This window comes from Vidua macroura, chromosome 1 (genome assembly GCF_024509145.1).
Source record: "Vidua macroura isolate BioBank_ID:100142 chromosome 1, ASM2450914v1, whole genome shotgun sequence".
In the NCBI taxonomy this organism is placed as follows: domain Eukaryota; kingdom Metazoa; phylum Chordata; class Aves; order Passeriformes; family Viduidae; genus Vidua; species Vidua macroura.
The window spans coordinates 122946551-123018639 of NC_071571.1; the positions used below are offsets into that span (position 1 = coordinate 122946551).

General features: G+C 38.2%; 1 protein-coding gene and 1 long non-coding RNA gene across 2 annotated transcripts; both read left to right on the forward strand.

Annotated features, from left to right (window-relative positions):
• Nucleotides 1-20711: 20711 nt before the first annotated feature.
• On the forward strand, nt 20712-47475 carry PI15 (peptidase inhibitor 15). The gene is made up of 6 exons (XM_053996598.1): nt 20712-20844; nt 21386-21727; nt 36952-37070; nt 37298-37430; nt 37596-37711; nt 41529-47475. The coding sequence occupies exons 2-6, from the start codon at nt 21455-21457 to the stop codon at nt 41662-41664; spliced, it is 777 nt and encodes a 258-aa protein (XP_053852573.1). The 5' UTR covers nt 20712-20844; nt 21386-21454; the 3' UTR covers nt 41665-47475.
• Nucleotides 22309-23010, forward strand: LOC128817782 (uncharacterized). The gene is made up of 2 exons (XR_008440285.1): nt 22309-22392; nt 22763-23010. It is a non-coding gene; the product is annotated as an uncharacterized LOC128817782 (long non-coding RNA).
• Nucleotides 47476-72089: the final 24614 nt, after the last annotated feature.

Consider the following 72089-nt stretch of genomic DNA (forward strand, 5'->3'; position numbering starts at 1 on the left):
CCTTGGGAAACCTGTTTACCACCCTCATTTAAAAAACATCTTTCTTATATCTAATCCACATTAATCCTCCTTCAATTATCCCTAGTCTTGTTGGAAAAGGTTCTGCTAAAATGTTTGTCCCTATTTTTCTTATAGCCCCCTTCAAGTACCTGAGAGGGTGCTGTAAAATCCTCCAAGAGCCTTGTCTTCTCCAGACTGAATATCCCCAGCTCTCTGAGCCTTTCTTCATAAGAGAGGCGCTTCATCCCTCTAATAATCTCCATAGACCTGCTCTGGATCTGCTCGAGAAGGTCTATGTCCTTCCTATGCTGTATCAGCAGTGTAGCGCATTTGAGACCTTACCCAGCAGCAAAAACATTTGCAGCTGCTGCTCCAATGTACACCCAGGGACTGGAGATGTGTGGTTCCCTTGAGGCAAGTGTACCACAGCTAGAGAACCTCTGGTCTGGAACCTCAGCTACATTAAATGCTCTGGACACAGGAATCCAATTGCACTTTTAAGGAAGTGATAATTTGATTGGAATAGCAAATAAATATATACAGAAAACATGATTATTTAATGTATTGTAATGGAATTAATTTTCTTCCAAAGCATTTCTTGAAAATAAAATTAGGCTCCCTTGCAACCAGCATATTTCTATAATCTATTTTTATCGCTGTAGACACTGGGGAAATAGTAAAACTGTTTAACATTCCCTGCTCTATTGATTTAGACTGAGCCTTTTGGAATAAATTTATAGACTCATGCAATGGGTGATACTTGCTGCTGAACAATAGGTCAGGTTGTTTTCTCTGTAACTGAGACATGAACAGTCTCTTATGTGGACAACATTACATATTTGGCATGTAAGTATGAACTTACCCACAGCTCAATCTCCCTTCCTGCAAGGTAAAAAGGGATTTACTGGATTAATTCTTGGGACTGCTGTATGGCTTAATAAAGCAAGTATTTCAAAATTGTGATATAAGAAGACTCATGCATATGCTAATTTTTTTTTTTTTTACAGAGTGGCAGTAATTAGTTACAGAATTTTACCAGTAACATTTCAGCACTGATTACTCCTACAATTTATCAGTTTTTAAACTGTGAATGTATCAGCAATAAACAGAACATGGAAGCCAATGTTTGGTAACATATATTCTATGTACTATTTTGGCACACACAACCAGCCTACTTCATCATATAAAAGTAGTTGCAAAGCACAAAAGTAGCTCATTAGAGTGTTTATTTGGCCAAAACCACATTTTTCCTGGGTTAATTTTTAGAAATAGCATATTAGATTCTCTTTCATTTGCTTTGCTTTCAAAAAGCACATGAACAAAATGGCAGAGTGAGCTGATTCAGTCAGGCTTTGTTTCATCAAACTAAGTCATACATGTGAACTCAAAGAAAGAAGGTGTCTTCTCCCTTTCCCAGTATTGTTGTATGCTTTCACAAGCAAAACTTTGGGAGATGTAATAAAATAAACAGATTGTTTTTAAACAGATGTTCTTGTGCTGGTCTGCATGGGAACAGCTGATATATGAGGGAATAGTCTAAGACCCATTACAAAAATAATATTTAAATTGGAACAAGTGCTCTTGTGATTTACACCTAATGTTGTTCTCAGTCTGACAGACAGCCAAATGTTACAGAGAAAACATCCAATGCCTGTTCTCATTTTGAAGCAGCACAGAAGATATGTAGAGAGAAACATATGAAGGGTGCATGAAACCTTCTGGAGTTAGTTTTAAGATGCAGTTCAACGAGTTGTATGTAATGGGCTTGATTACAGCTACACTCAAAATTTTTAAAAACCATGTATATTTTTAGCAACTAGCTTGGCTTTAAGACTAGGTATTTCATGGGTGTCTAGGAGACATAAATATTAAATTTCTCCTGAGCTACCATTCAAATAACCTGATCTAACAGAGCCCCTGGGAGCTCAGAGCACAGAGCACATTGCTGTATCAAATTTTATGTCAGCTTCAAAATGAGAAATATATGTCTCTCATACTAACTGCTAAATCTGCACTCCAGTGAGAGATCACCCATCTATTGAAAGCACTCTTTGAGTGCTCCAAGAGGAGAATGAGAATCTTCCAGATGGAAGATCATTGTAGGGGATATACCACAGAGTGGTGAATCTCTGATAGGGAACACCATGAGCATGAGAAAAGCTTGTCTCACAGAGGATAGAAGAGCAGGTGAGTGCAGGATGTATATGGAATTTTAGAGAGAAATTAGGAGAGCTGTTCCTGTGGACCTCCTGCTAAACTGGAGGAATAAAATGTGCCAGGGCCATGCTAAATGGAGAGACACACCAGTTCCCCACTGTCTCCAGTTCATAAAGATGTGAGGCTGCCAGTCAGCATGCAGAAAACCTTATTCCTGGCAGAAAGTGTGATGCTTAGATTTAGGATAAGTTATTTAGATTGGTCCACAGTTTAGGGGAGTAATAGAGAAGAGCTAAATTCCTCCAAAGTGTGTTTCAGTAAGGAGCGAGTTATAAAATCCCATCTCATGGTTCATCATTAGAGTACTAGTAAATAAAGATGTAAGCATATAAGTATCTGTAATCTTTTATTTCACTTGAAAAACCCATGCCATGTGGCATACATTCTCTTCATACATGCACTCATAGTTTGATGTGATGGGTAGTACTATAAGAGCCTAAAAAAATATATTAAAAAATCTAGAAATGGCCTGCATTGAAAAATAATTTCTCAGATTTATTTTATGAACTCAGACATTTCTTAGAGCACTGCAAGGAGCTTTTGTAGAGGTTGACTTAGAAATCAGGTGTGTGGCAGGTCCTAGCTGCTGCCAAATACCTCAGTGGGTCATGTTGTGCAGTGATGGCTACCCTGGACTTTAATGAAGATTTTTAATAATGTCTCTGGAGTGGCTAGTGCAGAGCATGACGAAAATGCCTGTGCTCGTGCCAGTATGGAGCCAAACCAAACATACATAAGCCTGGGATAGCCTAGGGTTGATCTTATGACCAAATTTCCAAATAAAACTCAAAATCTAACAACTTCCTTTTCACTCACTTAATAAAAAAACTCAACAGAACTTCTTAGAAAAGTGAGGGGAAACTTGTAACTGGAGAGAAATTGTTGCATGATCCCTTAGCTAGATGTCTGGAATTCAGTCAGTCCCTGAGACGATCCTGGACTAGAGGTCTGATTCCTTTATCTTCTTTATCCACAAGTCTAGTTCATATAACTACAAATCAAAACTCAAACTCTAACTTTGAAGACACAGAAGTATATTCCAAATATTTTCAGTTGCCTTTCTTGTTTGGCAAGAGATGACAATCTTGGATGGAATTATTCCAGACTGCTCTAGTCTGAAGTTTGCAACAAAATTGATCTTTTCTGCTTCATATTTCTTTTTAAAACAGGGATTTTCCAGGAACATTAGTGACTTAAAAGGCAAAACATTTGAGCCCATTTTACTTCCGGCTTTTCCCTCCTAAACATATAATTCTGTAAGACTGCCACCAGATGGCACACGCAAGTGCTCTCCAGACACAGTTCTCCAAAGTTCAAAGCCCACTCAAGAAAAAGAGAAGGTAGAATTTGTCATTTATCTCCGTGTCATTGGTTTTCTCATAACCTAGGGTACAATACAGGAAGTTTTTCATACTTCTAGCAATCTGGATTTAAATAATTATTCCATCCATGAACCTCTCTGGCCTAACTTTGTTGATTGTCATCTCATGTCAATTAATTTTATGTTGTTAGCTGCCAAAGAGATATTAAATAACAACAATACTTTAATGTGAAAATACTTAAGCCTACATTCTCCAACAAAAGTGTAAGGTCCTTTAGCTACAATTATGAAATACAAAAGAAATAGTGTTTGAAGCTAGATTTTTTTTTTTTATATGCAAATACCTCATCTTTTAGTGCTGGCTAAAATAGTGAGAATGCAGCAAGAACCATTCCTGAAAAACGCTCTTTTAGATTAATATATAATAAAAAAATGTAGAAGAAATGTGCCAATGGAAGAGGTCTTGACAGAAATCTCTGCTAATATTCTGACCGTCTTCAGTTGGTGCTGTGACCAGACAGAGTGTAAGTATAGGACACAATTCACCTGTGGTCCAACTCCTGAATCAGCTCCACTGGGGACTTGGACCTCCAAGTCACTTTCCTGGTGATCTTGTGGGAACAGAAAAGCAAAGGATAAGGCTGGGGAGGACTGGTGGGCTTGTCAGTCTCATCTTCCCCAGGGATCAGCAGAAGAACAGAAGAATATGACTGCTGGGTCATTTGTATTATCACTGGGTGAAAAGCCCATTAGGTGAAGTTTGAAAAATCTAGGTTTCTCTACTGAATATCCTGGGAGACTCAGGACACCAAGAAGAAGGTGAATTTTGCATAGGTTCCCTCTCATTTGTCATATGTTCCCTTTCCCTAGTAGGCTACAAGGCTACTGTACCTCCATTGACTAGGAAGGGGAAGGGAAGACAAAGAGCCTCACCAGACCAACACCTTACGTAAATCTTCTTCTAAGCCCCTTTATAAAATAAACACTGAAATTGGGTCATATAACTACCCCATGTGGACATACTCATATGTTGATACATGGTATCCTTTCTCATTCATCCCTCCCTAGTAAAATTACATCTAGACCTTTATGTTTTCAAGGTCAGAGATGTGTCTTGTTCTCCAGGCAGCATTTAGTGGGGTGAGTAAAAGACATTGATGATAAGGTTAGTTAGTTATTTAGTTAATTCTCAGGGGTTTTCACTCCCATGTTTTTTCTTCTGTGGGAAAATGTTGCATCCAGTGCAGATGAAAAATAGCAATAAAGCTTCAATTGTAATAATATCTTTCCTTGAATTTAAAAATGGTGCCTTAGTCATAGGTCTGATTCCTGTGTTTGCATTCTGAATCATTTCTACTTGGTTTATTGACAACAATAACATTTTGCTGCATTTTCTTTTCTCAGAAAGATATGAAAGATAGAACTGCATATTCAGTTCTATCATTTCCTTTCCAAATTTGAGATTGTGAGGAACCTATTTTGTGTCATTACAGTAAGCAGCAGTTTTGGCATTATTTAAAGAAAATATAATAATTTCCACTGCTTTCCTAAAATAGCAACAAAATTTACCTGAGATGCAGACTGTAACAGCAACTGTGTTATCCAGTAGTTTTTTCAATATGGAGCTAGCATTATGTTAGGATGTGGAAATTTTGGGATGAATTAATGATAGTAAATGAAAAACTAAAACGATGGACCAGTTAAATACACTCAGATATGGGTAAGAGATGTTCTACTTCAGTTCCCCAGGGCTCAGTAGCTAATTTTAAATAAAGAACTTTAGACTTCTTTTGACACTCAGTTTCTCCATGGGGATGGAGTTTGAACATATCAAATCTCCTTCCAGTTTTCACTTGGTAATGTTAGTGTAGTTAGTGTAGTGTCATTTTCAAATTATTTACTCTTCTTAATGCTGGTTTAGTTTACTTCTGAATACAGCCCTTGGTATTAGTTTGGGATAATTGGGGTTTTTTTCAGATTTTAACACACACATGTGCTAAGTTCATTACAGAGTGTGTTTATCTTGTCAGTAATTTTCAGTTTTTGAAGCTGCAAAGTTGTAATTAAGTACAAAAACAAGAGCAAAAAGATCTCTTTCTTACTAATGCTACCACAGATGTGTGAGCAATAGCACAGTCCTTCAAAATGGTAAACTGATGAGTTTGCTGAAAGACTCAGGTTTCCTCCAGTTCAAAGAGAGATGAAAACATGAAAGAACAGAAGAAATAATTTTGAGTATGAAACTTGATGTGACACATGTAATAAATTACATTTATTTATTTTTTCAGCTTGCTAATACCATTTTATTATTTTAAATTACCTATTTAGAAACATTTTAGAATGAAAGGACAGGGATATTTCCAGTTAATCTTAGTAAGAGGTTGGTGTTTCTCCTTAAGACAATTTATGCAACACATTGCATTCATTTGTCCAACTGCTAATATAAATGATGATCTGTTGAAGTGATCTCTCTTGGCAAGATATAAACTGGCAAGGATTTCTGGACAGTTGAGTACATTTACTTTATGAACAAGTACACTGTTCTGTGTACCAGCACTCATTGCATTGCATTTAACAGTCCTGTGAACATAATATGACTTTCTGAGAGTTTTAACTAACAAATCTTTTGCTGAGAGGATATAAGACTTACAGCGACTGGGGTTTCTGTTCTGTAAGGGTTGATAAGTATCTTTATCTTTATTCTATCTGAGAGAGAAATCCAGCTAATTCAACCACGAAGAAGGGAATGAATGTCCTTAATCTCCTTTGCCCTGTACCATACCTAAACTTAGTGTAATCACCTGGAATGAAATTATGGTCACATTTAAAGAACAGACATGGTTTGACTCCTGTGTATGCCGGTGTCATCATTAACATATGGTATTCTCTGTTGTTTGGGAAAAATTCTGCTAGCACTAGTTATTAACTCACTGGTTAAGTTAATAACTACTTTCAGATTAATGTCTTGTGAATATGGGTGGGTGACAATAGTAGGTTGGTTTTTTTGTTTTTTTGTTTTTTTTTTTTTAAGACAATCTTATAGAATAGCTAATCTACTCTGGCTGATAATTAGCCCCACAAGGTGGAGACGGATGCTGGATCAGATCCTGACTGATGAAGACTGAGGCCTGTATTAGGAAGACACTATCTGTCTGTGGGTTAGTGTACCTTGTTTTTACACTGTCTTTTTAATGTGTTGATTGAAGACTATTCTGAGAAAACTGGACCTTTTTCATGTCTTGGAAAGTAAAATGTTACAACATATAAGAAAAACACATCCAAAAACTTGCTACCTTTTTCTGCACCTGTATTGCAACATTTTTATTTTTACAGCTCTAAAGAAACATGCTGAAAATCTAGGAATGCTTTTCTGAATCTGTAGATAATTTCAAATGATGTTTTGGAATAGAAAAGCTTGTAAGAAAAATACTTGTAAAACCTCACTTTGTATATCATTATATTTATGACACCACCATTCACTGATGGCACAGTACAGTGGTTATAAACACAACAGATGGAGTTTAATCATTCCCATCAGCAGTGATTTCACTCATCCTCAGATGTCCTTAAATGTACCATCTTCAAGCTGACACAGCATAATCTACCAGTATTGTGCCTATTTGAGAAATGAAGCCCTTGACTCTAAATTGGGCTGCTCAGCAACTTGCAACTCTAAATTTAAAATAACTAAAAGAACCTGCATGGCCACTATATAACTCTCAGTATAATGCTTTTCTCTGCTAGAGGAAGTGCACGGGCATGAAAAAAGGTTCAAAGTAAGATTAAACAGAACATGAAACCGTTTATCAGTTGCATTTGGGCTTGCAAGTCAGTAAGTATTACTGGCCCAGCACCATTTTGGAGGATCAGATTTTCCTATAAAATTTGAAACTGAGTATTCCGCTAACTGTAGTCAGTAAAGATCACACTGGACTGTACCAGGGAATGGAGTTATTTTCCTGAATGTTTTAGCTGTATCCTAACTTGGATGGTTGTACTCGGCCTTCTCACATTTCCACTGATAATTGTCAGGAAATACTATAGTTTTTAATCTATTGGTTTAGGATTTTTCTGTTTTGGCTTGGTTGGGTTTAGGGTTTTCTGTGGTGCTGCTTGATTTTTTTTCCCCACTGTGATCTGCTAGAAGTAGTTTGTACTGCTGGTACAGCTGGATTTGGCACACATTGATGAAAAATCAGTTCAAGATAATGGTGTTGGACTGTCAGGTTTATATTTGAGTTAGTAGATGTGAAAATTGGATGCTCATCTTCTTATTTGTATCTGGAGTTTGCACCTGCAAACAACTGTTGGCCAATAGTTGACTTTCTGGTAGATTTGGTTGCTGTCATTTACTCCTGGTATCTGACTTAGGAATTTTAGTTTCCCTAACTTTTAGTTTGGCTCAGGTGATGTGAACATCTGTGGTGTTCAGTTAACTGAAACTGAAAACAAACAAAATTGCAGGTGAAATAATTTGCCTGAAGAGTTAAAATATTTAGAACATATCCTTTGAGATGATTCTTAAAAGACTGAAGAAGATCTCAGTGCGGAGAGATACTATTTGGCTCATAAAACACTAGATAATCTTCCTAGTTTAGGGTCATTATGCAGTATAAAATAGTTATTAGCAAATTAATGAAAAGAATACACACAGCAACAATGCAAGAATAGGGCCCAGATGAAACCCCAGTCTAATCAGTGGACTTTAATTGATTTCATACGAGCTGTTTCTACCTCCACTTACTAATTTATGTGAGCGCTTACAATAATTCTGTGAAATCACTCTGATTAGCACTATATCAAAATGTCTGCTAAAACAATGACTTTGTTTTACTAAATTAAAAGGATTTTAACATCAGAATTCATTCTACTTTATGAACTTGGACTTTGATGAAGAAAGGAATGTAGTTTTCTTACCAAAGGATCAGAATTGTTGTATACAGCTGGAAAAAAACATTTGTAAGGGCATCAAAGAAAAATATTGTGCTCTGTCTTTGTTAATACAGAATGTGGAATTCCAATTTGCATTTGCATCACTTGGCAAACCTGCTGTAAAAAGAAACTCAACACCACCATTCCTCTTTTTTAAAATATTTTGTCTAGTTGTATTACCAGATATCTTTGTCAGAGATCTTTGCTTGAGGTCAAAGAGGCCACTGTATTGCCTGTATTCATAAAAGGGTAAATAATCTAACAGGACATAGAAGATTGACATGAGTTGAAGGTGTCTCCTTTAGTCTTTGCCAGTTCTTTCCAAATTGAATGCAGATGTATTTAGGGGAAAACTACTGATGACAGGAATGATCTCAAGATGAAGATGTACAAGAGTAGCTCTTCCAGTGACAACAGTTTTAATCCATGTGATATATATAATTGAAATTAATTTCTCTTAAATTTTTTTAGCCTTAAGGAATAAATGCCACAAAATGAGTTGAAACAAATTCACAATAAAATATTTTTGCCCAAGTCCAAGGTTTTAACTAAGGATCAAGCTTGATAAAACCATTGCCACTATTCTGTTCAGCACTAAGAAATGCCTTTTACTCATTCTCTTTGCCTCCTAAGATATGGTTTCCCCAGAATTCTTCCAGTCAGTAGTTCACTGACAAATAAAACGTGCCATTTATCCTTCTTCCCTGATGAATGTTTGTATCGAGTCATTGCAAAGTTTGTAAAAGACAGTGACTCCCTCACACTTTGCCTAAAATGGAGATAGTTCATTGAAGTTTTTTAAGTACAACACAGGACTGAGCTACATTTTTTTATCAATTAAAAAAAAAAAAACTCATAGAAACAGATATGAAAATTCTTTAATATGAAAGAAGTCTTAGTTCAAGTGCAGCACTATGTGTTGTTTGCTCTCCATACGGTGTACTTTCCACCTTTGTGTTGAAAGTAAGGCCTTTATATATTGTTTAAGAAAACATTTTGTGAATCACATTTGATCCAGGGGCTGCATTTTTCAGTTTATATAGAAAATACAAAACAAATGAAAAAAGTTGATCTACCCAGGATCCAAAGTGAATGACGTATCTGCACCTAAACTGCCAACACTCAAGAACAAACTTTTGTGAGGCAAAACTTCCAGAGTTAATCAATACAAAAAGATTTGTCTGATGCTAGTGGCTTTTTCTTTGTCTCCAAGTCATTAGGGTTAGACTTGTCTGAAATTCTTATAACAGCACTTCCTAGGAGAAGACAATATTTAACCATAAGCAGCAAAAGGAAAATAGGTGTCTCATTTCTTCCGATGTAAATCTGACACCATGATGAATACTGATATATTTTTCACATCACAGTGGCTGTTGAGCCATAGGAACAGATTAAAAGAAGAGGGAAAACTAGCACAAGCTGCAGACAGCTATCCTTCACACATCTACACAGGGGGGTTCCTCATCTGAAGGGCCTATGATTGCTTATCTTATGTAAGAATGACTAAAGCATGGACAACACCACCTCAGAACTGACAAACAAAAAATCAAAAACTTTTTTTGATTTCTAATCTCTTGTTGGAATGAGGGAGAGTGAAGAAAAAAATACCTAGTTTACATTAATCTGCTCTTTATCACAGGGCACAGAGTATTCTGTAAAAGGTAAGTGTTCACATTTCTCACTACTTTGTTTCAAGCACACCAGGTTAAATTAGAGTCACAGGAGTCAAACAAACATGTAGAGTTGCTTTTTCCTCTATAAAAAGTCCCTTAGATCTCAACTTCACAGAACATAATTATATATGGATAAGTACTCTTTATTTTCTCACAGACAACTAGTAAATGGGAGTCGTGTTTTAAATGTAGAGTAGTTCAAATCAATGCTTTTTAATGTCATTTGACTCCTTTGCCTATGGACAAAACTAAACTATGACACATTGTGAGCAAATAATTTTACCATCTGAAGCATAGCCCTGAAAGCACAGCATAGCAGTCTCTTCAAAGGTTTTGGGAACCAAAACATGAAATCATGTCAGAAATCAGAGTAACTTGACCTAAGTACAAAGAGAGTTAACAAGTTCTTCCTAAAATGGGAAGAAGCCTTCTGTAGATAGAGGGATCTTTCCCCTGGGTTCTAGTGTCATAGGGTTGAGATGAAGTTCAAAGTCAGACAAAGTCAATATCTTTGACCTTCTCTTAGTAAAACAAACACTTATGGTGAGTGTCAGTAACAGTTCAATAGCAATGGATGTTTTTCTTAAAGGACAGGGTAGAGTCAGAGACTTTGCTCTCCCTTTCTGAGGGTAAGCTTGTTCCACTGCTGGAAGACTGCACTTTAAGTCAGCTCAGAAACTGAATGATGCCAATGTATTAGTGTGGCAAGAGTAGCTCCATGGACACGGAAAATGAAGAAGGAAGGATTTGGATCTTCTCGGTCTTGTAGTTACTGAATACAAAAGCTAAATTCTTGTCTTATGTCTGTATATCATGAAAGAGGAAAATCTTTTGAGAAGTTATCCTTCCATACTGATTCACCATTTTTGTTTATCATTGGCTTAAACAAGTATTTCTTCATGGTGAATTTTTCTGAGTTGGTACAAAGGTTTGACACTGACATTTTTGTATAGTTTCTTCTATGCCATCTGTCATTTTTGCTTTTCACTTGCTAGCTTTCATTAGTTTTTCTTGCCTTTAATCACACTTTTTGTCCCTATCTCCTTGGTTTTTATTATAAAACTTTCATGTAGATCTTCTGAAACAATTATAAGTCTTGCCCTTCTAAGATTTTGATTTACCTTTACATTCAGTAAGTAGGACTCATCTTTCTCCCTAAATTTTAACTGTGTTCTGGTATTTTGGGATATTTTTAAGCTTTTTTTTTTTTTCCTGCAGTTCACCTGTAGAGATGACCTGTGCCTGTGTATCTCACTTATAATGTATAAACACTTCATCAAATGGTTGTTCCAATCTCAGGAGGCAACTATCTTTGCAATAATTCTCAACAAATGCAGACCAAATGACATTGGTTGCTGCTGCATTCAGTTCTGTCTGGTAGAGCAAATGCTGTCTTGATATTTAGAGTAGTTCTTATTTCTTTACACTTGCAGTCTAGACTTCTCTAAAACAAAATGCCTGTTCAGCAGCAGGACACAGTTTAGGGCTGTACTTGCTTTCATACTACATGGAGCCTTTGTTTCTTGAAAACAAGAGCTGTTTCCTGCTTCATTTTTCTTTTGTTTTACAGTCTTTTTGAAACTGTCACCTTTTCGACTTAATGTTGCATATTCCTGTGAGATTATGTCTTACAAGTTCGCTACTGTAGTGGTATTGTCTTGCTTTTCTTACAAGAAATTGATCTGGCTTTGCGCTGCTATCATAGAATCACTGAGGTTGGAAGTCTCAAAGCATGGTCAGCTCTAAGCTCAGACCAGGCTGCTTGGGGATTTGGCCAGTTGGGTCTTACAAGTTTCCAAGAACACAGATCATTCAAACTCCCTGGGCAACCTGTTTTGTTGCTGTTCTGTACACATAAAGGAAAAGTTTATTATGGCTGAACTTCTTGTTTCAATTTATATCCATTTTCTTTTGTTCTTCTGCTGAGCACTGCTGAAGATACTGGCTCCATCTGCTCAGTTACCTCCACATAGCTTCTGCCAGACTGGTCTCAGGTCTTCCTCAAATCCATCTCTGTTTCAGGCTGAATAAGGCCTGTTCTTATCCTCTTCTCAGGAGAAATGCTCCAGCCCCCTGATCATCTTCATGGCCTCTGCTGAAGTCACTCCATCTTACTGGTGTCTTTCTTTTATTGGGTAGGGTGTGTCTGAGGAAACTGGATGCACTACAGTGTTCTAGATGTGGACTAAAAACTGTCAAGTAAAAGTGAATAATTGCTTCTGCTAATACGTCCCAGGAAGATGTCAGCCTTTGATGTGAGGACATGCTGCTAGCTTATATTAATTTGGTCTACCAAGGCCTCAGGTCCTTTTCTACAGAGCTGCTCCTTGCCAGTATCCTATTAGGCCCAGCTTGTATCAAAGGTTTCTTCCCAGTTGAAGGATTTGGCATCTCTCCTGAAATCTCACTGGTGCATTTCTCCACCTGTCTACAATTTTTTCCAACCTTCTCCAGCTTCTTCACTTCTAATTGAACACCATAGGGCTCCCCTACCTTCTGTGCAGTTAGGGTTTCAGCCTCTCTGCTGAGTCTCTGTCATCTTCCCAGACACTGTTATTCCTGATCTTTGTTCTACATCTCCTCAACGCGTCAGCCTGGCTCCTCAACAAACGCACAGCTGCTGCAAGTGAGGACGTGGTGTCCCACAATGTCAGCCTTTAGGCTCCCTCCAGAGCCGTGGTGGGGACAAGGCCTCATCTCTCCCAGATGCAGGTGCTCGACATTCCCAAATCAGAAGGCAGCCAAGACAAAAGGTATATATACATTTTAATGTAAACAGCTGAATAATTATTTAGCAGCTGACAGATTTGGTAGAAGAAAAATTGTGGAATAGCTACCCTTTCCCAGCAACAGTTGCTCTAAAGTTTGTAGAAGACTATCTACACTCCCCAAAGATGTTAGAAGAAGGTCTCAGAAGATACAGAAGAAGAGCCTGGAAACTACTCTGCAAACTATCATGTGTCTTAGCTTCAGTTTTGCAAATTTTAACAGTTCTTGTTTACCTTGAAGTCACATTCTCCTAGAATCTCATTCTCCATTTTGGGTCTCTAATTCTTACTACAATTCAGTCTTGAATTACGGATTTCATAAAACCTCAAAATTACATATTTAACTTGAGAGTCTCAAATCTGTTGTAAATGCTTGAAAAGTTTCATCCTCTCTTTAAGTTTTCGTAAGAAAGTGATACATTTTAAAAGACTCTTTCTCTCTAGGAGTTCTGTTTTCCTAAAATATCTTTAGTACAGGCTGATAGCTGCTTTATGCTATTTCACTTTTCTGGAATAATAAATGCTTCTCATACCTCTGGCCCAAGAGTACATATATAAAAAGGAAAATATCTTCTGCTTATACTTTAAAAAAAATTGATTTATTCATCCTTATGAAAATATGAAATTCATGCTCAACTCTTCTGCTGTATTTCTGAGGAATTTTTACTGCATTTAATAATTTATCTTATTAACTACTAGGCATTTAATAACTCACCACTTCAACCTTCATGTTGAAAGTTGAACATAAGAACATAAGAACTGTTCCTCCATTTCTTTAGACAGTGATCTGTGGGAGACTTGTGTCAGATTGTGTGACAACATAATACCAAGAAAGTTAGCAACATAAAAATAAAAATGTTGTGAAGGTGAGAAATAGATATCTAAGCAGACCTCTCACAAGAAAAAAAATTGCAATACACAGGCAGTACTTTATTCTACTCCAGGCCTAAAAAGGTTATCTGTTTAGTGCAAATAGATGAGATAGAAAAAGACACAGATGGGCATTTAAAGACACAGATTCAAACTTTTGCCTGAAGTTTTAAGCAATAAACTACATAGCCCAGAGTCATAATGAAGGCCAGCAATTGATCCAGAAACTGATGTCACATTTTCTGCTTTGAATAAAATTAGCTGGTCACTAAACCCTATATTCTATAAATATTTAGAAACTTTTTCCATTTTAAATTTAATTTCTTTAAGCAAAGTTAATTTCGGCACATTCAGGTCAAACATAATTTAGAAGTTTGTTTAGCTCACAGGATTTGAGTATGAAGGAAGAAGGTGAACAGCTTTCCAGATTCCTGGAGTGTGTGTAACATATGCTCCTGACACAGCTGGTGAGGGAGTCAAGCAGGGAAGGGTCCCCACTGGACCTGTTGTTTTTGAACAGAGAAAGATTGGTGGGTGATGTTGTGGTCAGAGGCCATCTTGGGCACAGCAGTCATAAAATGAGAGTTTTCAGATATCAGAGAAATAACCCACCCCTGCCACCTAGGACTTCCACAGGGCAGACTTTGGCCTATTTAGGAGGCTTGTTGAGAGTCCCTTGTGAGGCAGTCCTGATGGGCTAAGGAGTCCAGGAAAACTGGACATTATTCTATAAAATACAGAAACAGGCCATCCTCATGTGAGGAGTGATGAGATAGCAGGGAAGACGACCGGCCTTACTGGACAGAAAGCTTTGGCTGGAACTCAGGAAAATAAGTAGAGGTTGTGACCTTCAAAAGAAGGGGCTGGCAACTCAGGAGGACTACAAGGACATTGTGAGGTTAAGCAGACAGAAAATTAGAAGGGCTAAAGCTCAGCTAGAACTTAATCTGGCTAGTGTCATAAAAGACATTTATAAAACATATAAAACATTTATAAAAATGTTTCTATAAATACAAAGCAACAAAAGGAGGGCTAAGGAAAATCCCCTTGTAATGCCTTCTTTGCCTCAGTCTTTAATAGAATTGCAGTTGTTTTTGGGGTACCCAGTCCCCTGAGCTGGGAGACAGAGATGAGGAGCAGAATGAAGCCCCCATAAACCAAGGGAAAATGGTCAGTGAACTGCTACACCACTTAGACAGACACACGTCTATGGGGCCAGATGGGATCCACCCAAAGTTGCTGAGGCACTTTGGGAAAGTGCTCTCTGAGTCACTTTCCATCATTTAACAGTAGTCCTCACTAACTGTGGAGGTCCCAGCTAACTGGAAGTTGACAGATGGGACAGGATGCTGTTATTGTCTATTTAGATATCAGTAAAGGTTTTGACACCATTTCCCACAGCATTCTCCTGGAGAAATTGGTGGCTCATGGCTTGAATGGGTAAAAAAACTGGCTGGATAGCTGGGACTAGAAAGTAGTAGTCTAGACTAGAAAGTACTGGTGAATGAAGTTATATCCAGCTGGTGTCTGGTCACAACTGATGTTCCCGTGGTTCAGTGCTGGGATCAGTTCTGTCTAATACCTTTATTGATGACTGTCTAATATCTTATCCAAATTAGATTGGATATTAGGATTTTTTTTTTTTTTCACTGAAAGGTCTGTCAAGCTTTAGAACAGGCTGCTGGAGATATTTAAAGGACGTGTACTGTGGCACTTACAGACCTGCCTTAGTAGTGCACTTGCCAGTGCAAGTCCTTAACAGTAGGATTTGATGATCTTAGAGGTCTTTTCCAATCTAAATGATTCTATGATCCTTTGCTCCTAAAATGAATACTCTAAAGGTCAGGAGAAATACTGCAGAATATACACACCCATTCTCCAAAATGAGTGCCAAGTCACTACGTATCTTTGCTTTATATAGAAAAAGAAATATTAGAAGAGTTGAAAGTGACATAATGCTCGAGTAAGAACCTGATTGGCAGATGACAAATGCTGAACACCCACTAAAATATTATTCTTTTTCATTTCAGTACTCTTCCAAGTTCTTAAAAGGATGCTTCAATCCAGGAGAAATGAAACATGAACTTCTGCACTTGGAGTGAGAAATGTTGCTTTTTTTAGTATTGGTATAAACTGGATTTTTCAACTCCATTTTCAATTACAGAAATGCTTAAAACACCATATAAAGACACTACATCATCAAAGAGCTATGAAAGAACAAAAAAAAAAGCTTATGTTTGATTATGATGATCACACAAGACAAGTACTGAAGACACTACTCTGATGCTTAGGGAGATTTTGTTTTATAATTTATCTATCCAAAAAAATTAAGTACTGATGCATTCATCTGTTTTCATTACGCTGGTTATGATAAGATTCCTAAGTGATGCCCAGAGTAGTGAAATGTGACACAATAACCAAAGGAAACTCTGGAAAATATATGCTTGAAATGACAAGTACAGTTAGCCTAGTAAATTCTTAACCCTTCTGCTTCCTTTCTCTGTGACCAGTGGTTTCTGCTGATGTGTCAGTAAGAGGAACACTAATTTTATCAGTGCCAAAAAGTGTGCTAGTTACCTCATTTTTAAGAAATGTTATATTATGACTGGCAACAGCTCTTTAGCATCCACTCTACTCGGCAGGAATTTCTTGGCAGAGAAGAGTTCTTGATACATGTAATTAGCATTTCCTCTCATTAAAAATAATTGTTCCTCATTTTCTACTAATTCTTTTCTAGGCTATTGATATAGTTCCAGTAACAACAGACAAACCTGAGCAAACTGGGAGCATCTTTCTTATGAGGACAAACTGTAGAAGCTGGGCCTGTTTAGTCCAGAAAAGAAGACTGAGAGGGGACCCCATTAATGCATATAAATATGACAAAGGTGAGTGTGAAGAGGGTCACATTCTGACCCTCTCAGGGGAATGTTAAACTCTTTTCAGTGGTGCCCAGTGATAGGACAAGGAGTAACGACCATGAACTAAAACACAAGAAGTTCCACCTCAGCATGAGGAAGAATTTCATTACATTGAGTGTGGCAGGGCACTGGAACAGGCTGCCCGGGGAGGTCATGAAGTGTCCCTCTCTGGAGACATTTGAAGCCCATCTGGACTGGTCCTGTGCCACCTGCTCTAGGTGACCCTGCCTTGTCAGGGGGGGTGGACTAGATGATCTCCAGAGTCCTTTCCAACCCTAACAATTCTGTGAAATATTTTCATGAGTCTTCTACATGCCAGTTTTGTTATTGTTCACCCAATCCTCTGCCATTGTCTACACAGTATATTAAGGAAAAATGTTTGTGTTTGGTGAAATTTATATTTTACCTTGTTTGGAAAAATCATGTAATGTTGAAAATATGACTGTCCATATCATATTTATTCTGTCTTCTTTGCTTGAAGCTTTTATCTTTGGTACAGTTTGAAATACTGGATAGGATTCAGTTGAAGATCAAGCCACTAAAAGTACTGTCTATATATATAATCTGAGTGCTTAAACCTTCAGTGTAATTTAATAAAGATATAGTCAGCACAATCAATGATGTTTATAGTTATTCAAGCAACCTTCCAGGGTATGTGTCTGATGTGATTTGAGAAATATGAATGTGTGAGATTTTTAAACTTTAATGTGCTTGGAGATAAAGGACAGGAAAAAAATAAATCTGCATTTTAGACTTCAACTGTATGAATTATTGTCTGCCACTACAGATATAATACCAAAAGAATCTCAAATCCCAGGCAGGTATTGTCAAGTTATTCAGAAGTAAAATACATTGTAATAAATATTTCAAGCTTAACTGCCTAATATTAGCAATCAGCATAAAATTATTTTGCTGTAAATATGTTATTTTTAAATTACAATAATTCAGCTTTTATAAATTCTTAATTCATTTACTAAAATAAATGTCACTCAATATGATGAAGTTCATCCCACTTTGTTGAGCAATGGGTAATCACCCATTACTCAGAAATTCAGGATTTATAGTCTTAATGAAAGGAATACACTGCAGAAGAACCATAACTATTGTGAGTCATCACTTTTATTGTGCAGTGAAGGTAAAGATGCTTCATTTAATAACTTTATATCCTGTTCTTTTTGACCCATGCATTTGTACGCTCAAGTCTTTGTCATAGGCTTATGGCCCAGACAAAATCTAGATCTTATGCTAATATGTTATATTGCCATTTCTCCTTTTTTCCCTATGCATGAACACTGGTTCTGTGAAAAGGTAAATATTTTCTAGTGAAGCCTTGAAATCTAGTCCATTTCCTAGAACTGAGTCTTTCAGAAGATAAACTGAGTTATTTTTCTTAGTTTCTTCTACATTCTTTCTCATTCTTGATTATATAACTTTTCTCACTGGTAACATTTGCTGACATTAAGTACAAGAATTATTGCCCTTTATTTTTTTCCAGACTGCTCAGTAACCATTTTGTGGCCATCTCAGATGGCACATTCTGTTTTTAATTATGTTTACAGATATTTTGATTCATTCAAAGTCTCACTAATGCTCTGTCTCTGGCCCATAATGGTCTTTTTATCACAGGTCTGATTGTTTGCTTAGTCTTTTTGGAGATGGCTGAAGAGTCAGGAAATATTTCTTTTTGTGTGTGTTGCAGATAGTTCCATCCACTTCTTATTTTTCTCCTTGCAGATATCTTTGATATGTTTTTTTCTTCATTCCTCTTCATTTTAGACATTCCACTCCTTGGCACAGACCTTCATGAGAACTTTAGTGTGGCTTCATTGGTCTTGCTTACTAAATTTCATTGCATATCTGGTGATTGACTCTTCCAGAAGAAAACCGAATGCACATGTGCGTGTGATTGTCTTCACTATCTTACTTGTCAAGCCTGAGAGTTGCTCTCACGCTTTCATTATTTGCAACTCCTTCTTGACAACTGAGCAGTACCACACACTTGGGTAGAGATACTCTCATGCCCTAAGGCCTTTCACATTCACAGTAACTTTTTGCAATAATGCTTATTAGCATTGCTCATAATATATTTTTTTTTTTAACATTTAGGTGAGTAGTTGCACTGACTGCTTGTTGACATGGAAACAATTAATTAGATGGTAAGAGAAATAAAAGAATTTTCTCATAAACTGGTCTGTTTGTAGGGAAGTACAGCTCAGTTACACAGATGTGAAAGCTATGGCTATTTCACATTTGCTTGTATATCCTTGCTGTTCTGTACAGTGCCCTGTATCCTAAGAGCCTCCAAGTACTACCATGAGGTATGAGGAAATAATTATAGCACTCTAAAATGTAACTAACTAGTAAAATCTACCCTCTGAACTTCCTGACATGTTAAGCTGGTGTCTTCCCTTTGATAACTTATTGCAGCTCAGATGAAATCAAAGGACCTGCGGCAATTCAAAGGAGCTGAGAATTCTTACTGTATTCAAACAATGGGGAGACGGTTCCTGACATTAACACAAACAAATATGAACTTCATTTCAGAAGAAAGAAAATTGAATGAAACGAATCATCCAACATCTAGTCTTGCAAGGACATATTATGTCTTCAAGTTTCTTGTATAATCATGCAAAGGAATACCTGCAGCTTAAGTAGCAGTTTTGGACAGGCTGGGCATGCATACAGTAATGTAACTAATTATGATACTTTATACTTAACACCTTTCATCACAAAGTACACTATCAAACACTAGTCATTTGATCCTTATGACATGTCTGTAGAAGACTATTATACTGTTGTAGAGATTGCACACAGAGATTAAATGGTTTGGGTTAGGCCACACAGCAAGTGAGCAGCAGAGCCAAAAGGAGAGCGTGAGTGTTGGCTTCCAGCCCTGTGCTCCAACTACTGGACTGCACTTCCTTAATACTTAAATCCCATATTGCTTCTCTAACAGAGCTACCGAAACTTTCGAGCACTCGTAAGTTTTGGTGTAATATCAAACCTGTTGTGTTTCTCTTTCCTAGCTCCTTTATGATGTCACAAAACAGTGCAGTGGCACTTTTAAGGGCCTCATTTCACGGGCTGACCCAGGTCGCCCAGCCCTGGTGGAGGGGTCAGCCTGACACCGAGTAGCTCCCATACGCTGCCCCAGTACACAATTGCTGGCTGCTGCTGCTTCTCTGCTCGCTTTCGTCATGGCCTCAGTGTTATGCCCTCAGCTCTGCTGTGTGAGTGGCTGGACCATTCTGTGCTTAAAGAATTCCAGCTATAGGCTAGCTGATGGGAAACAGATGTCTCCCTGGCAGCGGCGGGAGCTTTCGGTCCCGCCGCTCCCGTAGCTTCCCACTGGCACACGTTCAGGTAACTGCTTTGGGACAGCCACGACCGCCCGGAGCTCTGCCGGTGCCTCGGAGGGCAGAGGGCGAGGGAGGAGGAGAAGAGGGCGAGCGGAGTGGGACCAGCCCTCGGGCAGCTGCCGTGCCGGAGATAGATGGAGCGGGGCCGCTCGCCCGGGCTGCCGCTCGCCCGCTGCCCGGCGGGGACACCGCGCTGCTGGGACGGGTCGGGCCGGCCCGGGCCGGGGGCACGGCGGTGCACGGGTTCCGCTTCCTGTGTCCGGGACAACAAACTCAGGTTTAGCAAACTCTGTGCTCCACGCTGCGCCCTGGGGGCTCGTGGAGCTGCGTGAAACAGCACTTCCCGAGCCAGCATGATGCTCGGGAAAAGAGGAAAAAAAAAAAACAGCCACGGAGGGAAAAAAGGAGGTAGGAAATGCCGAGTAGAGAGTCTTGCACGCTGCCTCTTTGTGCTGCATCAGCCAGGGGTGTGACTGAGTCCCCACAGCACCCACCCTCTGGGGTGCCACCCAATGGCTGCCGTGTGCTCCGCACAGCCCCTCCCGCCCGCCTCGGCTGAGCGGGACCCGCCGGGACGCTGCCCGGACTGGCTCGCACAGGCTGTAACATATAAAGGCTGTCAGCAGCTCCTCTGGCCAGAAGCTTCACAACCAGCACAGTTTTGTTCTTTGGGGGGTTGTAATAAGAGACACTTCTTCACAAAGGTTCATATCATCACATAGGAGAGTGCTGTATATACTGCGAGAACAATAGACTCTGTTCTTTTTTTCTTGGTATTATCCAGAGGTAAGCCATTCAGTTCCATAAGTTTGCTTTGCATGCAGTTTTATCAATGCTCATCACACTTGGTGAACTTAAGATTTGAATGCTATTTCTAAGATGTCCTGCTTTCATGCTGTATATGCTTTCTTTTGCCTACTGGTTTATCTCTGCCACATTGTGTCAAAACAGTCCATGCCGATGAGGTAGGCATAGCCTAAGATGTATTTTTAATTTCAGTGGAAAACATGATGTGAGGTTTCTTGCAGTCTCCCTGTTTAAGATCTATAGTGTGGTTTATGGACTGAGAGGGTGTGATAGCGCTCTCACTATTTCAGGAATACTAGCTCTGACCATGTACTTCATAATGATACTTCATTTGGTGTGTTGTAGTAAGACCATCATCACTTAATACAGTTATTGAAAATTGTTCAGCAACACGTGTTCTGCCTGGTTTGTTTTTATGGTTGAGCTGACAGAATGATTTTTCTGGTCACAGCCTGCTTGTTCACTTTGTCTTGCTACACATATGTACAGAATCACATCTTTGGTATCTTTTCTTCTACAGATTTGCTTTCTGCTGCCCTGACTTAAAGCAGAGTACCTCTGTGGCCTATCTGTCTCCTTTGGCCCCAAAATGACAGTAATTGCTGCAATCAGTTGTTCTCTTTTATTTTCCCTTCTCTGTGAAACAAGTGCATTAGTGTTACCCAACTCCACTGACCTATTCCTGTCAGACAATAATTTCACTGACATCAAGACGGCTTTGGCAGCTCATCTGGACTCTGCAAAAATTCCCAAAGCCAGGCGGAAGCGCTACATTTCTCAGAATGACATGATTGCCATTCTTGATTATCATAATCAAGTCAGAGGCAAAGTCTTCCCACCTGCTTCCAACATGGAATATATGGTAAGTGGACTGTTTATTTCAGAGTAAAACAAACTATAAATCAGTGATCTGATTTTCTTAAACAAATTGTAATGGTTAACTAAATAATTTTTTTAATCTATTACTGCTTACTAAAATGTTCTGTCCTTACGTTTTTCAAGCTGCATTAACTTCACCAAGCAAAAGCTGAATACTGAACTCTGAACCTCTTACTTGCCCTGTTCAATTTTCATTTCCATGTGTAGTTCTAATGAAATAAGTGAAGTGGTGAGTTAACTGCTTGTTGAGCTGAGGAATGGTATGTGATCACATGCAAACCAAAGTCTTTAAAGTGCTGCTCATTAGCCCCATAGTTTTTGTGGAGTACACTGAAAGTCATTGCCCTGATGTGGGCAAAAATACACCCAATCAACATTTCTAATTTATTTCACACATTATGTATAGAAGCAACGTGGTAAGACTGTTTGCAAAGTAATTCATCTGATGCACTGTTTGTCTCCTGTTCTTGTGTTTTTCTTACTGCATGTTGTTTGTTTACACCTAATACCTTTATCTTTCCATCAAATGCAATGCTGATTTTAAATGTTTCTCTAATATGTAGGATTTCAATGTGCTCAAAAAAAGTATGTGGCAAGCACATTTTCTCATTGTTTGAAAATACTTACGGGAAATATCTGTTCCTGCAGGTATGGTGGAAGTTACACATTCACTGTGATCTCATACTGCTTTAGCAGTACTGGCTAAAGTAGTGTTTGCTACTTTGTGTTCCAGCTTTGCATACATGCATAATGTGGGCCTCTAATATTAAACATAGGTTGTCCAACATTTTTTTTTTTACGTTGTGATTAGGGTATTCACGCTATTTTGAAAGTACAGACAAGTTGTGTCAGCACCATAATAAATGCTTAAAGACACAGTTTCTCATATGACAGCAGACAATTAATAGGTTTGAGAAACAGGACGCCATCAGTTGACATAAAAAGGGGATATCAGTAATAACAGCTCCTCCTTTGTAGCAACTAATGACTAACCAATGTGGACATGTTTCTATCCCAGATGTTACCTAAATCTGGATTTCATCATATAATCTGTTCAGCACATCCCAGCAGCACCTCAGAATGCATAGTGCTCTCAGAATATTGCAGGATGAAGACCATAGGCTGAATTTGAAGTCTGGTTAAGTGGCAAGGTCAGAGACAGAAAAGCCAGAGCAGTCAGAAGTCAAGATCAGTCATCATTTTCATTGCTGTGCTCTCCACTGATGTTTCCTTTGATTCTGTATAAATAAACTTTGTTGTAATGTCTGAGGGAATGGCAGCCTACCATACCCTTCCTTGGCTTGTATCTATTAGAAATGTGCTCCTGCAGTTTGCTTAAGTGAAGCCAGCACCCTGTCCTATTCCCAAGGGTTTGTAAGTGCAGTGTTCTTAGCCTGTTCAGTAAAGAACCCTTGTAAATAGAAAGCAAGCTTCCTGGATTAAATCTATTTTATTGAACTCATATACGTAAACTGCCAAGATTTTATCTATATTGGTGGGTATTTCCTGCAGCTTTGCTGCAACATAGATACAAAATCAGGATTGGAGTCATGCTCTTTACAGCTAGCATGCTTTTCTTTTCATTGCCTTTCTTACTATTGCTTTTGCCAGTAGCAGCCAGCCATAGGATGTACCTATGTTCCTGACAGCATCAGCCCCAACAGCAGTCTCAAGTGCAAGGACTGAAGGCTTTCTTTTAGATTTGGTTTTCCAGTCTGAAAGTACTTTGTGACTTAATGCTGCAGAATTCAGACCAGCACCTCAAGCTATGTAGGTAATGATCCAGAGTGAACTTGAGCTTGAATCCCCAAGTGGCAGCCACCTCTCTGCCACCAATTCTCTTTTAAAATTGTATAAGTCTGTGATGCTCAGTGAGCAACATCACACATGGTGTGCTCTGCCATCTGTGTTGTGGTCGTGGCACTATCTCTGGAACTTCTTACCTCTCCGACTACAGAAGGATTTTGGTAGGGAGGCCTTGAAGATGACGTGGTGCTGTAAGCCGTACTGAGACTGGAAACACCATTATCAGTAACTGAGTTGGCTTTGTCCATTGTTTGGTCTCTGAATAATTTCAGTGTGTGGCGCAGCATCCATTGTATCTTACAGGGACATGAGGTTGCTGCTGCTATATAAAAAAGATGTTATGTTTCTCAGTACCTATTTTCATAAATAAGACAACGAACACATGGTCATTACCAGCAGACAATGTGCATTTGTGCTTGAAAGGACCTTACAGAGTGTGTGTTCCTTTCCTGAATACTATGGAAAAGTTCTGGGGTAGTGAAGAAAATGGCCTATCCCATTTTCCCTAACAATGACTAAAACGGATGTCACATGTTGGAGAGCTGGAATTGCTTACAGATGCAATAGATTGTGGAAATCTTTTTAAGTGTGTTGAAACAGAGAAAAACTAAGCAGTTTTGAGGTGCTAGAAAAATATTTTTTTCATCTTTTCTATGTTCACTGTCATAGTAAATTGTGTTTTGTTGTTTTTTCCTAATTCTTTTAGGAGCTGTTCTTCTTATTAATTACTATATCACATTCTCACTTCTGTACAGTTCCATTTGCTTTTATTTCTACCTCCCTGGTGGGAATAAAACCCCTTCAGGGTTTGCTTGCATGGTTTAGTTCTTGTGATTCCAGTTCTCCACACCCAACCTTTTTTGGGGCTTTTCCACTTGACACGTTCTGTTCCTCTCCCTGATCCGGTCTGCTTATCACATGTTCAGTGCAGTTTCAGATACTTCACACTCCTTGGGCGTTATTCTCTCTGTCCTTTCTGTCTAGAAGGTTTATGTACTGTAGGACTTTGGATGAGAGATCTGGAAGAACAGCTTTAAATGCACATGGGTTAGGCAGGGGAAGTTCAGATAAGCAGAGCTGGTAAGTGTTCTAGTTCTCTTTGGGAGTGGTGGGTCTGAGTGCTGGCCCAGCCTGTAACATCAGGCGTGCAGCTCCCCATAAAAGCAGACAGCTGGGGAGTCAAACATGGTGGGAGGCATTGTATCAGTCCCCAGTGAAAGAAACTGGTGTGTCTTGTGCCAGTTACACTTTGGTAAGTCTTTCTGTTGGGACATTGGCACCCAGTGTGTTAGATTTTAAAGTAGTCCTCCTTTTGGTTCTGGTTCTGGAGTTGCTGATGCCTTCAACTGGAAGTTTTTCTGCAAATAAAAATCTAGTTAGTGTGTATGTGAAGGAAAATGAAAGAAAACAAGAACTTCCAGGCCTATTATGCAGAATTAGTGAGTCTTTTTTTTAATTGGGACCTTCATCTTCCTCATCCTAAGAAAGTCTTTGCTTGTGCTTTAAAAGCTGAGGGCATACCTGCAGAAAGAAAGATGACACCCTACTTTTGGCCTGACAAAGGGTGAAAATCATCTTCTTTTCTTTGCATATTTTTTGTGGAGAAAGCAAAAAGATTCCATAAAATTCATGATTCAGAAAAAGTGGCATGTAGAGTTGCCAGCAGCTGTCTAGTCTGAAAATTATGTACATCTGTAGATCCAGTGGAAGCATGTGAATAAAGAAATCCCTTTTTCTGAATGCTAATTCTGTACTGTGTTGCCTTTCTGGAACATCTCAGCTACTTAGTAGGCCAGTAAATATTTGCAAGATGTTGCCAATTGAAACTTGAGTCTTATAAAATATCTTTTAGTGTGCATTGGTACTATCTTTAGGCTTCTAAAACATTCATTCATGAAATATCTGTTCCTATGAGGATCAAAAGTTATTTTTACCTTTCCTACAGTCATCCCCACTTGAGGCCAGTTTCTTCAAAGTCTGTATGGTCTTTGTTGTATCCCTCATCACTGGGTTTGTGCAAAAGCTGGTCAAGCAGGTGCTTGTGTACAGACATGCTCTTTAAAGCTTTGCATGCTGAAGCAGTAACTTATATAAGTGGGCCTTGATGAGCACTGAACACGATCCTCCATTGCATTCCCATGCAAAATGGGAAAATCTGTTTTAGTTAAGAGTTCTTTCTTTAAGGTGGTCTGAAAAACTTGTTGAAGAGCCATAGCAAAAGACAAGTCATGAGTAGTTTCTGCTGGGTCTGCAAGGATGAGTCCTGAGCCTGATACGGATCAACATAATTATTAGTTGACTGGCAGTAGCATGTTTCAAGTATAATAAAGGGGGCAGGATTGCATACTCAAAAACATGTTTGCGGAATGCTGGCTGAAGATTTTAAGTGCAAAAAGTGCTCTAGATAAACTCGAGCCTGCTGATGTACCAAAGATGTTCAGACACAGTTTCAATTATTTTTTGTTCAGTAACTGCACTTTTATATTTGGCAAAGTCTGCCTCTGGTTGAATTTTGTCACTTTGACTCACTTTGTAGAACTCAAAGTAGTAAAAGATTTCCAGACTGGCCTGAAATTAGTTAGTTTAGCTACCCAGGAGTTATTTTGTGTTTCTCATGAGCTGATGGCATAGGAACTGGAAGAGAATGGAGAATTTCAGCATATTAATTTCTAGTAAATCCACATAAAAGACCATAATAGACTAAACAAAGGAAAGGACCTATTGTTGTAGAAGAAAAGTAGTTGTGTTCAAAAAGAAGCTCCTGTAGTCCTGTGAAGGAGTCCATGTGTGTCATGCTGGAAATATGTGCGTTCTGTGTGGCCCAGGAATGACTCTCTTTGCCAAGGTGATGTGTTTGGATACTTCCTGTCCCAGAAAATTTGCAGGTAACTTCCAAAGTCAGGTCAGAGAAGCAAGGTCTAACCCAGTTAGTGCTCACAAATGCAAATAACTTCCTTATTATTTCACTTCTAAGTTTGAAAGTCTTGATAAAATTCTGTTGCTGTCAAGGTGATCTTAAAAATATTCTGTGAATATGCAGTAAGTGGTGGGTAAGACAAAGTCAGAAAAAACCCAGCAAACCTACTTCAGCTTTCCAAAGTTCTGCTTAATACCAAAAACCTTTTGTATAGACATGGAAAGAGTGAGTTAGGTTTTCTCTCCAATTCAGTAACATTTCTGGTAAATAAACTTCTGATAAATAAACAGGTAAACCTGTTTACCTTTTTTTTTTTTTTTTTTTTTTTTTTTTTACTGTTTTCATTGTGGTTTCATACAGACCATTCTAAATCTTTAAGGACATTTTGTTCTTGAGTCATTTGCTCTGGCTTATTTACATGGTCCCACTGAAATCATACATCTCTGTGAGTAAGGATTGCAGGGCTAGTTCCTTCAAGATTTATGTCTAATGAGTTGGATAGAGTCTCTTAATTCATGTACTTTGTCCCTGGCCTGTTGCAGGACTTCCTTCTGCATTACATACATATGGTTTTCATCTTGTCTACTCTTGAACACATATAGTGATGCTGTCTCAGTCACATCTCTTGGCAAATATTTTACCTTAGGAATAGAAATTATTTCCAAATGTCTAACCTAAGTATTTCCCTCTAAAGCTCAGATAATTAATCTTTATATGCATTTTTAAACTGCCAGTAGAATTTCTATCCTTTTTCATTTCAAAAAATTACTCTTTACATATTTACTGACAGTTTTCTTGGCCTTAAGATGCATATTATCTTTCCTTAATTTGCATGTGCATGTTATTACAATACTTCTGCATATTGGATCAAATTACAGTTGCACTCCATTTACATTTCCTTAGTTAAATTAGAGAACAAGACCCATAGATGTCAAAGAAGATTAGGCCCATCATTTTAATTGTGCATGTCTAACTGCCATAATGCAATGAAGAATTTACTGTAGAAATTACTGGCAGCATACTTTTTCCATTCAGTAGCCCTGTTCCCTTAAATCCTGTATATATGGTAAAGTTTGAAATAAAGTAATCAGATCATGAGTCAGGGTACAAAGTCGATATGCTTTTCATCACGTCAGAGCGCAAAATAAATGCAAATATGGTCCACCTCAGTCTTCTGGCAGATGAGAGCTCAAGATACTTGAAGGTTCTCCACTGTGGGCCTCCTGTCCCAGTCTGCCATGGCTTTTAGCTTGCTCTATGCTGGGAATTCACGAATGAGGTAAGAACAAATGAGAATGGGTATAATGGTGGAATATGTTCACTGGTTCCAGTTTCTGCCTCCTACCACTTGATTTTCTGTTTAGCCAATTAAGTATGTCTCTTCTGCCTGGTACCATAACCCAGCACCAGGAATGTCTGAAGATCATGGGCAGATGAATTCTGGAATAGTGATCCTCTCAGAAAATTAAAATAATATGGAGGGAACTGATGTGGCTCTCATGGTTACAGTTAATGGTGTCTGTCTGCATCACAGCCTGGAAAGGAAGCAGTTGTTTCACAACAACAGCAACTCAGCCTTTTTCTGCAGTGGAGGCACAGCATGGCAACCAACAGAGAGAAAGCAGGAGTAAATGGAACTTACTTTCTGCTGATTTTGGCATAATAGACTTACCTAGCTCTTTTTTGCCTCACAGGTGAGTTTAGCCGCTTACATATTTCCTAGTGCACCAGTGTCAATAATGCAGCACTGAACTACTTGGCTATCACTGACATGTAGGGTGTTGCCCATTTTTCCTGCAGTTTCACTGACAGAAAGCTAGAAAAGCCTGTTCAGTCTCAGTAATTGGTGTTCATCTAGGGTCAAATCCAAGTGAATGTTACCCATAAGAAGTACAAAAGCCATCTGTTATGTTCAGAGTGAATGATAGAAGACCTGTTCAAGAGTGGAATGGAAAAGACCCTTCCTGGAAAGCATTCCTTGAATAATCTGAAGAACTTCCTCAAAAATGCTGTTATTGATAAATTTTGTGGAAAAAAATGACTGTGTTAAACTTGATTTGGTACTACAGCTCTGTTCCAATGTTTTATGCATAACAATTTTGAAACATCTATCTTGATGGTGTTTTAGAAAAGAATATTTACGTTATTTAAATTTAGTGTTAGCAGAAAGCCTTCTAGGAGTTTAAACAAACAAAAAACAACTTAGTAAAGTCTCAGATAGAAAAGCAGCCTGCCCAGAGGCCTCAGAATTAGACATTCCTTTATTATTAAATGTGGCACCTCTTGAACTTCTTGGCTAAAAACAGAGACAGGGCATTTTTCACAAGAATCTTGATCCAAAGTACACAGTGCTTTGTTTCATACATGAATGGAGATGATAGTAACCTTAAACCTTCTCAACGTTTTTGTCCTCTTTCTCTACCTGAAAAGATAAATAGTCTATCACAGGTCTGTGAAAATGTGTATCCTAAAGGCAGCAAAAGATGGAAGCCCCAGGATAGCCCTTTGCTTGCTTTTTGTGCACTGATTCCTGTCTTCAGCTCAGGCTCCTCCATGTATAAATGCATCTGCAGGTACCCTGGGATGAGGTTTGAGGCCTATTTAAATGAAACTGACAATTAACTGGTTTTGCACAGCTATCTGTCAGTGATATTTGTTAATCTGTATCAAGAGAAAGAATCTTAACTTGAGCTTTCTTTTTCTGAGAATAAAGAACTATTGTTCTTATTCTTTATTCTGCAGAAAGAGGAAGCTTCTATGTGTTTTCTTTTATGTCATGCTGTCATATCTTTCAGCTAGAGATACTTAGAAAATGTATTTTCTTTGAAAACTTTTAAAGAAATTAAGAACATTTTTTCTTTTGATGGAAAGCTTCAGTGGTTAATAGAAAAGCAAAAAAAATTTCATTCACATTTTGTGTTTCTAAGAAAATGCAATTTGTTCTGATCATATTTAAAATGATAGAGGTCAGACACGTGCCTTTTCAGACTTCTGACCAGTTGTGACATGGAGCTAGAGTTTGGTCCTTTTTGTTACCACTTCTAAGATAAGCTGTTGCCAATTAAAATATGCCTTGCAGTAGGTTAGAAAAGCACTGAATATTTTAAGATATATAGCTGTTATATTTGACTTTTCCAAAAACTAAACAAATAATAGCATATCAGGGAAGCTTATTGTTATTAAATCTGACAGCATACCAATTTTCTTTATTTCTTGTTGTCTAAAGGCCTGATGCCAAAAGTGAAAGGAAGTGCAGACAACTTTTAGAAGAAAGAAAATTGACTACTAACAGTGGTAAAGCTTCAAATGATAGCACTTTGTTTGCACCGCATAGACACCCAGGAATATAAACTTCTTTGTAAAACACAGACTTGAATTTTTATAAGAAAAGTATTTCTGGCAGTGAGGTTTCTTGGGAATATGTCTGGTGATGCCTGCATTAAACCCAGACCTTCGAATACTGAGCTCTTCAGAAGTGTGACTCAGATGTTTGGAGGTTTGGATATATGAGAGTAAATTTACTATAAAACATTGCACAGCTTTACTTTGAGTTGCAGTGGATTGTTGGACAAGCCGCTTGATGTATTAACCTTCTGTTTATTTTCAGAAGAATGACATACAGAGCTGTGATTCCCATCAAGATATTTTTCTCTAGAGGGTAGACTGGAAATTTTCTGTGTAAACTTTCTAATTATTACCTAATGCACGTGAGAAAGTACCTGGATGTGTGGTAGGCACCAATTACAATATACATATAAAAATTTCTAACAGGTGGCTGTTGAGATAAAAAAAACCAAAAACATATTCTTAGAGAGAGAGAGAGTCTAAAGTCCAAATGATCTCAGAGCCTAAATAAATATATAAAGTTTGCCACATCTCTCTGTAAGTTCCAATGAGCTCATATGTTTTCATCACACAGTATGTATTGAAAAAAGTGTGAGCAAAAAGACAAGGCTCTGTCAGTCATTCTGCTGTAAAAGCATGCAGGCAGAAGGGCTGTTGGGTTGTTTTATTAAGCTTTCTGCCAGATTTGGGGTAGTGGACGTGGTGGGAGGTCCTGCAGAAAGTTTCTAAACTTGAAAATGCTACAGGTCTGACTATATGAAAGAGAAGGGGAGCGAAGGACTCCTGTGTTCCCTGTGCGCTGCTGTGGGATGTGAGACAGCCGCCGCACGCGCAAGTGGTGTGAGCGGTGCAAGGCTGAGTGACCCGTGAGGACAGGACCTGTGTGTTCCAGGGTAGCAGCCTACATCTGCTAATCCACTCTGGGACTTGCATGAGCAGCTGTGGAATGCAGCTGCACAGATGGACTGGACATGTTGGATTTCATCCCTTGGCTTCACAGTGTTTTTATCACAGGAAGAAATTGCTTGAGTCAAGGTTTTCTTTCTTGCTTGCTGCCATTCTGGAAGTAAGAGCTTTTGATCTTCAACTAGGCAAACAAAGAGAAGCAGGGGGCTACTGGAGAGTAAAATAATATGTTTGAGGTGGAAAGGCTAATTTTTTAACTGATCATTGCTAAAAGAAGGTCGTACTGGTCATCTTTCTGAGATGCCTAAGAATTGCCGTAGATCCGTTTGTGTGAAATACTAATATGAATATCACTAATATGAATCCACAGTAAACATATATAAATGAAAAATAAGATGCCAAGACTGGAAAAAAAATTGCCACTTTTTATTGCTTCAAAATGTAGCAGTGTTGCCATGCAACTCTCTTCAAATTGGATATCCCAGTATTTCATTTGCCATCTCTTCATGTAATTGCACTTATGTAAAGAAGTTGTTGCAGAAGGGAGTGGTCAGGACAGTGAACTTCACCTGTTTGCTCTGGATTTGTGTTCACATCTCTACCCAGTGTTTGTCACTTCAGCTCTACAGTTGATGGCAGCCAGCTGAGGGTCTGGTCACACCGCTGCTGTCCTGGCACTATGGGCAGCAGCCCTGACTCAGGGAGTTCCTAGGAAGGTGGTGAGTGACCAGGGTGTGTATGTTTTGCTTTAAGTTTTACCATTGGGAAATATGCATAGTATTAGCTTAGCTGATATGTAATTAAAAAGAAACCCACAACAAACAGACCAACCACAAACAGTGAGGTACTGAGGGCTGCTGCTGGCATTTAATATCCAGAGGAACGCTCTGCTGAGGTTGTCTCGTGCTCTTTTGCAAGTTAGGAGAGCTTGCCAGTTACTGGCAATAAAAATGAGCTGGGAAAGATTAAAGATCATGATGGCAAAAGAAGAATGAAAACACAGGTTTGGATTGCTTGAGTGTTTTACAATGATCATTAGCACAGTCCTTAGGCTACCAGGTAAAAACATATCTTTATGGATTCCACAATTAGCTCACATCTTCTATCTCACAGTCTGTCTGCTGGCACTGTCAGGGAAGGAGCACTCCTACTTATTGCATTTTTTTCTTTTTTTTTTCCTGACAATGAGGGCTGTAAATTTAAGTGCATCTATAAACATCCAGTTTACCTACAGATATCCACACAGAAGGGGAAAACGATGAATACAGTGTATGGCTGTGTATTCTGTTCCCTTTGCATTTAGATCACAAATTCTTGCTGTTGCCATTAATAGTAATTTCGGAGTACTTGCAGAGGTGAGGAGAGGTCATTGTCATTTGAGTGATTAAGTTTGTCTCCTAAGACATTTGTGGAGCAGTGTCAAGAAAAAACTGCTCCATTTAAATGATTGAGGACTGCAGTTCTGCCTGCAATGAAAATGAGCAGAACCATGTTTCTAAGTTCAAGTTATAGTTCAAAATTGTTATGTACACAATTCCTCAAATTAAAACATAGGTTTCAAAGTAGGAAGGGAATAACCAATTATTTTTCAACAAATGTTGTGAACAGATCATTGTAATATTGTAGTTATTTCTTTTTCATCATCAGATTGTTTACTCAGCTTCACCATTGTTTTAATACCTAAGAGCATAGTTGTGACCAGGACCTCCTGTTCCAACCAAGCACAAAAAGACAACTTCATCCTTTTTACATGGAAATTATCTAAGAACAACTGACAGACAGCTATAGAAACAGCTATAAAAAGGAAATGTATGAGGGAACTGTGATCCACAATATTAAAAGGTTATCCTTGGTGAAGGAAGCCCACTTTTTGTGCTTCAAGAAATTTCATTCAACATGAAAGATACTCTGTTTTACACCCTATTGCTTATTGCACATTTTGGGGATTAAATATTTTACTATTTGTTTGCCGAGGGAAAAAAAACAAAATCTAGGGTGAAATTCTGACTCACTGGCAAAATTCCTGCTGACTTTATTAATGCTAAGATTTTACTGCTAACTCTCAGCAAGCACATGCTGTGTGAGTACAGAGAGCACCCCAGAGCTGCCTCATGAAGTGGTTTCAGGTGTTGAAACTCCCCATGTAGAAACACTGTCCTGATCCTTGTGTTCAGACCTCTTGGCAATTTTCAAGTGAGATGTAGTTTGGAAGTGCTGTTTTGCAGGGAGCAGTACAGAGAGCACAGTCAGAGAACTTTCTAGGAAAATAATCTTTGGCTCAAGAAAGAAAAATAAATTGGCCAAAGGATGTTCATTTCAAGTTGTCAGTGGAAGTGTGGTGACAGGCTTTAACTCTATTGTGGCTGAGTTAGACCCAATTGAGAAGTGGGAAGGTTTCCATGCTGGACCAAAGCAGTGATCTGGAGTTTGGAGATCTTTATACTGGATAGAACGTGACTTCGTCCTCAACTACTTGCAACCTAGCAAATGAAGATTAGCTGTCCCCAGGGAGTGGATGTTCATAGTTTGGCACTGGGACAGCATTTCAGGATGCTTCTTAGATCTTAGAACCCACTGAGTATGGAAATCTTTCTCCTTTTTCTCTTTTACAATTTTGTGTTCATGTCAGGGAGCTTTATCGGATGTATTTAATAGGAACACTGGATTGCCCATATTTCAGTTTGTAATTTTGTTTATCACTCTGTTTCTTTTAAATTCTTTGCTAATTAGCTTGAGCTTTTTAATTTCTGTCCTTGTAGAGAAACTGTCCCTCTCACTTTCAAGTTACTTCTGTTTCTCTTTTTAGGATCTATTTGCATTTCTTGGTATGCTATTTATCTATGTACATGTAATGAAACCACATGGCTTCAAAATCCAAATGTCTTTGCTCTGTTCTCTTACATGCCTAAAACAGGGGACTGAACTGTGATAAAAGTTAGTACAACTGTGGACTCAGGATCAGACATTTTTTTTGAAAGGGTGAACTAATGTCACAGGCTCTTATAATATTTTGGGTCATTATGAGATAATATTTTTCACCTTCAACCTTTATTAGTTGTTTTCCTTTTTATAGCATCATAGAATGATTTGGGTTGGACAGGATCTTAAAGATCATCCAGTTCTAACCCTCCTGCCATGGGCAGGGGCACCTTCCACTAGACCAGTTTGCTCACAGCTCCATCCAGTCTGGCCATGAATGCTTCCAGGGATGGGGCATACACAACTTCTCTGCGCAACCTGTTTTAGTGCCTCACCACCCTCACATTAAAAAATTTCTTCCTAATATCTAATCTAAACTTAGCCTTCTTTAGCTTTAAGCCCTCTTGTCCTGTCTCTTGATTCCAGTGTGAAAAGTCTCTTTCCAGCTATTTTGTAGGCTCACTTCAGGTGCTGAAAGACTCTATAAGATCTCCTTTATGTATTCTCCTCTTCTGGTGACCATCTAGAGCTAGTCCTAGCTCATCTGAAAAAGTGAAGCAAAAAAAAAAAAAAAAAACCACACGGAGGTGAGGCAATCAACTTCTCCCATGAAATACAAGTGATTTATATAGCAGTAGGGCACTCTATAGAGGCTTTTCACCAGTCTGCTAATGAAAGAATGGAGGAAATTTAATGAAGCTGCATATGCTCCCCTCCCGCTTACTTCTTACTCAGTAATTTTCCTTCTCTTTGTTCCTATTTTTTTTTTATGTTTGCCAAAAATTTGATCTGTCCAGAGAGGGATCAAGAGTAAATAGATAATGGAAAGCAGAGTGTACTATACTTGACAAACTCAAAACATTTTAACTGAGTTAGAAACAACACCTCAAAACTTTACCAGTCCAGTGCTGCAGATGATTCCTGATAACCAGAAATGAAGCTGAGGAGAAGCAAAAGTGAACTAGAAATGCCCTTGCTGTCCAAGGCAGGGACTGTGCTTTGTTTAGAGAGTGTTAATAGTGAAAACCTAGTCCATTCTTCACATTTCTTTGAAACACCTAACATGCTATTTTGTGAGGCTGTTCAGTACACAAAAATGTGCTGGGTGGAAGTCAGGATGTTGGCGCTCTTTGTGCGAATACAGTGCACGTTTAGATTACTGTGGGAGTGCAGACAGGTCACTTGGGAGCAAGCACGCAAACCTCATGTTCAGCCTTCTGGCGGGAGCACTCGTGCCAGAAGTGTGATTAATCCCAGCACAGGAGGGTGTTTATGGGGTGTCACAGTCCTGGCAGAGCAGCCCCTTATGGATGCACACCAGGCAGCTGTGTTTGGACCCACGCGCTGGATCCGCGAGCTCCTCTGCTCCCCTGGGCCTGGGCAGGCTCCAAACACTGGCTGTGGCCCCAGCCTCTCAGGCACACTCCCCAGCCACTCTTTTATGTTTGTACCTACTCTTTAAGCCCTCTTTTTGGGGCCACTGCTGTACCACAGGGATTATAAAGGGGTTTTTATACACTGGTCACATGCAGCTAGTAAACTTAATGGCAGAGATACAAAGCAGAAGAAATGTCTATGCACAGTTTTCTTCGCCTTGGGCCCTAGAACATATCCTGGAATTTGGATTTTTTATCTCTAGCTCTTCCAAGAAACTCCCATAATTTTTCAGAGCTGAAATGTGTTCCCTGACTTGAAGAGTATTCCTTTGTAGCATGCTTCTTCTTAAGTCTTCTGTCTTTTGTCCTTGTACTAGCAATTTGCTTTGACTTTGTCCTGGAAAATTTTATGAATGGGTGTAAAATTAACCTTCTCTTCTTTAAGCACCATCCATTTTACCATCCCTAAGGTGATTCCACTTGAATGGAAAATTATTTATGTTAAGGAGTCTTACTAGTCTCTATTGCGCTTCTTCACCTTTAATCGAGGAGGTACCTTATCCACTCCATATTTGCAAAAGCTTGGTTCAATGGTCTAGCAATTTCATAACATTTACTAAATTTTGTCCTTCTCACTAAGAGAAATTTCACAAAGTAGTAGAGTCAGGTCATGAATTATTGTCCTAGTCAGTGATCAGTCTTTGCACTCTTCAGGCTTTTGAAATTAAAATGAATTTAGTGTTAGAAATCATTATTAGCTCATAGTACAGAAAATATTTGTGATGTGGGCCACTTTATCCTTTGATAAGTTAATTTCTGACTTTGCCTCTTATTTCATGCCTCAGAGAACATACTCTCTTTCATAACCACTCAAGATATATGAGTTTGTGTTTGTGTTTAAAAAGCACTGATGGTCCGCATAAACAATTTTACCTCATTCTGTTCCGCCTTTCTACTTACAATTCACTACAACTATTCTGCACCTAAACACTCCAAGAAGGCTATTCCAAATATACATATAATTCCAGAATCTACAGCCTACTTGGGTATCCCTTAAACACTAAGATATACTAGGATTTGTGTGCACTTGTAATGTATCAGTGAGATATTCTTTATCAGGAGTTCCAGTGGTGCAGTAGGTTCTGTTACCAATATCTCTGTTATTTCTGGGACAAATCTGTTTTGCTGTGGAGAAAACAGCAGAGTTACAAATCAAGCATGTAATTGAGCAGGCAAAGCATATAAAGGAGACAGTGTTTAAGTTCCCTTGTCGTATACCAAACATTGGAGAACTTAAGAAGTAAAATTGTCTGTTCTTACAGAGCTGTTATCTTTTTAATATCAGGCAGTGAGCAATGCCAGTTCCTGTGCAGAATAAAGAAGTGAAATCCATACTGTACCTGGAAGTGATCCATAGTCCTTGCCTTTGTGGAATCCCTTTCTTGACCTTGTGACCTCAAATATGAAGAGCTGCCACACACATTGTCTCTGGCTATAGATACTCCTGAGGTCCTATTTCAAATGTGTTGGGGTTTTGTGGGGTATGTAATACCTATGCTGAATTGTTCTTCCCTGTGTTCCTCTCCTTCACTTTCTGAGTCCCAGCCAACATTTCACTCCTTTCCACACATGGATCTCATCAACACAGAAGGGAAAATGGTAGGAGAATGCCTGTTTGGTGAAGGGCTTTTCCAGAAAAAAAGGGAAAGATCAGAATACTTGGCTTCCTTTAATGGTAGGAGCAGGAATTCTCTCCAGCAATAGGGCAAATCCCACTGGATTCTGTACAGGCTGCTCCACAGTTCTCTTCTTAGTTCCAGATCTGATGTATCACAATAGTGTATTTGTGAGTTAAGGTACTTGCTTTTTTTATTCTAGCACTATAATCGTTATCTGCTTTTTTTCTGTTCTACTGCTAAGGATACTTTATTTTGTCAGGTTTGGGATGAAACTCTTGCCAAATCTGCTGAGGCCTGGGCTGCTACATGCATTTGGGATCATGGTCCTTCCTATCTTCTGAGATTTTTGGGCCAGAACTTGTCTGTAAGAACTGGAAGGTAAGAGGATACCCTACAAAACAATTATTTTGTCAGCCTTTGAACAACCTTTGAGATCCAGATCTTGGGACAGATGCAAGTGTCATCCAGTATTCTATATCTATATCTATAGAATATATCTATATCTGTCAGTGTTTGTTTGGCTCGAGAATATTATTGCTTAAAACTGTGACCCTGGTGATATGAGGAGAAATCTAAAATGAATTATTTCTTTCATTTCTTTCCAGGTATCGATCTATTCTCCAGCTGGTAAAGCCATGGTATGATGAGGTGAAGGATTATGCTTTCCCTTATCCTCAAGATTGCAACCCTAGGTGCCCAATGCGATGTTATGGACCCATGTGCACCCATTACACACAGGTTATATAAATTTCCTCTATTCAAAATCTCATGTCCAAAGCTGAACTTTCCTATGATGTATATATATCCCTCTCTCTCAAATAAATGTATGTGTTTATCTATAAATATATGTATATGTATATTCCTTTTCAATTTGGACTTCACCAATAATAAATATTTATTCAGATGGTTTGGGCCACTTCCAATCGTATAGGCTGCGCAATCCACACATGCCACAATATGAACGTCTGGGGATCTGTTTGGCGGCGAGCTGTTTACTTGGTATGCAACTATGCCCCAAAGTGAGTTGCTCTCTTTTATTTTTGTTTATTTTTATACTTTGTGCATGTTTTGGTCCTCTCATAGGACTGCTTACTCCTTTTTCTGCAGCATGACCTCTCTGTGCTTTGTCTGTGGGCTGCTCCTTTGTTCAAGCTTTCCATCTGAACATACAGAAATGTATGACTTCGGTATACAAGGAAGAAAAGGAATCAACTTGATGTGTATGGAACAAAACAAAATGGTTTTCTGTTGTTGTTACTATTATTATTATTATTATTATTATTATTATTATTATTATCTTCCTTCTTTGTGCTGACATCACTTTACTTTGAATTCCTTATTTCTTCACTCTTTTATAGATAGGCATGGTGGACTAGACTTCCCCAGGTAAGCAATCCCACCATAGGTCAGGCTCTTGATTTACTGATGGGTGGGCCTGTGCAAATCTTATGAAATTCGGTAAGGCCAAACACACCTGGATTAGGTTAATCCAAGCACAGGTACTGGCTGGGTAGAGAATTAATTGATAACAGCTCTGAGGAGAAGGACTTGTGGGTGTTTGTAGATGACAAGCTCAGTATGACTTATCAGGGCATGCTTGCAGCCCAGAAAGCCAGCCGTATCCTGGGCATCAAAAGAGATGTGCCCAGCAGGTGATTCTCCTCCTCTTCTTGGCTCTCCATCTGGAGAGCTGCATCCAGTTCTGGGGTCCTTAGCACAAGAAAGACATGGACCTGTTAGAGGACATCCAGAGGAGAGCCACCAGGTTGATCAGGGCTAGAATACCTCATTTATGAAGGCAGGCTGAGACAGTTGGGGCTGTTCGGCCTGGAAAGGAGAAGGCTCCAGAGAGACCTTGTATCAACCTACTAGTACCTAAAGGGGTCTTACAAGAAAGCTGGAGAGGGACTTTTCACAAGGACATGTAGTGAAAGGACAAGAGGGAATGGCCTTAGCTTAAGATGGGTAGGTTTCAATTCCTACCCATCAATTCAATTCAATTCTTCCCTACCTACCATTCAAATTCAATTTTTCCCAAGACTTTGGGAAGAAATCCTTTACTGTGAGGATGGTGAGGCACTGGAACAGTTTACCCAGAGAAGTTGTGGACTCCCCATCCCTGGAGGTATTCAAGACCAGACAGGATGGAGTTCTGAGTAGCCTGGTCTAGTGAGAGGTTCCCTGCCTGTGGCAATGGGGTTGGAACTAGTTTATCCTTAAGGTTCCTTCCAACCCAAACCATTCTGTGATTCATTCTTTGAGGCGTGTTGCCCACAGCATACCTTTGCTTATGACCATGCTACATAATCTGTAGCATTGCTTCCATATAAAGTCCATCAGCCTAAGCTCCATGTGTGCAAATCTATCTCATCTTGCCTTCCATATTAGGCTCTGTTAAAATACAGCTCACAGACAACCATAGGTGTCCGTATATCCCATAACTTGAAGAGGTGTGTGTTAGGTTGAAATACAGAAATTAATTTTCTGCCAGCATTTCCTAGATATCATCCCAAGCTTGCCTTTGGGTGCAGAATGAGGCAGTAAAGTGTGGCTCTGGGAGAGTTTCAATTTGCGGTCTGGTTTGCACCACTGTTGCAAAAGCCACACAGACAGTGTAAGTGGCTGCTTGCTCTGACTGTGTATCAGGCAAAGACATAGTTCTGTATAGGAACCTGAATATAATTAACTGAGCATGTTTTCCATAAACTCTTGGCGGCACAGGTCCATTTGTGGTAAAGAATATGCAAGAATATGTCATTACTGTAGCTGTTACATGAGTAAAAAGAATTTTTAAAGGTTTTGCAATTGAAAAAGAGATAGGATTTAGTAAGAAATTTTACTTGGGGAAAAAAACACCTTTGGAAATCAAGGAAATTTCTCTGTCCTTTTGTCTTTAATATTTACTGGAAAAGGATGGTAAGAAATGAATGTGAGGGAGCAAAGATTAGGTGGCAAAGACTCTATCTGACTTACATCTCCACAACATGGACAAGATGAAATCAAAGCTTCTAAGATAATTTTTAATGTATCCTAATTAAAAAAAAAAAAAAAAATTATAAACTTTCTGGAATACTTATCTCATTTTCATATATAGGATTTATACATTAGGCATTTTTGGAAACTAATTTAGTGTTTGTGTATCAGTTAGCAATGAATTCATGGCATTTTATATTTTCTGAATTTAAAAGTCCCACAGTTTCTTGAACAGCGAACTAAAGCTTGAAGTTACAAGCTCTTTCTCTGTGTGAGATATTGAGCAGACCTTCTAGTCACAGGAAGTGGAATCATGATTTCCACATTTACTTCTTGCAGGGTCACAAAAATTATACTGAGTGGTCTTCCCTAGATTAAGTTTGTATTTCTATATTTAACTGAGTTAAGGACATTGGGCTTAGAGTCTTGGGCACACATGCAGAAGTCTCTTTGCCACTCAGTAAAGGCTGTGTCCTTCTGAGTAACCAGCACATCAGAAACTCCTCTAAAGAGGAAAGGAGTGAATATCACAGCCCCAGTCTGAGTTATTAAGATTGGAATTTGGCAAAGATTTAGGATTTAGAACTCCAGTAATTTTCACTGATGGCATGCTGTAACACGGAAAAATATTTCTGCTTCTGAAATGAGTGAAAACCCCCTAAAGTTAAGGAGGATAATTACAGTTTAGAAAGGCCCCAGATTATCTAGTGGTCTCACACAAATCCACTATGTGTTGCAAAGAAAATGAAGCAGAAAGCAGTTTTCAGCAAACTCTGAATTTCCATATCTGTTATCAGACTAAATATATTTCCTGAGCACTTAGTCTGCTGTACTCATTTGGAAGAGAAGTAGGAATGAGCAGATTATTTGAGATTCCTACTTTCTTCCAAGGCAGAACCCAGACCAGGGCTGTTGGTCCAGTGTTACTGGCTGGGAGGTGGGGAGTGACAAAATGTTTCATAAATAATTGCATTACTCACTGCTATTCCACGTCACATGCAAACTAAAGGAAAGTTCTCTGCTCTGTGAGACATAACATTTAAATAAAAATCTAATTTTAACTTTCTGCCTACATCATGAGTGCTACATGATTCTCTAAAAGTCTGTGGTTTAAATAAACCCCTAAATGTCTGGATGTGTTCTTCAGATGTCCCTAGATGTTTCAGAGTTACCTCTTTTCATATGATCACTCTCCAGACTTTGTACCCCTTTCCCCCTAGGGTCTATTGCACTCCTCTATTCACCAAACAGGAGCCCTCCTTCTCCTCTCATTTGCATCTGTGAGACCTCTGGAAATGCCCCAATCTAGTTCCTTTTAATAGTTTCTTATCTTCCTTTTTCCCTAATCATGAATTCAGCCTCAGAGCTTCACAATGTGAACCTAGGCTGATGCAACCTAAGATTAAGATTTCATTCAGTTTGTTTATCCATCTTCCAAGCACTAGCTTTTAAGATAACTGCCAGAGAAGAATGTGCTCAAGGAAAACCTTGCACCACTGCTCATTTTGCTATTTTTCATAAATATAGATCTCCAGTAAAAAATACTCTGTCATGGGATCAGAGAACCAAAAATCACTTGGTTGTAGCAAAAGCAAGAAGACTGGGACTTCACCACTGCAGCTAAAGGATGTGGAATGGACATTACTGGCCTAGATTCACATGGTCATTTTCCTGCTCTTTCTTGGGAACTGCTAGGTCAATGTTTATCAGTAAACTGCAGAAGTAAACTAATGTAATGTGTTTAGTAACAGAGCATTTATGGGATATCAGTGGACATATTAATCACTCAAAACAAGTATGGTTAATGACTTTTTCCTTCCACTCTGAAATTATTAAGCATTCTTTTTCATTTTTTATTTTCAGGGGGAATTGGATTGGAGAAGCACCATATAAAGTTGGAGTCCCATGTTCAGCTTGTCCTCCAAGCTATGGAGGTTCTTGTATCGACAATCTTTGTTTCCCAGGAGTAACATCAAACTACTTATATTGGTTTAAATAAGTTAAGGTTAACATTATTTTAAAGAAAACCCACAGATGAGTAACAAGAACCTTGTGTATTAAATTTTGCACATATTATATATAGAGAGATATTGTAATAATACTCTGATATTTTCTTTTTGTATGCTTTTCTATAATTAGCTTTCAAAGTACAGTATAATTTGGTTTTAACACTTTGGGATTTAAGACTCACATTATCCCTTTTAGATTAACATTTTGTTAAAGGAGAGCAAACCCATTTTAATCTTAGCAAGTATAGCTTCCTGAACATTAGATTATATTAAAAGCACATCAGAAGATAGAATATTACTTCCTTTTAAAAACAATAGCTCTAGAAAGAGAAGGGTCATTGGTTAATACTGTGCTTTAAAAATGGAGTGTGACATGCAAAGGAACAAATTGTCCTCACACTCCCAATAGTTCCTCCTGTTTACACCTGTGCTTCCACCTGCAATATCAGCGGGACACTGAGCAGAGGAAAACATATGTGCAAGAGAAACTGCAGGATATTACCTACCTCATGCACAGCATCAATTCATTTATGGTGTTTCGAGAGTTCAGCACATGGCTGCTGCTATCACATGTCTGTGTGCAGACAAGAATATTGAAGAGGATGAGGAACCACACAGATAAGATGCAGTGGCTGTTAACTCATGTGCATAAAGTCTTATCTAGATAGAAGGCTACATCACTGTAAAAATACTGATATAACAGCACAGCTTGACTCTACCTTCCTGTATTTCTGAACACAGTCATAGTTCTATAATGGTGCTTGGCAGGAGTATATTTATTCTTTTGCAGGAAGAAATATATTGCTACAAAGCAATATCCATCAATACATGACATCCATAGTATTTTTTACACTATAGGTTTACCAGTATATATGTTGTCCCTCTGACTGAAATTCAGTTGAGAATCAGGAGAGATCAGACCTAAAAACAGGTAGGAAGATTTGTAAATAAAAGACTTCAGAGATCTTTAAAAATTATATAGATTTGTTGCAAAAAATCAAAATTTCTAAAGTCATTGCTAGTGCCATTAAAAATATATTGCACTGTTTCCTGAAAATATCTGTGTGCATTATTAAAAACCAAATCTGCCAAAAATTTTCTGCCAAAATCTGGATGCCTTATAGGTTCCTAATAGAGACATAAAAACCAAAATATTATACAGGTACTTTCCTTGAAAAACTGATTATTAAAATTAAGAGATCAAATGTCTGCCACTGTTACTAGGTCATTGAAATAACCTTGAATTTTGGCTTTATGTTACAGGGCAGAATATACTCCACTTTAAATATAAGTGTTTAGGCTGATTGCACTGCTACATTTAGACCTCTGAAATTTATGAACTTTGAAAAGCAATACTGAGTAGAGTAAGTGGAACAACAGAGGATAATTTCACTAGAGCTACATATGTATGTATCTTTAAGTCACTAATTCAGTGTTTTTAGGGTATTTGAGATAGTCTGTCACCAGAATATGAAGCAACATGCTGGTGAAAAAAAAGAAATATGAAAATTTGAATTCTTCACATTAGTTATTCTTTTTCTCCAGCAAGGTATCTGGAACAGGCTGTATAATGTATGAAATGTAGCAGCCCCTCTCTATCTGTCTGCACTCTGATCCCTCAGAGAACTTCAGCAGCTGATCTATGGCTCTTCAGATATTTCTGGTTAGTGACACTTCTGTATCTGACAGGACAAGAACTAGACAGGCATATTGCCTTTAGTTGTGTCCATGTTGTGAAAGGATAACTGTAATATTCTACTAACTTTTATCCTAACAGGTACAATATAAACATTTTTCCTTTTGTTTTCAAAGGAGTTTGGACTTGAACAGTACTCAATCAGTCAAATACTTTGGCAGAGTAAAAGCCAGTCCTATTTTGGGAGTGAAAGACAACCTCTTTGCATTATCTGTGTACACACTGAAGTAAATGAGTGAGACAAAACTATTTGGTGGGTGACTAGCCCCTCAGCCAGCGCAGTTTTTGACAAAGATGCAGGTGAAAAATGCATTTTTGTTCTGCATAAGAAATCTTCTATAGAGGTAAAGACAGAACAGTTAAAGCAGTGCATCTAGCCATTTTCAGTATTTTTATTTTTGAAATACAAATCGGAAGCAGAGCATAAGAAAAAGTTCAGGTTATGCCATGAAGCCTACAACAGTAGGTCTTACAATAAATGACTATGCACTTTGAAACTTGCAACTTGTATGTTATATGGTACATTTTCCAAACAGGACTAGACATTGTAAATTAATTTATAATTCTGTAATTCAGCTGAAATTATTATCACGGGTATATATGTTATCGTATCTGTTACTTTTTAAGTTGCTACAAATACCTTGATTTTGTGGAATATTTTGTTTTCTGTGAATATAGAAAACTTTGCTTTTAACAAATAGGTATGCAGGTTTTTTCACAACATCCCATAATGGTGCTAAGGATTAACTATTGTAATCACACTGTAATTGACAGCAGCAAAATATGATCTGGAAATAAGCTATGTCATACGAGCAGCTCCTGATAAAACCAGCCATAAGCACTCAAGCATTAGCTGAATATTTTTTCTTTTAACAGAGAGGATTATAGATCATCAGATATTTGATTGCCACATGAAATTTCCGCTTTAAAGTGGAAGGTCTTTCTGTATTGCCTATTTTAATTGCCCCAGTTTCTATTATCTTTTTGCTCTTGGGCCAGGTAATGACAATGCCAGTAAAGCTCTATTTTGATTGCCAGTGCCAGTGCTTCCTGACTGACTACCTGACACGAAGTGCTGCTACAAGAAAAGCACTGAAATACACAAAAGACTTCAGATGTCTTTGGCAATTTTAATACATGCTGAGCTTGATGAGTTCAAGGCCATGCTGAGGCAAACCATCTCCAGCTGCTATTCTGATGGCCTTGAAGTACTAATTTCTTCTCAGCAGAGGGGTGTGCCTTTAAAGACAGAGAAATTAGCTCAGACTTCTGTTCTAAATATAAAATTGTAAAAGTATGCACAAGCTAAAATAAGGCAAAAATTATTTTTTGTCAAAATACTATGAGAGGAATAAGACTAAAAATGATATAACAAAATTGATATAATTAATTATTGAGTGCAGCTGTTTATAATAATATCTGCTTGTGACTTTTTGCCTCATTTAAACATTTAAGGTGATGGGGAGCCATTGATACCTTTTGGTGCTAACCTCTGTTCTGGTGCTGAAGTTACAGATTATTTTTTATGGAAATATTACCATATACACTCCAGTGTTTGTGAGATCTTTTTCAGCTAAACATATAACTTGCCACTAGGTCAGATTTGCTTTCAGAGTTCCTTTTTATGGTTGTTTCAGGCTCTAATAAGAGTTTTATATGCATCAGAGAGGAAAATGTATTCCAGTTCAAAACCAAAACAAACAGTACCCTCCCCTCCTCACAACAGGCAAGTGCCTGTGGAACAAATTACGGGGAGAGTAAGACCTCTGAGAGTCATGACTTCAGATTGATGCTGAGCAAGTTTTAGTGATTCCAGATCATCTCTCTGAAAAATAAATGACTTCAGAAAATCCGGGCTTGACCTTGCACACTTATCCTTGGTATCTAATCTTTGAGATCAGTTTTTTTTCCTGAATTTGAGTTGAGTTTGATCAAGTCAAGTGAAAACCAGAGGAGTTTTAATATAACTTCTGTAGGAATGAAAAATTGGATTCCATGAGAGCTTTGTGAACAGTAAAATTAGACTTCATATGCCATGCCCTATTAATACTGGGAAATACTGTGGGGCTTTGAAAGAGGAAGCCTCCCAGAGCAAAAGTATTGTGACTGCACGGAAAGAAATATATCTGTGTCTATATCCATATCTGTATCTGTAGGCAGGTGGATAGGTGTATGATAGGTGATAGATAAATAAATTTATACATTCTCCCAGAGGATCGGGTTGCAAGCATCGATGCCCTCTTGTGGTTGAGAATGCCACTACTCATTACCTAGGAATCCAAGAGGTTCTAGGTTTTTTTGAAAACAAACGCAAATCTAAAGTTTTTGGCCTTGATTTTAGAGACACATGACTTTGTCTGTTTCCTTTGAGAAAAGAGGTGCAGTGCACAACTCTTCCATTTCTTAGTTTTACATGATTTGTAAGTACAGAACTCAATTACAGTTTCATTAGCTGGTGACTACCTAACATACAGAGTGTTATGAATATGAGGTAAAACAGAGTTATTCAGATGTCAGAAGAATTTTTAGAAGTGTTAAGTCAGATATACTACTTAAAAACCAGGGTGTGGGAAGCCTCATTACTCAGATACTAAATTATGATGATCCCTAATAAAATCTTAAAGGCCTGAATTACTGTTGCAATCTGCCCATTATTGGTAAGTTTTCAAGATAAGACTCTTACTTTCCTATTCCAGAATGAGATGATCTTGGAATCCAAGCACACAAAATTTTTGTAGTGCTTTTTAAAACTGCAGAATTTAAAATTGCTCTAGTGCTCTAGTTCTCAGATGACACATATTTGGTCTGGTGGTCTCAAAGTGCACAAACTTTCTTGTTTAAATTTGCAAGAAGAATGTTGAAATTCTATCAATAGAAGCCTGAAATAGCAATAACCTTCTCAATCTGCTTTCTTTCAATAGAAAAGAGTTGAAAAAATTAAGAAAAAATAACAATTACCCATCTGATTGATTCAACAGCCTATCTGGTTAATTCAAGAAATGATAAAATAAATTGATTTCAATACTTTCTTCCTGCTTAGTTTTCATTTCCTAATTTACCCTCAGGGTAGAGTTATTTTCTGTTAGAAAAGAATTACAGGGCAAAGCATTTTTGAATTCACACAAGTCAGTGGAACAGATAGAAAGTTTTGATTGTTATCCACATTCTGTAGAGTTCCCCTGAGTGTGATCTGTGAGAAATCCAGACTGAAATGGTTGCAATTCATTATCTCCTTCTGCCAAAAGACAAAACTCAGAGTGGAAGAAGAGTTTAGCATGTTATCATTGAGTAATAAGATTGTAAATTCTTTAAAATCCCTCATACTGAAAGTGCATATAAATTACAATTAGGGTTATGTTGGCCAGCAGGAAAGAGAGGGAATATCTTGCAGGTTATATGTTTAGCTCACAACAGCAATTGTCATTCAAATCACTGGCTGTTCATCATGCTGCTAACTCTACAGCTTCAGTAGACCATCCTGTAAGTCGGGAAGTATCTTAGATGTGATGTTTAAAGTAATAAAATTCTTTCTTAAGAGTGAATGGTAATGTTGAAATCAATAACTCTTAGGAGTTAAACAGCTTTGTTTCAGGTAGGGCGCTCTAATGTAATTGAAATGGTGCTTAAAGGCAGGGTTCATTTAAGAAGCTAACCATCTATAGATGTTTTTTTCCATATGCAACAAGGAAAGACTTTTCTGAGGATTAAAGATGCTTGGGATTAGAAAATAAGTCTATTTCTGTGCTTTTTTATCTGAACCCATGTGAAAAAAATGTTCAGTGTTTATAGAGTAAACCCCACCCCCCCCATTATATATTTTCATTTTTCTTGTTCAGGTTTTTTTGATAATTGTGTGGGTGGGGTTGTATCTGGTTTTTTGGAGAAGAAAGCTTGTTGTCTAACATGTGTTGCAGTGAACTTTCCAATGTATCATTTCTTTCCGTGTTGTCATATGACACTATATATATATATATGTTATACCTGAGATATAAATTTGTATCCCTGTTTCAACTTCTAATGCTACGAAACTGTACACCATTTTGATCTGTTTTGTAACATCTATGCATTTAAATAAATAAGTAAAATTATCAATATTTACAATTTACGTTCTTTTGAGACATCTCTTGTTGTTTCCTTTTTCCATTTGTACCCTGAAGAAGACAAGTTTTCAGGGAGACAGTAAAGGACAGATCTAAACTGAATTTTAATTCAGTTTTAATATATTTATATAAGTGCATATGCTTTACACCGGTGCTCCATTATGTACTTGAAATCTGTCTCGATGTATCCACCCATATGGATAGGAGCCTGTCTTTTGGTGTTGAGAGATGGAATTCTTCATCAGAATTAGTGTTCAGGGTATGTTTTCTTATGTGCCTCTGGCCAAGAAGAAAAATCTGAACTGTGACCAAAGGAGATATCCACAGAAAATTGCAGAGGAATGATGGTCACTTGGCCAAGTTTTTTTTTCCATGGAAGGAACCATGTTACAGTCAGAAAAAAAGAGTAGTTCTTTGTTCCTGAATGATTATTCTTCCTCCCAAGCTGTAAAAGCTACATTTGAAAGCAAAACCCAGATATTTTTAAATAAAAAGGAGCCTATGTCATGAGGACAAGGGGGAGCAGAGGGAGGAAGTAAAGGCATTTTTAAAATGCTTAGACTTAGCATCACAAAAGCTATTCAAACTCCATGTGTAAATCCTTGGTTCTCTTTGGTTCATCCATCACAAGCTGGGCACAAAAAAACCCCTACTTTTCTTAAAATTCAGCGTGACATTAAGTTATTTTATATATCATTTAGACATTCAGCCAGGAGGACACAATTTTACAGAATATAGGAAAAAATAGAAGGAAGAGCAGATTCTTTCAGAATGCCACCATGCATTTTCCCTAGTATAGTATTTTTTTGTGTAATGACATTTTGTGATTTTAATCACACCTGTTTGTGATGTAGAAGTTTAAAGAAATTTGGGATTAATATTATGAACATCTGAATAAATACAACACAAGCTGTTGGCAGTCTCTGGGCAATTGTAATGGGATTATGTCAAATGTCAGAATCTGAGCAACAATATTCAGGGTTGTTGCTAGTCTCTCCCTCATCTGAGCCCAGTATTGTTTGGACCATGACAAAAAGAATGCAATTTTGCCTAATTTCTTATTTCTCAACAGACTTGCTTCTTTTTCTCTCTTTCTATCTTGCCTCTCTCCCTTTCTCATGATCTATGAATTGGTCTGCAGTTTTTGGAAAGATAATGCTACGACACATCAATTCTCTAGAGTATTTTTCATTTTCTCTGTGTTGTCCTTTTATCTGGATCTGAGAATGAAACAGAACTGATAATTGAAGTTTTCTACTTAGTGCCATGTCTCAGTCTTCCAATTTTCTAATCATGGTTTCCATCTGGTCTTCACACCTTGATTTTTCTCCAGGAGGAATCAAAACATGGAGAAGCTGATGTGTATGTAGCTCACATACCAATATGGAGAGTAGATGGAGTGTGGGAGTTTGAAAGCAGTTGTGGAAGCCACAGTTCAGATGTAATGAGGTGCTCTAAGCTGCAATTATAGCAGGAAAAATTACATCACTCTTGCCAGGAGGCATCAAATCCACATTTCATTGTGGTGCCATGGTTTGGTGTACCTTTATGTCATTGCACAATGGTTATGGCCAGGCTGACAACCTCTCATGTAAACTAGGAAATTGTGTTTTCCTTATTTTTTTAAGAAAGTGTCTACCACGCCAACAGAGTGTATATCCACAGGGTAATAAGCAGATATATCTGTGTAACTGTATAACTGTATCATCATAGCCTTTTACAACCTGGAGAGAGGCAGACAACTTCCTTCTCCTGCAATCATGCAGTGCCTGAGAGCCCAGTTAAAACAAGTTTTGCCTTAATATTTAATTCTCCAAATCCACAGTGACTTTGACATCAGAGATGTTAATTTATTCTAATTTAGTGGTTTTTTTTCTGTTTTTGTTTTTTTATTGTTGGGTTTTGTTTCGTTTTATTCATATTAGTAACAATAATCTGAAAATTATTTCTTCATCCAGATGAGTTTTTCCCGTGTCTTTAACATATTGCCTTGTGTTTCACTGGGGGACCATTGTAGTAGTTGCATTCCTTACACATATGACAGGCCTTCACAGAAACATAATGAAAACATGTAATGGAAAACAACATAAAGAGTTCTTAACAGATATTAGCAATTGAGAGTGAGTTTTCTTAACCTGGAAGTTCTTATGTTTTCTGTGGGATATCATCCTAAGTTCTAACTCTATATTTTGAATCTTCTTTTCATCTGAGGCAGGACAAGTTTATTTGATTTTGTCTGTGAAATCTAGCACTGGACTTGCTCCACTGCACTTTTTTGTCAAAAAAGTTTGAAAATATGTCTGTGAGCCCAAAACTCTCTGAGGTTTTGGCCAATTTGCAGTCCATACATCTACAGCTACAACCTTGGAGTGCTGTTTTACAGCATTTTGTAGACATTGGCAACACTGAGGTGGTGGCATTTTCAGCCAACAAGAACCTTTGGGAGAATTTTTTTCACCCAGGTAACATCCAAAGTCTCCTCTTTAACTGAATGCATTGCAATCCACTTTCATTAGCAGTCATGGCAATTGAGTCTATACCTGATCATACTGTGGTACTAGAACATAGAACAGAACACAGAGAGGCATATGCTAATATATATGTAGAAGGTGAATAAATAATTTGCCTTATTTAAGTAACATTCCATGTTCTGTAAACTTTTAATATCTCTACGTCTATTTAGGCACTGTAGGACCCTTAGCTGGCTGCTTTAAGTTGGATTCTATTTTTCACCATTTTTTCTTCATCATTCTTCAAAGAGTCTATGTATTTCCTCCTTGTTTGGATCAGATGTGTTGATAAATTCTTCATACTTACTCTGATCTACCTGCAGATCTTGCCATGTAAACTTCTCCCCATATTTGCTATTTTCATTACCTAGAAGTATTTTTTACTTGTTTAGCTTTACCCAAAATCTTCCATTTTTGCAAGCTTTTCCCTTATCTGCATGACTTTGTAGTCATTCTCATCTCATTCTCCTCCCAGTAGAAAGTGTACTGTTTAGTGTGCTGTATACCACCAGCATTTTTTTTTCTTCCAATGAAAAACATATGTGCCAAACATAACTGTGATGGCAGTCTGCAAAAAAGCAGTGTCTTCCTATGGGTGTGTTGAACATGCACAGACATGTGGGGTTTTTTCCTAGGGCCAGTGCCAGAATCCTGCTGATATATTAGACATGGAAAAATGTTTGTCATTAGCCATCTCCTGAAGGATTTTTCCCCTCACAGGTAGTGGAAAATATTCCTCTTCTACTTATCTGTTTGATTATTTTGGGTATGTCCAAAAGCAAAATAAGCACACTGGTTTTAAGTGAGTGTATCTGTTTTATTCATTATTCTAAGGCCAGTGTAGTCACCTGGAGCTGTATACCAAAATCTAATGCCTGGGAACAGTATAGATCAGTGAGCTGAGGGCAAGGAATGCTCCAAGTGTGGCTCAGGAGCAGAAGATGTCTTTGGCAGCCCTACAATACTTTTATTTCCTTGCTAAACAAGTCTACATGGGCCCCAGAGCTGGACTACATGATGACATTGTGACATTTCCATCTGCAGAGTCTGTTTCACTGTCTTCCATAAGCCATATCATGAAACCATCATGCCTTGTTTGTAAGACAAAGCTTCAGCTAGAGGTCTAAATGTAATTCCTATGGCAACTCAGGAGTCATAGGTGGGAGTCATCTGTTTTATTGCTGGAACAGCCTGACTGGAGAATGCACAGCAGTGAAAGATCCTCCCCTCTTGAAAGTGTCAAATTCCTTACCTGCTTGGCTTCTTTTCTTTCTAAAGCATAAACTTTCTTCATAAGACCAATAGGGTGACATACTTCAAAAGCAAAATAAAGACACTCTTTACTCAGCTTTTATTGACATTTCTACAATAGCTATCATTTAGTCACCCAGGCATGTAATTCCTCTACTTTTTTGTGGGAATAAACTCAACCTGAATATCCACTCATCTTCTATTACTTGTAGGTCCTCTGAAAAAAATGTGAGGAATGTTTCAGGCAAAAAGGAAGCTAAATTTTAAAAAATAACTTTCCTTCTATTTCTAACCATTTTTTCTCTTTCCATTACAAAAAAAAAAAAAGTTTTAACTATGGTCTGCAATCATTAATATATGCATAGATTTTCAACTTAGTTGGCTCTTTTCAGCTTTTTATTCCTCCATAAAAGGTATTTTCATTTCTTTTTATCTTTATGCCACTCACTTCCTCAGGTGTTTTCTAGAGGTTTATGGTGGTGAATACATCTTTTGAGTCAGATGCTCTCATGACTGGGTTACCAATTCGCCCTCAAACATAATCTCTCTTTTGTGTCATCTTTACAGCTTGTTACTCATGCTCTGTGGATGCTGATTTTATTGAACCTTGCTGATATTATTGCATAATTTTCTCTCTGCTTCTTGTAGGAGATCATGTTATCTGATTTTTTTTCTCTTTTTCTTCTCCTAAGCTAGTATCCTAGTATCTATGGATGCTAATAACTTTTTCACAGAGGCCCATGTAAGTTCTTCTAAGGAACTGTCCTCTGAAATAATGCCATTTATTGGCATTATTATATGCATTATTTATATGCATTATTTATATGCATGTACTGCTGTAGATATATAGCTATGGACTCAAACATCAGTCTTTTGAAGTCGAGTCACAGGATAGGCAAGGTTGGGAGGGATCACACTGGGTCATCTGGTCTGATCTTCCTGTTCTAGCACAATCATCCCATAGCACACGGCACAGGATTGTGTCCAGGTGGTTCTTGAATATCTCCAGTGAGTGAGACTCCACAACTGTCCAGGAAAGCAGAGCTCCATTTTGCATAACAGTGACTTGGGAAGACAAAACACCATCACTCCCAGCATCTGCCCTTCCTCCTTCTCCTCCCAGTAATAAATGCTCAGCATGACACCAAACAGTAAAGAATATCCATTTGGTCAGTTGTGGTCAGCTGTCCCAGCCGTGCTCCCTTCCAACTCCTTGTGCACCCCCAGCTGCTTGCTGGAGTGGTGGGGTGAGAACTGGAGAAAGCCTTGATGCTGATCAATAATAAAAACAGCCATGTATTATCAGCACTGTTTCCAGCACAAATCCAAAACATAGCCCCATAACAGCTACTATGAAGAAATTAACTCTATCCCAGCCAAAACCAGCACACAAAGCATTTTAAGAAGTATTGCTTTCCCTCAGCAAGTGAAGGAACTTTAAAAAGTTTTATCCTCTTCTCCAAAAGGTGCATGAGCATATAACAGAGAGGGCAGGGTTAGAAAAAGTTAGAAAATCCATCAGAAGGAGTAAAATCCCAGCTGAATTAAGCTATGCAAATGGAAAAGATAATTTTAACCCAGAGTCATTGAAAATTTCTAGTTTAGCACATGCTGGTTTTATACATTGAAGATGTCATACTGTAGAACTCACTTTTAAGTGTAAATACTTTTATTTACAGCTGCATTTACAGAAGAAACAACTAATAAAAGTTGTTAAACTGAAAAGGATGATATAAATAAAATATCTGATTTGGGTAAAAAATTAGCTTCTTCTTTAAGGGCCCTTATTTTCTTAAGATAAACATTGCTGTTTATTTATTGTAAACCCAGTGACATTGGAAAATAGTTTCTACTCTAAATTCTTTTTCATATTTTCATATAAACCATGTGCTTTCCAGACAATATGTATTAAATTAGTTTTAATTAATTAATTCAGAGTTAATTAATTAAACTCTGTTCAGAGTGCTGTTTATATATATATATATATATATATATATATATATATATATATTCAAAATTTCTCACCATTATATTAATAAAAATCTCATACTTCCTCACTAAGAGTGTGAGGTACTGAAACAATAGTCTGTGCACCATGTGGTACAATAGCTGGGTAAAAAAAGCAAAATTCCAGAAAGTAACTTGCTTATTTAAAGAGCTACTTAGAATATAAGTATCTACATCTAAGAAAGTGGTTGATAATTCTTTCTTTCTACTGACAATGTCCTTATATAGATGAGATTGCATAGAAGCAGAGCATGTTCACCTGTTTTCAATGGTAAAAGGAAAACCGAACTTTGACATCCCAAGTTTTGAGGGCAAGAGCCTTCTTCCTAGAAGAAGAAGAAACAGAGGGCTTAGAAGAGGTACAGAGCATGGAGTTTATTCCTTTTGCTGTCTAGGAAGAAGAGAAGAGTCTGAGGTTTTGGCAGAAAGTGGTGCTTATATAAATGTTTAGGTGTTATACATACTGTCTTTTATTTTTTAGATAACCCTTAGAGAAGTAGGAGCCTCAGAGCTGCTTTCATCCTTATCCAGAGGGGATTCAATCCCTTTATCACACTTTCTGTAGACTCCCAAATAAAGCTTTCTATAAGTGCAGAAGAGCATTGTCAAAAATCATTGGCAAGGATCTACAACTGCACAGCCAGTTGTAGAAGAGTCATGTGAGAGGCCCAAGGGAAAATAAAAATGGTGGTTTGGATACCTAACTGGAAGAGTTACAAATCTCAGCCCCTGCTCCCAGAACTGTGGCTGCTGTGGACAGTGATTTTGGCATGCAAAATGTCTAACACTATGCAATGCAAAATCTCTGACATTATGCATTTATTTTTAAAGATAGAATGCAAAATGCATCATTTCAAGGAACACAGGCTAGAACCCACCACTTGCAATGGAATAGTGTACATCTTACCTGAGGATAGGGGTACCACTTCATCTCTAAACCTTGCATAGGCTGAGCAAGTCCCCAGAATTTCTAGGTAGAAGCCAGCTCTGAAGTATGCATTATTTCATGCAGAAAAAAAATCAAAAAGGGAAGTAAAAATTAATCCAAATGATTTTTAAACATCATGAGTGTGCTCTCTTGGATGTTTTCTTAATTTGAAGTGAAGGAGAGCATCTGATAAGCCTGGATCTTACCCTACAAATAGGGTGGGGGAGGGAGGGATATGAGCTCTGTAGTGCTAGGGTCACATAAGGCCAGATTTTGCTACTTTTATTCCAGCTGCGTAGTTGAAAGGGTTACTGGCTTTATGTAGTGGGATTAATGGCAAAGTAAGATAATACAACAGTAAAGTCATGGTAGAAAAACAAAGACTATGCTATTTATCTGTGCATGTAAAAATATATTCAGATCTGCATATATTCCTAAGCTTTCACATTCCTCATCCATGAAAAGTTTGGCAAACCTTAACATTACTACAAAGAGTATATATTAATCCATAGAATTTACTTCATAACTTTTTTCCCCTGCACCTTAGCCAAGCTTCACCATGTGTGTGCATAAGAAACCCTTGACAAAAGCCAGCTGAGGGCTGAAATGTTGGAAATTTGTCCTCTTCACCCTTATGAATAAATCTTTCTTTAAAAGCAAGGAAAAAATCCTCTTGGCTTGGAATATCTCAGCATGCTGACTGTGCACAAACCAAGGCTGGAATAATTGTACATTACTGTGATTTGTTTTTGTATTGCCTCCTTGTCATGTTTTAAAAAAAGAACACAAGTATTATAATTTTGTATTGCTGTGCACCAGGTGCTTGCCAGATAGCTGAGGAGGGCCAGCTGTTAGCTTTTAGGAGATGCCAGTGGAAGGACTGATAAACTTTTTTAAACCAATGCATTCAGAAACCTGTAACATTCCAACAAGTAGTATAGCACTTTCTTGCCCTGAGAAGGAGCCCTAGCAAAGCACTGAATCCAGATTTAGCTGTCTTTTTAGAAAGGAGAAGGAAGGAAAAAAAAGGCAGCAAAATGTGCACTGTGTGATGAGCTACTTCTTCATGGACCACCAGTGAGTGTTCTGCAAGCTACACTTTGGGAACCATGTCTGTAAATGATGCCAAATGAAAGCATGGTCTGATAAACCCAAAGAAAATAGTTGTCTGTCTCTACCTACCCATAGGCTGTACAGTGAAAGCACTGAGGCTTGTTCCATTCCTACCCTTGACACCTAGGTTTATGCAAGGTGCGGGTATATGAAGAGAGTTTATATTGAAAAGAATGTGCCATCAGAAAATCTAAGTGCAAGTGCTATCAGTTTGCTACTATTGCAACAGGATGATTTTGGTTTTCCTGCAGTTAAAACACAAATTTTCCTTATTTGCCATTTGATTTATAGCACCAGCTGAGTTTTCTTTTGTTTGTGCAGATGCTTTAATAACCAGAGGTGTTCTTTCTTGTTCTATCCCATCCTTTAAATTAAATGGCTTTCAATTAAGCTTCGCTCCATAGATCTGATCTGGCACTATACCAGGTAGCAAAGTTTGCCAGTGACTCCAGCAGAAGTTGGTTCAGCTCTGCCCAACAGTGTGTGCGGTGGGAGGAGCACTGCAGATTTCTCCCTTTCCTGTCATGTCATGCCACCATGACTGTGGTCTGTGAAAGCTGATAAGAAGACAGAACATACATGGGGGAGGCCAAAATTTCACTAACGAAACACTAATGATATCTGAGGATATCCAGAGCAAGGCTACAATCTTGCTACTGTGCAGTCACTTTTTCCAACTCTTCTTCCCATAAGTAAATACTTATCTCAACCCATAGCCACTCCTTTTTGTCCCTCCTTTATCAGAAGGGGTGGGGGAAGGGGAGTGGATGATTTGGAGTTTAATTTCCTGCTGGTATTAAAACCAGCACACCTGACATTGTGAAGAAGATGAAAAATTTGCCCATTTATCTCCAACAGCAAAACTAACCACTGGCCACCAGAGTTAATCATTAGGCAGAATCAAAGTTTTTGAAAACTATATTGTACAAAAAGTCAGGGAGTCTATACCTTGAGGAAACTATTATGTTTAGGGGTAATGAAGAAAGAAGCAGTTGCTCTCTACTAAACTGTGTGAGACAAAGACGTGCTAGAAGAGATGGCATCCAAACCCAATTCTCTGACTTGTGCTCTCAGTCTTCCCTCTAGTCATAACCATGGGATGGTAAATTTGTTTGGCTTAAAAAAATCAATTTTGTATCAGTCATTTCACTTTGAATTAGGAGGTAAGCTGACTGTAGGTACAATGGATGGTATAATGGCAGTATTAGCTGCTGAAATAGTTTGCAAAGAAGCATGTCAATTAAGAAAGCATCAGAAAAAAAGCCTTGATGAAATTCAGTTCGATAAATAACTTATATAGATAAAGAGGTAAGAGATGACTGTTCCTAGCATCTGGCTGGTCTCATTATTGACATGGCCCAATGAAAATTAAAAAGACAAAGCTCTATCAAACAACCTTCAGATCAGATTTTTTTGTAAAAAAAAATTCCTGCTGGTTTCCTGCTCCTTCATCAAGATGAAAATATCTTTTTGAGTTGAGCATCTTTTGAGAAGAGAAACTAGCTCACTTAGTAGAAAGAATCTTGTTCTTCATACTTTTGTATCAATTCTGAGATTGCACATGGGCATGCTCAGATAAGTTTCAAAAACTCGCCTGCCACTTCCTTCAGCGTGTAGCTTCCCTTTATATTTCAGAAGCTTAAGATCTGCATATATCTGAACTGTTCTCCTGGACTCTATATATTCTAAAAAAAGGGAAAGTAAGATTCTACTGATTTTTTTTTGTGATTTCTCTCACCTAGTCCCTGAACCAGAAGGTGATTTTAAAGGCAAAATAAAAGATATAAATCTGACTGGACATAAGGATTAGAATTTGAGGAAGAAATAAAAAAATATGGTTTGGGAGTTGTTTGTACATAGATGAAATTGCTGATAGATTTTGCATAAAAAATGAATCTGGTAGATCAATACAAGTAAGGAGAAGTAAGAAGTAGGGATATGACTGCAGGATCTGATCAGCAAAGCAGGATGAGAATGAAGCAGGCATAGAGCAGAAAGCCAAGAGAAGGCAGAAATCAGAGAAAGTGAGAGAAGGAGGAATTGCAGAACGAGTAAGAGGCAGAATAAAAACAAAGATGATAGAAACATGCACATTAGATTTAACTGGAGTGACAGTTAAAAGAAACCTCTAGCTTATATTATCTGCTGGCAAAGATAAACCATTTTTGGTAAAAACATTTTTAATCCCTGTAACTTGTATTTCTATGGCCCACTTTTTCATACCAAAATAAACTTTCTCCCACATTCTATATCACTCTGTCATTATGACTGTTATTTCAACTTTTCCTTTTGAAAAACATTCAGCCCTCTAATAGCCAGTCAGGGAGAGAAGATTTATTTTATCCTTTTTTTTTTAAACAAAAAGAAAAAGATCATAGAAGCCAAACTGTACTGAAGAAAAGTGCAGCAGAGTAGTTCCAACACACAACACTTTTTCCAAATGCAGTGAAGGTACAAGACAAGTTGGTAGCATAAAGCACATGACAGAACTGAACAAAAGAAAAAAGTTATATCATGTTAGGCTGGTCCTCCCTTCACTAGGAGAGAGTTCTAACTCTCTTTATACCTCTTCTAAGAGTGAGAAAACATCTAAGGGTAAAAATGAAGACAAAGTAAAACTGCAATGTATACCACCTCCCTCCAAGGGCAAAGGACATGGTATGGCTTCTGCTTCCTTCTATATGCACGTTGGACAACATGTATTGCTGCTTAATTTTATCTTTAAAAAATCTCACTTTTTTTTCCAGGTGGTTGGCTTGCTTCCTTCCCTTAAAACCAGCTCATGTTAAAGGGAATGTAGGGGAATTTTGGCATTCTCATTTCACATTTTTCTCCTCTTACACCATTTTATACCACTAAGCATTACTCTGTTCCTTTCAGCACAAAGGTCCCCAGTTTCCTCTCCTGCAGGAGAAGAAAATGAGCAGATCTAGATATTTTGTCTGCCTCTCTGCTTACTGATTTTTTTTTTTTTTGCTGCAGAATTCAGTGTCAGCACATATTTCTGGGGCCTGAGGATATTCAGCATCTTGGTCAAGCCTCATACACCCATTTTCTCTGCTATAGGAAGCAGATGTCATTCATTTCCACAACTGGAACATTGCCTCAGGTACTCGTGTGTCCTGCCCCTGGTCCTGGCTGAGTCTGTCCTGCCTCACAGGCATGGAGAATGCCTCTCTGTCCTTAATCATTTTTGAAAAATGGAATAACTTAAAATAACAAAGCCCCAATTTTTTTTTCTACTGTGGGATATCTTGCTTATCCCAGTACTTTTCATTATTATCTTCTTGCATTTTATATTTCTCACCTCTTTATCAGTACTAGAGTAGGCTTTGTCAATTTCCTTGGTGGGACAAAGACACTTTCTGGCCAACCTTCAGAAATGGACAATGATTGATAGAAACAAGTTCCAACTTTTATTCAACATTTTATATTAATTATATCAATTTGCAGTCAAAGGAGTTTTATTGAAGAGGTGATAGACTCATTCTGTCAAGCAGTATTTCAATGAATCAATGAATCCTTATTTTAGAAAACAAAACATAGGTCAAACTTGAATTTTCAAATATTTAGCCTACCAAAGATTTTCAGGGAAGGAGAAAAATTCAAAATCCTACAGTTTCACCATGTGATGTTCCTGTGCTTTGTTTGAAGCAGAGAGGAGAAGCTGACAGCTTTGTCATTAATAGTACAGTGACATCCTGTCACCAGATGACACAAGGAAAAAACGACGCACCACAACTTTGGTCATGATGAAGAGACTAATTTATTTTCTCTGACTCCAATCATTTATAGTTCTCAAAAGGTGCCAGTGGATTGGAGGGTGAATGTACCACCTCTTCAACGACACTGGACAAACTACCTGTACATCAAATTTCTCCACCTCTATGAAAGAATGCAAACAATAGGTTTTTTACAGAAAGTTGTGTGAGAAAGTTCTCTACAAGAATGTAAACTCAGAAGGCTTTAGAAAACTCTTGATAATCAGGGTGACAACATCCAGACATGGTCTGCTGCATATAATCTTCCCTCCACTGTCTGCATTCATCTATAGGAAAGGGAAACCAATAAGATCCATTTCATATAGACAGAAGGAGTTATATCTATGGTAGGGAGAATTAGTCCCTGTGAACCCCTGTAATCTGAATTCAGTATATTAATTAAAAAATACAGATTCAAGTTTTTGGGGGAACTATAGGAATGAGAAGGAGAGAGCCATAATGTTGGAGAAGTGGACATTGACACATTTGAAAAAAGTGTCATTAAAATCTGTGTGGCATACATTGATACATTTTTTTTATATACATAAAACAAAAGAGCCATTTATTAGCTTAAATTTAAAAGGTTTTTCAGTTATTTTTGTGCATTATGGCCAGTTTCTCATGATGTATTACTAACATAAGTCCATCTGTGAACACTTTAATGCTGCATCTTTAGTGAACAGTGTTTATCACATTCATATCAGTTGAAAATGTGAAGAAAATAATCCCAAAGTTTCTAAACTAAGGTTTCACCACATAATGAGCCTTCTTGTTCTCAGCTTAATGAGGGGTGAGTATCTTGAAGATCATGTGGAAATCAGTATGACTAAACAAAGGTAATTTCACCACCCACCCTTCTTCCTTAAAACAAAGTGTTCTGGACAACTATGTGTAAATAAAGTACTACAGCTGTCATCACATCAAGTCAGACAATATATGAATTATCTTTTCAGAAGCTGTATTAGCCAAAGTTTATATTACATGTTTCTTTATTGCTGTGTAATTGTGCGATATTTGTTTTGGACTAACAAAAGGTTGAGATTATGCAATGTATTTTACATTGTGCTACTCTTGCAGTGTTAATGATTGAGTATCTTCCAGCTATGTCATTGTAGTTTTGCAATTTTCAAATTTCACTAGTTTAAATTTCCTCTCATTATTTATTAACATATCTCATAATCAAGTATTGCAAAATCCTATAAAACAGCAGACTGTAAAACCCCTGATACTTATTCTGTAGGAGCAATACAATTTTTCATGAAATAAAACCAGAATTTCTGTTAACATGGTAGAAGAGTAAAGAGTTATGAGAGTAGTTTTAGCAGTCTGGTTAGAAATTCCCTGTCATCACCTTACAGGAACAATTTAAACAATTTGTCTGGCAGCCCTCTGTGAAAGCCCAGGTGATTCTTCTAAAAGATCCTGTCAAACAGAAATCCTCTGAAACCAAAAATCACAGACTGAGTCAGTTTGAAAGGGACCACAGTGGGCTATCTGGTCAAACCTCACTGCTCAAGCAAGATCATCCTAGAGCACATGGCACAGGATTGTATCCAGATGGCTCCTGAATATCTCCAGTGAGGGACACTCTCCCACCTCTCTGGGCAATCTGTTCTAATGCTCAGTCACCTGCACAGTAAAGAAGTTCTTCCTCACATTCAGATGGAACTCCCTGTGTATCAATTTCTGCCCATTGTCTCTTCCCTTTTGTTTGTCACCACTGAGCAGAGCCTGGCTCCAGCCACTTGACACCATCCCTTCAGGTAGTCATAGACATTAATGGCGTCCTCTCTCAGTTGTCTCTTCCCAAGGCTGAACAGGCCCAACCCTTGCAGCTTTTCCTTATAAGAGAGATGCTCCAGTCCCCCAGTCATCTTTGTTGCTCTTAGCTGAACCCACTCCAGAAGTTCCATGTCTCTCTTGTCCTGAGGAGGCCAGATCTGGACACAGAACTTCAGATGTGGCCTCACTAGGACTAAGTAGAGGGGCGGGATCACGTCCTTTGACCTGCTGGTGCTGCTCTTCCTAATGCTCCCCAGGATACCATTGTTCTTCTTGGCCACAAGGACACACTGCTAGCTCATGGACAGGTTACTTTCCACCAGGAGTCTCAGCTCAACAGAAGTGCTTTCCAGCACGTCAGCCCCCAGCCTGTACCGGTGTGTGGGATTATTCCTCACCAGGGGCAGGACCCTGCATTTGTCTCTGTTGAATTTGTGACAGTACTTCTCTGCCCATATCTCCAATCTCTCAAGATTCTTCTACCCTGCAAAAGAGAAAACAGCCACACTCTGTTAGCCTGTGGGAACTCTTGCTTTCCCCATTTGCCCTCCAGCTGTAACACTGCTAGCTGGCAGCCTTTCACCTGCCAAAGGCCATATGTGAGTGAAAAGACAAAGCTGTGCTATTCTCAGAGAGGACAGTGTGGCCTTCTTGAAGCAGCAGGACCCTGGCTCCAACTCCATTCTGCAGCATGGAAGCACATTGAGGTTTGCAGTAAGGAAGTAGGAGGGGTGTAACACAGTGTATTGGTTGCTGCTGCCTACTACTAGACCCGTCTAATGTGCCACCATGGGGTGGAGTTTTGTGGTTGTTTCTCTTCTCTCTTCTCACATAATTTGGGAATTGCTGCTGGAATACCTCACATCCTTGGATTCTTGACCCTGTGCTCCCATTTACTGAGGACCCACTGGAATAGTTGTGCTGTATTGAGTATGGGCACTGCAGCATTTTTAACGTCCTTCCTGAAGAACTTAAGGCCTTGATTTCAGTCAGTTGAGGAGGTGCATTGGGAGTGTGAAACAGCTTGTGCTGGGTGAAGAACTGAAATGCCCATTGACAAAAGAATCATAGAATTACTAAGGTTGGAAAAGACCTCAAAGGTCATCAAATCCAACTGTTGTCCCCAAAACACCATGTTACTGCTAAACCATGTCCCCCAGAAATGCTAACATAAGAGGTAAGAAGCCCATCCTAGAACATTAAGGAACAGAAGAGCTTACTCAGGGTCCAAATTCCTTAAGAAGGCAGAGTAAATGAAATTTTTACTGATCACATTACATTTGACTAATTATAGGACTTTTGTAAAAAATGACAGGATATTTCTTTCTTTGACATCACTGTTGTATGCTAAAATTTATCCTGAAAGTTTCCTCTCATGGTTGTTGTTACCTGAGGGGCTTGTTGAAGCCACAGGGGACAGAATTAGGAAATCACTGTAAGAGCATCATAGGGACATTTTAGCATCAACTCAGCTGTGTGAAGAGGTCATTGCATCTGAGCATGTGTGGATTTGCAAGGAAAATGTGCTGTACCATAGCAGTTGCATTAGGAATCTGAAACTGCATGTTTTTGGTGTAGCTTGCAAAGTGCTCGATTTTTTGAGGATCAAGCTGCAGGCAGAGAAAGCTTGGACCTGAGGCACTCTGAAGGAATAGTTTGAAAACCATGAGTAAGTTCAAAGCAAGTCTCCTACTGAGAAACGCAAAGAGATGTTTATTTCAACAGAAAATAACAGTTGGTTTCAAAACAATCTTGTATTTCCAACCGAGTTATTTGTAGGAAAAGAAGTATGAAAATATTGGAATGAAGTGCCATCACAAGAATGTAGGGTGAAGTTAACAACTGCAAGGTTGTCATTATGAAAAATTCTGGGATTCAGTCTCTCTTGCCAAAGCATACATAAGTATATATAATGCTGTTAACGAGACACATATGTCTGGTGATAACCAGACAGTATAATTATATCTGAGAATATATCAGTATAATTATGTCTGAGAATTATTATAAAAGCTAAATAGGTGTTAATTGAACACTTCCTTTTCCTTTTTTTTTTTTTTTTTTAATTGGCCCCTCCCCTTGTATCCAAGGTCATTAGCTCCTTGGCAATTGCCTTGTGCCCTCACCACAAACCTGGAGGGAACTCCAGGCAGGCAAGATATGGAAAAGGCCCAGCAGTTCCACCATGTAACTTCATTTGTAGTACTGAATGGGAGACAGTTTCTTTTAATATTACTCCAGCACCTCTGTTGGAGAACATGACATTAATCTGTAGCTGCTTCATTTCCTGGAGCTGGCAGAAGGACATCATAAACATGATGCTCATTAAAGGGAAAAAAACCTTCCATCAACCGAAAAAACTCTAAACCTCTTTGTAGGGACAGGAAACCATCAGTGATATCAAACCTTTCATAGCATTGAACTACTGTGTCTCATTATAGAGGCATTAGTGAAGAGTTTTATTGTCGTGTTTTTGTGCATAGCATTGAACTACTGTGTCTCATTATAGAGGCATTAGTGAAGAATTTTATTGTCGTGTTTTTGTGACTTAACAGGTAGAAAAGCAGAATTTAGCACAATTAATCATCTTTTAAGAATAGACAGTGACCATTCCTGAGGGAGAAAGACTTTTGATCTGAGATTTATATTATTATTTTCTTTCAGAAGGTACTGAATCTATTTGATAGCAAATTCCTGGAACTTCTCAGGTATTCAAAATTTCCAAAGGAATGTTTTTGTTGTTATGTGCCCTGCTAACCCAGAAGCAAAGTATGGTCCAAACTATTTCAGTATGAAAACTTATGTTTCTATGTAAAAATAATTCTGCCTTTGCTCCTCCCGTGTCCAGTGTTTTAGAGAACTATTTTGTTACAGTATACACACATTAAGTATATTACCATATGTATATGAAATATTATTCCATATTTTTCAGTGATTGATGTAGAGACTTTTGTTCAAAAACAAAATCCAAAATAAATTAATACATTGACTATTTTTATAGAGGTTCAAATCAGCAAAAATAGCCTATTTTAACTCCATTAGCCAGAAAAAAAATTATTGTTACTGGAATAAATAACTTGACTCTAAATATAAACTGTAGGTAAAGTTTTAAGTTCTCAAGACTTTTCTGGTTGATATTTAATCTGTGTGGATAATGTGAACAGATCAGTCCTTTCCAAAACAGCAGATGAGGATATGGTTTTAGTAGAGATCTATGTCACTTCTCAGTATCCTTGTTTTGTGCATGATGATTGAATTCAAAGTCTAGTCCCTGCCCTTGCCTGAATGGTGATTAAAACCTCAGCTCCAGGATACTGTGGTAATGCAAGAATTTAGTGCGAGGCTCTGCCATAGTGACACATGCATAGCCCTGAAATATACCACAGCCTGGCTGTTTATAGAGTGGGAAGAAACTCCTGGTGAAGGAGGGATGAAAAATGCTAAAATCACCCAGAACTTTAATGACTGGCCTGTTGAATAAAACAGGAGTTACTCTTTCAGCTAGCTTGGGAATGTGTGGGAAGGGGGGAATGGGCAAGTGTTGATAAGTATGATCATCTACCAAATCAAAGTGTATTTTGGGAGAAGTGGAGGAATGTACATTTTATGAGTCCTGAAGGAGTTGAGCTATGAGAGAGGAACTCAAGTCTACTGCTGTCAGATTTCAGGCAGATATGTACATAGCCAGTAAAAGGGTTTCAGTTCCAGAGCAACATTAGCAATGGAAGTACAGGCTCCAAATGAGATAAGTTTTGGTAGTCCTAGGTTTGTGATTACCAGAATTGACTTGAAATTAAGTTTTTCTTGAATTTAGATGCTTAAGAAGCCATTGAATGTCTAATAGTCAGATAACAGTTTAACAGGCAGTCAAAAGACTGCATGGAGAAAAAAAAACCTAGAATTGTTTTTATTTTTTTAACAGTAATTCTTCTCCTGATCCAGAATGACAGGATTAATAGAGTTCTGATTTCATACCCATTGAAGATCTGGCTATTACTTGTTTATTTTATATGTTTTACACTAAAATTACTTGAAAGCTTTCTGAAAAAATGTATCTAAGGAACACAGATGTCTCTTAACAAAACTCAGCACAGAGCTAATTGAACAAGATGAACAAACTCATTCCAAATCCTTTGGGATTAAACTTTTAATGTAAACATTAAGGGAGAAGGTGAGTACACTTTTTAATTTTTTTAGATTTACAGTCAGTCATATTTCTGCAATATGGCATAATTTGCTTTTAGTTTTTCAGCGTTTCCACCAAATATGATTTGTTTTTCACCTTCCTTCTCACTTCATATTTAATCCTGATGCTGAATATTTGTAAATATTTTCTTTGGGTAACTTTATTGTAATAGTTCCATGAGTGAATTGAGAAGAATGACAAAGGCTCTTGATGAAGACTACCCAGATGAAGCATTTTGCTTTATCCAGTTTTAATATGCTCTTATGGAAACCTGTCAGGGGAGGAGTTCTTTGTTGGAGCTGATGACGTTGTATGACATACTGAAAATTATACCCTTTCTCCCTCTTTAGTTTTCTTTTTTTCTCCTTCTTCCATCAGACAAGAGTCATGGGTTCAGCAGACTTGCTACTTTGCCTTTTGAATCTTCGATTTTCTACAGTACACCCATTACTTTACTGTTTATTTGGCTCTATCACAGTACTCCACCTCTAGTTACAGAGACAGAAAACACTGAACCATTATGAATTAGGCAGGGCTGAGAGGAGACTCCAAAGGAGCCATTAGCCAAGAAGAATGCTCATCTATTTCAAAAGAGACCAAGCATATCCCAAGGCTGCTGTCAAATATAGATCTATGTGAGAAGCTTTTATTTTGCTTAACCTCCTGGTACCTGTTAATGATGTGATCACTGAAGTACACATGTGCTGCAGTGAAAACACGATGCATCTCCTTGTGTGTTTGCTCATCAAACCTCTATTAGCTGATCTAGTAGAGTTGCTGTTTTAGCTCACTGGGTGGAGGTCTGTGGTTTTGGAAGCCACATTTAAATCCCAGTGTTGTGTTTGTGGCTGGCTGATGATCCTGGGGTCAGGTTGTCTGTGGTCACAGATCATTACACCCTGTAGACAGCAACTCTCGTACCACATCACCAAAAATTTTACCCTGTGAACACAGTCATGTCTTCTGAACCATCTGAATATTTTAAATTACTAATTTTTTGAAGATTGTGTATATTAATTACCTTGGGAAAAAATGGGGTTTATTAATTTTAAATTTTGTCACATTTTAAGAATTTTTTTTCTAAATATAATAATTTTCTTATTTTTTAATGAACACAAGAGAAATTATTTTACATTAGCACACCACAAACAAATTAATTTGAGAGCATCTATTATGGAAAAAAGAACACAATCCTTCCACTAACTTCAGTAGGTCTTGGATCAATCCCTGAGTAAAAGAATATGTCAAATTCAGATCAGGCACAAAAATAACAAACGGGCCAAAGCTTGCTCTTTTCCCTTATATCATATATTGGAAAAATTAGCTAAGTTCTTTAATGTATGTAATCAAATTCTCTACATAAATGATTCATATATCTTTACCTAAAAGAGACATTGAATCAATTGGAATCAAAATCATTCTGCTTCTGGATTCTGGAGCAAACTAAAAGAGCACACACATCAGTGCTGCAGTTAGCAAATATGAACTGGATGAACTTTGCAGGCTTGAAGACGAAGCTGTAGCCTGAAGTTAAAGCATCTGTGACTCACAGATCTGAATAAATATTTATTTGTTGGAGTCCATTTCTGCTTTACTAGAAGAGGCAGAAGCTTTCTTATGTGTCTCTGGATGTCCTGCAACTTTCTGTAATTGCTGGCTGCACATGTACAAATGTTGGTTAAAAATGGCTTGGCATATGTGAGAACACTAACCAGCTTCTTTAATGGATGAGGAAATAAGACAGAATATGAGGACCTTTTTTCCTTCTTCTAAAAATACTTTTCAATATAAAATTTTAACCACTGGATGCAAATATATGTGTTGGAGCTCAAAGAACTTAAACAGAGTTTGATTTTGGAAATCTCTTGGCTATCTGAGCTCCCGAAAAAGTAGAAAAAATGTGATGCACACCTATAAACTAGTTGATTTATTTCCCAATCTACCAGGATTCTCAAGAGCATCTTCCTTTAAACATATGCTCTGGAAGAGATATCAATAACAGCACGCAAAACTAATTTAATAATTCAGCGTCACTCCCTCCAGCTATGATCTTTCAAGGTATGGATCCATTAATAAAGTAACCACAGTAAAACAACCAAACAGCAAAACAAAAACCCCAGATGCTTCAGTGTCAATATATTTTGGACTGTGTGCTTGCAGACTATTATACACAATAAGAACATGCCTCAACTCCAAAAAGACAAATCTGAACACTTTTAATGAGCTTGCTACTAAGTGGCTTCCACATGTAAGATTTTTCCAAATTTAACTGCTTTCTAGCAAACAACACAAATAGGCCTCTAACATTACCTTAAATGGAAGAAACTCCATTTTGAAGAAATTTTGCTCATTTTAATGTTAAGATGTTGTATTAGGGAATCATGTTTGTAACTCCTCTGTTTACAAGCTGGACTTTTAGGTGGGAGCCATCATTTTAGCAGCACTGACTCCCATACTGAAAAGAACCTTATTAGGATTTGCATACTTCAATATTTGAATGCAGGTAAATATCCCAGTTGTTTTTCTGCTGCCTGTTGTGCTGATCACTTCCTATCTGACCCAATGTACATTATTCAAAGAGTAAGGAAGGAAGTAATTCTCTCTTCAGTATTAGCAGGCCCCGTGTCTCTCCATCTGGGTATGGCTAAATCCACTCTTACTTCTAAACGTGCTTAACTGCTACCCCCAATTTCTTAGTGTTTAGATTGGTATTGTTCAGGCACCTGCCTATCCTGAGCACTTCCAGGTGCTCCACTTCATCATGCAGCATCATGCAGTAGGAAGCTGTAGTTTGAAAACAGAGGCAAATAATTTTGCCATCACTCACAGGGTGTCCCCACATCTGGGTATGCCAGCTCTGAGTTGCTGGACTCAATTGCCCTGCTTGGAGCATGTTCAGTGTTGGAGCATGTTCAACACCTCTGAAGAACTGACGGAACACAGGCATCCTTTTACAGATGTTAAAGAGTGAGGCAGAAAAGGGAGGATTTATGGATCATATGCTGTCTAAAAGATAAGGAAGTGGACTGCAAGTTTATTTTAACATCAAATAATGAAAAAAATTAACCACTGTAATTATGATTTAAAACTCCCATGCAGTACAGGGCACCCTGTACTGTAACTCATGGGCCCCAACCACAAAGCTCTTAATCAGAGCAGCCCAAAACTCTGATTTTACAGATATAGGCATTGCTTTGCTTAATTTGGAGACAGGCAAACTATCACTGTGGTCATTGGAGTTTTTTCCCAAACAAATCTGAAAATGCTTCACTATGTTTGCAGGTATTTTTTGTGACATTATACCATGTGGTTTCCACAGATTTCTGTATGTGGGCTAAATAAGGCAGAACAAATGCTTCGCTTGTGGTGCTCTCCAAGTAGATTTATTCTCTCCCTTCTTGTTGTCTTCTTCCTTGTTTTTTCTCAATATGTTAAAAAATGCTGCACTTATCAAACTTCAATCTTTGTTTCCTAGCTTTCAGTGCCACTAGCCCCTTCTCCAACCCATTTTCTGCTTATTTATCCACTCGTCCAACCATCTTAATCCATTGCAACTTCCCACCTCTTTGTTCTCTCTGGCCTTCACTGACTGACAGGATTATGAGGATCACAGAACCATTTAGGTTGGACAAGATCCTTAAGATCATTCAGTGCAACTGTCAACCTCACACTGCCAAGTGTACCATGAAACCGTGCCCCTAATTGTCAATATGTACTATCAAAAAATAATAATGACTGCATTGTCAGGTGTTGTGTGTTCAGGCTGGCTTGATGCCAGGCACCCACCAAAGCTGCTCACTCACTCCCCTCTGATATAGAATAGAACAAAGGGTTCATGGGTTGAGATAAAGACTGGGAGAGATGGGTCATCAAATACCACCATGGGCAAAATAGGCTTAACTTACAGATATGAAATTAATTTATTACTAAAAAAATTAGAGCAAGATAATGAGAATTAAGTTAAGCCCTTAAAAAACTTCCCCCCACCCCTCCCTCCTTTCAGTGCTACCTCATACCCGCGGCATGAGGAGACAGGGCATGGGAGCTACGGTCACTTCATCACCCATGACTTCTCCTGCTGCTCAGGGAGAGGAGTCCTTCCCCTGCTCCACTGTGGGGTCCCTCCTATAGGAGAAAGTGCTCCATGAACTTCCCCAGTGTGAGTCCATCTCATGAGCAACAGCTCCCTGTGACCTGCTGCAATGTGAGTCCATCCCACGACAACAATCCATGCCCAAACTGCTGCAGCATGGGTGACTCTTCCATGCAGTGCAGTCCTTCAAGGCCAGGCTGCTCCAGTATAGGAGCAGGGCCCATCCTTCCACACGTTTCCCATGGGGTCACAGCCTTCTCTCAGGCACCCACCTGCTCTGGTGTGGGGCTCCTCCACAGGCTGCAGGCAGATCTCTGCATCCCCATGGATCTCCATGGGATGCAGGGGCACAGCTGCTTCGCCATGGCCATCACCAGGGGCTGCAGAGGAACCCAAGATCTGTTGCCTGGAGAACCTCCTGCCCCTTCTTCTGTACTGACCTTGGTCTGCAGTGTTCCTACTCCACTATTCTCTGGCCACAATTAAAACTGTGCACCAACTTTTTTTTTTTTATTTCATTGCCTTGGCCAGAGGAATGTCCATCTTTGGAGCCACCAAGGACTGGCTCTGCTGGACATGGAAGAAGCTTCTAGCAGCTTTTCACAGAAGCCACCCCTGCAGCCCCCCCCCCGCCCCCAACTACAAAAAATCCAGGCCATGCAAAACCAATACATCAGGCAACACAGAGATAAAAACAAAAAAAAAAAAACAAAAAAAAAAACAAAAAAAAAAAAAAAAAAAAAAGTATAGTGACTCCATTTTGGGCTATAGTATATTGGGTAAGCAGACTGAAAGCAAAATACCCCTTACAGATTGAGCTTCTCTTCTATTTCAGTGCAATCTCAGTGCAAATTTTTATGGAAAACAGCAGCATAATATCTGCTGTTAGTTTGTTCTTTGCCTTTTGTGAGAAAATTGTCCCAGTGGCTTTTGAACATTTATACCTGGTGAGGCAGGTACCAGACACAAATAGAATGACTATTCTACACAGACAGTTCAGCCATAATATGCATAGATCCCAAATGCATATCCATTTTTCAACTTTAAAATTGATCAAACCTTCAACAATTAACCTTTTGGTACAAAGACAATTTTTCACTGAAAATGTTTTGTTTTTGCAGAAGAATTCATCTTTAAGGGCAGAGGGTAGAAATGCCAGAACTGGAGGGGAGGGAATAAGGAAGAGTTCTACAGAAAAAGAGCTGTTTACCACTGAGCTCAGTATCATGGGCAGGTGTCCCATATTTGTATCACTAATCTAGCCCACTAGTCCAGAACACAGCCCTTGTTCAGAAAAAGTCTCTACTGCTGAAATTGGTACAGATTAATGTTGCATTTCATACAGTTTTCCCACTTTCTTCTCCCTTTGCCTTATTGCCACATCATTGAAAGCCCATGGAATTGAAAAAGCAAATCCAGTGGCTGTAGAGAAAATACAGGACAATCCCTTTAGTTCCACCTAAGGAAGGGAAGTGGACATTTCTAAGAGAGTTATAGTCTATGTTTAGGTCAGCAGAAATACTCTGCAGATGTACCTAAAGTGGTAAGCAAGGACCGAGTCATAAAATGAGAAGATGTCCAGGTGTATTCAAAAATTGCAGATCATGAGCATCTTTGGATAAAAGGAGGGAAGGAGGTTTATAGTCTGCTCTCATTTCTCTGGACTGGTCTGTTTACTGCCAATCTTTTGTTGAAATAGTCCAGGATTTTTGTTCCAACACACTAAACTCAGATTTGTTTATAGCAAGGAGTCTCATTATTTTAACATTCTAATTAATGTCCTCGTGGAAGGTGCTTATTATTATTGGCTCTACCCTGTCTGTAATTCTGACAAATTAACAGATTGAGGGAGACTGTGTTGATGTTGCCTATAGCTGTTTGTGGCTTTCCCATTTGAAAGAGTATATTAAAGTTGGATCCAGATTACAAATGTTTAATCTGGCAAAGATGTTTGGTGGCCTCTAAAACAAATATTGTGTCATTAATATAGCAGTGTCCGTAAATGGGACTGGCGACATATAATGGTGCGTCTGTGGATATTTTCAAACTCTGTTTAGGATCCTTAACTAACCCCGTTCTGTGTAGGTAGTTCCACCTCTTCAGTACCTAAATGCAACAAAATAAGTTAAGACTATATTTTTAGTATTAACTCTAAATTCTCAGGAGTTTGTGGTTTTAAAATGAGATCCTTAGTATTATCTGGACTTAGATTTCTTATGTGGTTCAATAGAAAATACACAGTATTCAGTTTTTCACATTTGGTACATTTTTACAATGGCATTAAAAATAGTGAAACCTTTCAAGTTTATTCAAGTTGACATGATGAACCACAATTACATTGTTTAGCACAGTTTATTGTATAAATACAAGCTTACATTTTTTGAGTGAATTTTGATCCAATGCCAAAACAGTTCTTTGAACTATTCAGGCTGATTTTGACATGATATTTAAAGATGTATCATCTCCATCCAAACCACTGAGCTATTATAATGTTGTTACAGGAAAGAGGTGTGAGCCAAAATGATATGAATATTGAAGTTAGGAAAAAATTACTGCATAGAAACTAATGGTAAAAAACCAACCAAAGAAAGAAAGAAAGAAAGAAACCAACAAAAAACCATGGTTAATTTTATTTATTTTCTACTACCAAAGCAGAAAATTTGAATCTCTTTTGCAAACTGCACCTTGTATGGACTGTGTGGAATAGCTGCTTCACTTCAGAGAGCACAAAATGGCAGGCTTGTATTTTGGGCTTTTACTGCTAGAAAGGCAGCAGTGAAACCTACCACTAGTGGCAAAACCTCAACATCTTTGCTCAGAGTTTGTTTTGAAGCTTTCCATATCACAAAGCAGATGTTAAACTTAGTCTTTAAGGGAAAACCAGTGAGGTCAACCAGTGAAATTAGTTAGGTAGAAATCTCTTGCAAAGAATTTCATCATCTGACAGGTAAAACCATTGCTTAGGATCCTTCTGTTGGTATTTTTCATACT

What these genes read in the sequence shown, in the direction of transcription:
- PI15 (XM_053996598.1), top strand. Translation starts at nt 21,455, where the DNA reads ATGACAGTAATTGCTGCAATCAGTTGTTCTCTTTTATTTTCCCTTCTC. An exon ending in CTTCCAACATGGAATATATG is followed by an intron (nt 21,728 to 36,951) that starts GTAAGTGGACTG and finishes TTATTTTGTCAG; the next exon opens with GTTTGGGATGAAACTCTTGC. An exon ending in GTATGCAACTATGCCCCAAA is followed by an intron (nt 37,712 to 41,528) that starts GTGAGTTGCTCT and finishes TTTTATTTTCAG; the next exon opens with GGGGAATTGGATTGGAGAAG.